This window comes from Peromyscus maniculatus, chromosome 16, assembly GCF_049852395.1.
Source record: "Peromyscus maniculatus bairdii isolate BWxNUB_F1_BW_parent chromosome 16, HU_Pman_BW_mat_3.1, whole genome shotgun sequence".
Taxonomy (NCBI): Eukaryota; Metazoa; Chordata; class Mammalia; order Rodentia; family Cricetidae; genus Peromyscus; species Peromyscus maniculatus.
The window spans coordinates 22,020,062-22,092,150 of NC_134867.1; the positions used below are offsets into that span (position 1 = coordinate 22,020,062).

A 72,089-nucleotide genomic window follows, 5' to 3' on the forward strand; every position below is an offset into this window, starting at 1 on the left:
AATGCTGTTTATGTTGGAATCCCAATGGAATACTTATGTATAAGCCTAACAAATTATGTCCAATGTCTGTATGAAGAGCTCTGAAAAATGGATGAAGGGTCTTGAAGGAGAGGATTGTAACTGTGGCTCTGTGGTTGAGTGCTTGTCTAGTATTTGCAAGGCTATGGGTTCAATCTTCAGCCCTCTGTGTTCTCCAAAAGATTATTCATCATAATCAGTAAAAAAACCAAAAAGTATCGGAGAACAACTTACTAAAAAAATAGACAGCCAACGATCTTGTAAAGTGTAGATGTAACCAACCGTCTTATTAAATAAGAAACACAGAACTAATGTAAAAGAGAAAGCCAAGAGGTCAGAGCTCAGAGCTAAAATCTCACCCTTCCTCCTGCCGTGGTTCCAGCTTCCCAAAAAAGAGCTATTTCCCTGTATATAAGTCGTTTCATAGTCATTCTGCCTTCTCATTGGTTGTAATCCCAAACACGTGACTGCCTCGTCACTGTATGTACAGCCCCCCAGGTCTTAAAGGCATATGTCTCCAATGCTGGCTGTATTCCTGAACACACAGAGATCTATGGGATTAAAGGCATGCGCCACCACCGCCACACTCTGTCTATGGCTCTAATAGCTCTGACCCCCGGCAACTTTATTTATTAACATACAATCAAAATCACATTTCAGTACAATTAGAATACCACCACATTTCCCTTTTTCTATTTTAATAAAAAGAAAAAAAAGCAAAAGGTTATAACTAACAAAAGAAAAACTATATACAAAAGAACAATAACTATATACAATATATACAAGTAACAAATACCTAAACGATGTCTAGTCCATTTGTATTTGACAAATCAGAGAAAATAATTCCCTTATCTATCCTATTCTGGTAAGTCCAAGATGTATCTAATGTACTTTCTATACTAATTAATTTTTAACTATAACTAACTAATTTTCAACCATAACTAACTAATCTTCAACTCCCTCAGAGACCCAAGAAGGAAATAATATTAGCTAACAAAAATAAAAACAGGAAGTGCATGCAAGCAACTTCCAAAAAATTTGTGAGTTGCCAGAAACAGTCAGCTGCCTGGACAGTCACCTGAGGTTTCCGCAGTGTTGGGGCATCATCATCTTTAGCCTACAGGCTCAACGTATCTGACAGACTCATTTGTGAAGTAGGATGTACATAAGGTTAACAGTTCAACCTCACATTGGGTGAGAGCAGTCCATATACCAGAAACACCTGAATTTCACTAGTGTCCTGTCATGATTCAGGATTTTAAATTCTGGAAATTGTTGACAGTTTTTTAATTCAGCTGTCCATTCTTCTTGGCTGTGTATATATGGTTTTATCTCAGCATCCCCTTCTTCTCCATATCCCTCTATTAAATGCCAGTCTACTTTTGAGAGGCGTGACCTTTCAGCTGCTGTTCCATTGCACAACAGAAGCCATCGGCCCTCTGCCTGTTAAACTGCCTTAGAAGAAAAAGGCATTGTACCTTTTCCGGATTGCGAAGGCCACTTCAGGGATGGGGCCATATTGTCCTGGTCTCAGAAGATGCCTTTTGATAAAGCCATAACCACACTTGTTTTGGCAAGAATCAGTAGTCCTTTGTTTCGTGTTCTGTCTGTCCATTTTGTCCTGTTGATTCGAGGATACTTTGTTGTCCAGTGGCTAACTTTTGCCACAATGAAAGTTGACTCCATATGCAGTTTCTTCAATGCCCATATTTTCTCTGAGGTAGATTGGTACTGCCAGGAGCCAACATGTCTCAAAAAAGAAAAATTTTCTAAGTTATTAAAACATTTTAAATGCCATATTCTGTAGATCTCTGAAGAGTTTGAAGATGACCTGTCTAAAACATCTCTGCTCAATTTTTAAAACATATCTAATATGACTACAAGTTCTATTGTAATGTCTAACTACTAACTTTCATTTCTTTATATCCTAATAGTTGGTAATAATAACATTCAAGGATCAGAAAATTGCATTACATTGTTAAATGAATGGTATAAATACAATTAGAAATATACATATAGTATTTTCTAACAATATCAGTTTCAAATTTGTATACGATATAAAACAATCCAATCCAATGTAAAGTATTTAAAACTAGTAATTGTCTTTTTCTTTTCTTTTCTTTTCTTTTCTTTCTTTCTTTCTTTCTTTCTTTCTTTCTTTCTTTCTTTCTTTCTTTCTTTCTTTCTCTCTCTCTCTCTCTCTCTCTCTCTCTCTCTCTCTCTTTCTTTCTTTCTTTCTTTCTTTCTTTCTTTCTTTCTTTTAAACAAGAACCTTAAATCTAATCTCCTTTGCTTAACCTTTTTCCTAACCCTTGACAACAACTTATAACCAACCCCCCTAAACATTGAAAATTATCCCAGACCCAAAACCCATTAAAAAGACCAAAAAACCACCCGCCCCACACCACCTCTTTGGGAATGTGGGTGTCGTATTCTTAAAATTGCTTCCTCCTGGGTATGGGCGAAGTTTTCTTTATCCTGAAAGAAAAATTTTAGGTTAATTGTCAAATTCTAGGAAAGGTAACTATATCCTTCATTATCCAGTCTGTGTATAATGTCAAAGTTCAGGGTTTATCTCAAGTCCTTATTCAAGTAGTCTTTGAGACTGGATCATCTCAGCTAGTCATCTCAAAATTGCTCTGAGCACCTTGTAGTTCAAAGCTGATCTGCGGATGATGTTTGTCAGCTTAATGATATTATTATTGTCCACGTGGAATTGTTGTTGTTGTGGGGCCCCATCTTCTTTCTGGAGACTTCAGTTAGGCCTGGCTGTGATTTCCTGCAGAAAACTGATAAGAGACTCGAACACAAAGACACATATATATGCAGCTAATTGAAGCCTTTTTTCTAGAATTAGTTAGTATATGACCATTCATATCTTAACAAAGTTTAAAATGTATATATATATCTATATATGTTAATCTTGTAAATTTTGATATAAAATTCATACTTTAAGAAAAGTTTAAAGAATTAGAATATAATCAAAGAGTTGAGATTAGTAATAGAATAGTCCCTTAATTAATTTTGCCTTTGTCCTGTCCCATAGCAGAAAATGGCTCTTTCTGGCATGATACAGGGAGTTTGCATTTTCCTTTTAACAACATGCTTGAGTTTAAAGAAGGAGAGAGCCATTCTCCAACTCCAAAGTCAGCTTTAAATTTTAATTGAACTGGGACTATTAGAAGACCAATAGTGTTAAATCTTTAGAGAAAAGCAGAAACAAACATTTAGGAAGACATAAAATTTTTTAGATAATATATACCCATACTCGGTTTCACTCTGTTTCTTGGGATAGATGATTTGTCCCTTTTCTTCAGTTGTCTCATTTGCCCAGTGTTCTTCAGATTCCTTAACTTTCATTCTCCTAAAAGACAAAAACAGAAACCTTTCCCCAAGACTAATTTTGGGGATGTTCCTTTTTGTCAAATTATTATCTGATTAAATGAAAAGGCATGTGTTACTGGTACAAGTTAGTTTAAATTGGATGCTCATGCTGGTTGATGAACTATCACCTCCTCTAAATAAGAGGTTTCTCTTGTTCAAATCGAACCTTTATCAATTTTGATGGTACCCACAGCTTATCTTCTCCTGTAGAAACAAAAGCAAAACCTCGTCCCCAATGTAATACATATCCTGGTTTTCATTCTTAGGTCAGCACATCCTTAAAGTATATAGGCTGATTTAATTCTGTAGTTTTTTCTATTATCCAATGTCTCTCTGCAGCTGTTGTTCCTTTCTCATTGGCATTGAGAAAATTCAAAGTTAGAAGAGCATTATGCAGTCTATTTCTGGGTTTTTTTTTTTACCCATTTCTGTTTATTTAGCATATCCTTTAGATTTCTGTTTGATCTTTCTATAACTGCTTGACCTGTAGGATTATGTGTTATGCCTGTAATATGCTTTATATTGTAATAAGCAAAAAACTGTTTCATTTTAACAGAGACATATGATGGAGCATTGTCAGTTTTGATTTGTGCAGGTTTACCCATGATGGCCATAACTTCTAGCAAATGAGTGATTACAGAATCAGCTTTTTCAGAACTCAAAGCAGTTGCCCATTGAAATCCTGAATAAGTATCGATGGTGTGGTGTACATATTTCAATTTTCCAAATTCTGTAAAGTGAAACACGTCCATCTGCCAGATTTCATTCCTTTGAGTACCCTTTGGGTTACATCCTGCTGGTAATGGCGTTTGATTGTAGAAGGAACAAGTAGGACATTTCTTTACTATTTCTTTGGCTTCTTGCCAGGTTATGGAAAAATCCTTTTTTAAACCTTTACTATTGACATGATGTTTTTTATGAAATTCTGAGGCCTCCAGCACATTTCCTAAATCTATAATTTATCATTATATGGATATCGTTCTATATAATAAAACACTGATGGCCAGTGACCAGACAGGAAGTAGGTGGCCAGGCAGGAAGTAGGTGGGACAAGGAGAGAGGAGAATGCTGGGAAGCTGAAGGCTGAGGAGGGAGATACTGCAGTCACCGCCAGGCCAAGCAGCATGTAAAGACTCTGGTAAGCCACCAGCCAAGTGGCAAGGTATAGATTTATAAAAATAGGTTAATTTAAGATAAAAGAACAGTTAGCAAGAAGCCTGCCACGGCCATACAGTTTATAAGTGATATAAGCGTCTGAGTGATTATTTTATAAATGGATTGTGGGACTGCGGGGCTTGGGGAACCTGGAGAGAAGCCCTCCAGCAATAGTAAAGAAAGATTCACTGCTCTCATGATCTGGGATATTTCTCAACTTGGTCTATAGATTCAATGATTTGACTCTTCAGTCAAAATCTTATCAAATTATTTTATGGGTATTGACATTTTCTTCCAAAATAATCTTACCTTGGCCATATGATCCAACAATATAGCTGAGTTAGGCTTGAATTCTTCTAGTACTTACCTAAATAGGTTTGAATAACAGCTTTATCTATGAGAACCATAACTTGGAAGTAATCAAGATGTCCTTCAGCAGGAGGACAGATAAGTCCCCCCAGACAATGGAACATTATCACTATGAAGAAATGACGTACGGAATCATGAAATTACAAAAACAACCTTAATCCGCACTAAGTAAAAGAAGGCAGTGTGAAAACCTACTTCCTGTGTAACTTCAACAGTGGAAACAGTAAAAGGATTAGTGGTTGCCAGGATTTAGCTGGAAGAGGCATGGTTAGAGTTGAGTACAAAGAACTTTTAGGGCAAAAGGTGTTATGTATTATAACATGATGGTGGAAACATTGTAGAGTTTTCACAACCTACAGAACTGTACCAGCAAGAGTGAGCACGAAAGTGAAGCGTAGTGTGGGAGACAATGACGTGTCGAAACAGGTTCACCAGCTGCTATGAATGAATGCATACCTCTTGTTAAGATATTGAAGTTGCATGAGGCAGTGGTCACATGGGAGCTGGTCTCCACCATGTGTCTTAATTTTTCAATAATTTCTTTGACAACTTCAGTATGTTGTTTTCCTGCATTTCTTTTCATCTTAATTTTCTTTCTTTTGAGAATTTGAAGCTTTTATTACCAAGGACGTCATTACAAATCTTGTTTCCCAGTATTAAATTTACCAACTTAATTACAAATATTAAGTTTCCCAGTTTCACTTTGGGCACGTGCACATTCGACATACTGCGTTTTCAAATAATCTTCATTATATTTATTTATTTGTATTTTATTCTTCAAGATCCAGAAGATGGGCCGAGTGGTGGTGGCACACGCCTTTAATCCCAGCACTCAGGAGGCAGAGCTTCACTAGGTGGATCTCTATGAGTTCGAGGCCAGCCTGGTCTACAGAGCGAGATCCAGGACAGGCACAAAAGCTACACAGAGAAACCCTGTCTCAAAAAAAAAAAAAAAAATCCAGAGATGGGCCATGTCTCTTTATTTATTTAATTTTTTTCATAGAGTGGAAAAATTTATAACAATGGTTTCAACAAGAAAACAAGGGAATACTTAGAAACATGAACAGTGAACAGTGTCTCCCATAACAGTGGCCAGCGGAGGGAAGAGAAAAGGGAAGTCTGTGGGTTTACCCCTTTGTCAAAGCAGAAGCAGGACCCCAAAAGCAAAGGCCAACTTCCCTCCATTCAGCTGGGAGCCCAGAGACCACAGTCGGGCAAGTTGAGGGCAGCAGCTGAGGGCAGGGTGGAAGCAGCCAAAGGCTAGGCCGCAGAGAGGGTGGGCAGAAGTCCAGGACCCAATTCCTCTAGGTGACATCACCATGGGGCATCCTGGGCTGAGGATTCTGCAGCTTGGACATCGGCACCGCCGAGACTGAGAATGTGAAGCTACTCATCACCTGCTCAGTGTCCTCCGAGCTTGGAAAGTTGGCAAAGCTGCTAAAGGAACAGAACACGGCTCCCCAAGCACACCACTTCAGCTTCAGCATGAGACCCGTCCTGCCGAGGAGGTTTATGTGGTCCAGCCCTGGGTCGTCCAAAGCCGGGTTGCACTAGCTCGATGGACACTTAAACCTCAGCGCTCAGTTGGGCCTCCATGGGTCGGACATTCCGTTGGCGGACACAGCCAACTGGAGACCATGCTGTCCATCTCTCGCTGCTCACGCCTCTTTATTTTACCGTGTAGTGGAGGGTGGGGGGAATCCACGTTAAAGGCTAACTGTAGGAGTCAGCCGTAAGGTTAGAGTTCTCTAGAATAGATATTACAAGGATTGAAATTTTATCTCATTTATTTTTCTTCAGCTGACTAAATTACTGAGCACCCGCCACAAAGCAGACACAGGAAGCATTCCAAAGCGCACAGTTGCTTTAGTTCTCGGGACAATCAGAAGCCAGGAACACCAGGAACTGGGAACCATGAACATCATTAGGAACCTTCACAGAGCTGTCTCCACTTCGATGAGGCTGCAGGAAAGAGAAGAAGGGCTAAGTGGGTGGAATCAGGTCTGTTGAGGCAGAACCCGGTACCCTTTTCATTATTCTTTAATTTAAAAAAACATTTTTGCACATTTTATTTATTATCTTTTTTATGTGTATAGGTGTTTTGCCTGCATGTCTGTCTGTGTACCACACTCATGCAGTGTCTACAGATGTCCTCGGATCCCCTGGAACTGGAGTTACAGACAGTTATGAGCTGCCATGTGGGTGCTGGGAATAGAACCTGGGTCTTCCGGAAAAAGAGCCAGTACATTTAACTACTGAGGCATCGTGTCAGCCCCTTCATTCACTATTCTTAATTATCTGGAAACTATTACTTTTGTCAAGACAAAAATGTCTTCACCTGCCTACACATCACTTGTTCATTGTGACAATTACAATAATGCATTTTATAACTGAAAAGTAAAGAAAATATTGACTCTGATATATTTGGGACTTCATGACTATCTCAGGCTGCATTACTCTACATTATTATTATTATTACTTTTGTTCCTGGTCCAATTTAGGCTGTATTAGGTTACATGTGTTTAATAAGTCAAGACTTTATGTTCTGAAACCCCATTTTCCTTAAAACGTTACATTACTTCCTTTTTGGGGGAAATAACAAAATAAGAAAGTGCAGCAGGAGGCATCCACTGTGGCTTTTCTGCTATTTCAGAATAGCAGCTGAGAGTGAGAGGCATTCTCTGAATAGAGAGATGAGCCAGGGGTTGGGAACCACTGCCAGATGTCGATTCGTGGTGGGCTGGCCATGCCAGACCACTGTACCTTGAATGTACTTTTACTATTGCCTCAGTCTAATGAGATGAAATGTACCCACTCACCTAGTTACACAAGGCGCTTCTATGACAGGTAGGCAGAAAGGGACAACAGAAGTCTAGGACTCAGGATGTGTCTGTTCCCAAAAGCTGTCCTGAGAGGATGGAATCTCATTTTCAAATGTCTCACCTCCACTGCAAATGAGGCACCCCAGAAAGTGGCCTGTGATGGGTTTTATAATCTGGACAATTGGCTAATCTGTAGTGCTAGGTGGGCATTAGAACAAAGACCCAGCAGTCGAGGGCAGGACCTCAGTGTTCCATTCTAAAAACATCTACAGGTACTCCTGAGAATTCCAGGAAAGAGGGAGAACTATGTCAGTCCAAGGCCACACAGAGCTGTCTTGCATTAGACACCTCTGTTTCTATAGAGGCACAAAAGCAGAAAAGTGGTCCTCCATTGCTCTATCCCTTAGGAGGTTGAACATCCTTAATATAGAGGAATTGTTTACCTGCTTCCGTTATTTTAGGAGGAAAACAGTTACCGAGAGATGAAGGATCCACACATCAAAGGGTGACGCCAGATGGAGATGTGACCAGAAACCTCTTGCTTGAGTTTGTACTCTGAAGCAGTACATAGATGCATCTCTAATGCTGCTGCGGATCTGAGAATCGGCCGACAGGACATGAGATCGATGGCTGTAGCCTTGCCAGAGCAGCATTCATGGGAACAAAGAACTGAGTACATCAGAGAAACATGGTAGGGTGTTGGCTGAGAGGGTCGGGCTTGGTGCCTCTGGAATAGTTAGCCAGGTGGCAATGTAATGAATTCCCCGCATGGACTTTTGCTAGCGGCTCTCAATAGCAATGGGTGTCTAGCAACTCCCTTAGGAGTGCATCTGGGCTGCAGAACATTAACATGCAGCTGGAGGAGAAGGCTGCATCTTGCTGTTCACGGTCTTTCCTCTCCCACTATTTTTTCCACTGTCAAAGGAGCTGTGCCCAGCAGACTGAGAGGGAGAGAAATGTGCAGGGTGCGTCTCAGCCCAAGCTGGCGCTTCCTCGGGTTGAGCTGTCAAGGGCAGGGAGACTTGCAAGATGGACACGAGACGCAAGTTTTAAACTACAGCAAAGCAAGCCTTACAAACAGAAATGAGGCCAATTGAAAAAGGTGCCAATGGCTGAGAAATTAAGAAATGTAAACAGTTCCTGGTGGGAAAAGGGGACTGTACAGACCAAAACTAGCTGTATTACACATATTCAAACACATATATTTATATATTTGTATGGAAATATAATGCATATGCTGTAGGTAGACAGAGTGGAAAGCAAGTCTTGAGAAGTGAGTTGAGATTTGGGTAACATCAGGCTGGGAAAGGAATTCAGAAGGAAGAGCCTAAGCAAAAGAGGCAATAATTCTCCAGAACTGCTGCAGGGAAGTCTAGAGTGGCCTAGAGGATTAGTTTAAGTGGAGATTAGCTGGAATTTGGGGCTGTAAAGTAACAGGACTAGAGGTCACTTTATATCAGATGGCAGAGGTGACTGAGCATCATGCCCATTTCCCCATCCACTGAAACCTAATTCATAATCGGAGGTCAGAATTACTTAATGAAGTGACTGACTGGGTCATCAGGTGTCGCACCACCTTTTACCCGTGAGTAGTGGGCAGCCATAGGATTCTGTAACTGTTCTGGCAAGGATGAAGATATTCTAAAGAGACACTTCTGCCCCCGCATCTTGGCTGTTAGATTATTGAAACAAAATGGACCCCAAGAAACTGGAATTTCCACAAGGGTCTCTTGTTGAGAGAAGGAAAAGGCTGGCACTTGGTGCCAGAAGGGGACTTGTCTCTGGGAAAAAGGCTTCACACAACTTGCCAGACTCTTCTTACGGAAGAGACTGGGGCAGAGACAACGGTGTGTGTGTGTGTGTGTGTGTGTGTGTGTGTGTGTGTGTGTGTGTGTGTGTGTGTGTGTGTACACACTGATCCTCTTCCCAGTATGGCCACATTGAATCAGTTTCCCTTTCTGCTTTCACTCTCACTTGTTTCATTGGTCTATTAAGGATGGGCGGCATCGCTTGACTTGTTAGGGATGCCAGGGACTGATTCTGGCCTTAACAATGCCATGGCAGTCCTGTTCCCAGGTCCTATGCTTGCGGGCCTCATTCCCACTCTGGGAAGTTTCATTCTGGTCGGAGGATTGGACAACGAACTGCGATGAGACCTCTCCAAGAACATTCTAGCCTTTGGGAACATCTTTTCGGGGACCCTGGTTGATTTCCAACATCTGCACTTGCTGACGGGGTGGATTCTCTCTGTAATTTCCAACTCACTTTTGTTGTTGTTGTTTTGTTTTTTTCGAGACAGGGTTTCTCCACGGGTAGCCCTAACTGTCCTGGCACTCACTCTGCAGACCAGGCTGCCCTCGAACTCAGAGATCTCCCTTGCCTCCGCCTCCTGGGTGCACGGGCCACCAACGCCCAGGTGTCTACTTGAGCTCACTCTTTAACTCCTTGGGAATCGTTTGTTTCATGGTCGTGAATGGAGATGGACGACACGGGAATGCCCAAATCCTCTGGCCTCGCTCGGGGAACAGCCCCGATCCGCTCACGACTCCGTGCACCCCACACCGGAGAAAAGCCCAGAGGCGTTGGCGCGTCGCCCTCCACACCCCCAGGGGGCGCCAGCGGCGGGGAGCCCGCCTCATTCTCCCTTAGCCGCACGCCCTCCTTCGTCGCTTGGCGGCGGCGGCGGCGGCGGCGGCGGCCCCAGCCTCGACGCCCCGGTCGCGTCAGAGCGGCCCGGCAGCCAATCAGGACTGTCCATGTACTAGCGGGGGCGGGGCCGCCGAGGGCGGAGGGAGATGGCGGCGGGGGCTAGGTGAGGTGTCGGCCGTGGCGAGGGGCTCGGGCACGGGGGGTTGGGGGGGGCCGCGGAGCGATGGGCCGCGCCGGCGGCCGCCGGGGCGGATAAGAACCCCCCGTCGCGCCGCGGCGGTGGGCCGGAGGGCGGAGACGGCGCCCGGGCGCCCCGGGACTATGACGGGGCTGTACGAGCTGGTGTGGCGGGTGCTGCACGCGCTGCTCTGCCTGCACCGCACGCTCGCCTCCTGGCTCCGCGTTCGCTTCGGCACCTGGAACTGGCTCTGGCGGCGCTGCGGCCGCGCCGCCTCCGCCGCGGTCCTAGCGCCGCTCGGCTTCACGCTCCGCAAGCCCCCGGCCGGCGGCAGGCACCGGCGTCCGCCCCGGCACCCTCGCGGGCCCGCGGGGCCGGCCGCCACCCACCCCCGGCTGCGCTGGCGCGCGGACGGCCGGTCTCTGCAGAAGCTGCCGGTGCACATGGGCCTGGTGGTCACCGAGGAGGAGCAGGAGCCCAGCTTCTCGGACATCGCGAGCCTCGTGGTGTGGTGCATGGCGGTGGGGATCTCCTACATTAGCGTCTACGACCACCAAGGTGAGGACGGGTCCCCCCGGGGGGAAGGGGAAGTGGGGGTGGCAGGGACGCTTTCCGAGTCCCAGGACTACACGTCTGATTGACTGGTTGGCTCCCGGTCGCCTTGCGAGGGCGCCGCCCTCCAGGCCCTGCGAGTTTAGGCGGCTCTGGGCCCTCAAGTCTCAATCACAGGGCCGGCGCTTTCGAGGAAGGGAGATGAGTTTTATTGGACGTTGACCAAGTCTTTGGATTTGGTTGTGTATTTTTTAACACTTAAAAAAATACTTACTGTATTCCGTTGAGGTAGATGGTATCTATTTGGCTTTGCTTCACGAAAGAGGGAGCCGACATCCAAACATTCAAAACCATAAACTGATTTGCCCAAGGTCACCAAAGTAGTAATGGGGAAATCATTGTAACCAGTCTGTGCGTTCTTCAAAGTGTCTCTTGAAAGGGGTTCAGTGCATTCATCTTAAGTACAACTGGGCAGTGGAGGACTTATACATGAGCTGTATTGTAGGTTTTCCAGATGAGCTCTTGGAGTTAGATGGCATTTGAATTGAGTTTTTGAAAAGCATGATTTAGATAGGCCCAGAACACGACGCTGCTCCGCTCTCTCAAAGCCTGTGATCATTTATCCTCAGTGGCCAGTAATACTGCAGTTGTCTTCTGTAAGTTCTGATCGAGGCAAGGAATTTCACCATAGCCCTGTTAAGTACAAAATTCAACACTTCACTTCATGGCAGCAAGTCTAAAGCACTCTGCCAGATGTATTCCTCGGAACCTTGCCTTCCTCTTGTGTGCTCTCAGGCCGGCGGCGGCGAGAAAGGCACACACTAGGTGGTGGATGACGTTTGGGGAGTAGAGTTACTGCTAGAAAGGAGAGAAATTCTGAACAGAGGAACTTGAGAGTTGGTGGAGAGGAGATGAAACTTGAGCAGGGCATTGAAGAATAGGGGAGAGAGTGAGTGGAGGCTCCCAAATGTCAGGCTTGGGTTGCAGTCAATCCTTAAGTGCAGTGGTATTTCCTTGAGGATGTGGTGATAAGGATGAGTTAGGAGGGTTGATATTCAGGAAAGAAAAACGACGGTTTTATTCTTGGTTCAATAAATTGCCTGCATGCTCTAGAGAAGCCCCTTGAGTTTTACCTTTCAATCTCTATCAGCTAGATATTTAAGTGCAGGGTTTGGCTAGGGTAAGTGGTAATCACTGACTGCTTTATCATCGTTCTCCTAGCTGCTACCAAGGAGTTTTGTTCCATGGGAGCCAGCCACCTGAGATGATGATGTGCCCTATAGGGTAAAGCTTAATATATCCAGAGACTGACAGTACAGAACTTGCTAAAGACTCAAGAGACCAGCAGAAGTCAGGAGACTGTTAGGTCACACAGTCCTTGCCTAAACCAGTGCAGTCAGTAGTGTGGGATATAATTTGGCAATAAAAAAATGGAAATTAGAGCCGTTAAGTAATGTGCGTTGACTTATATCCGGTAGGAAGGGTAAGCTATGCCAAGTCGTCGGACGCGACTGCGTCCAAGCAGAGATTACACTGCCCTCACACTTCCTTGTTCCTGCAATTCCTGTTAGTGCGTTTCTGATGTGACTCAGGTCCTGGGTCATATGCTCTTAGACGGAAAATGATTGGCAATGAGAAAAAGTCAACTGAACCAAGTTTTGACGAGAACCGAGCAGAGATGGAAGGAACGATTTTACTGAATGGGCTTCAAGGATTCTGTGTGCTCCTATAAAAGCATTTTTAAGCGATAATTTCATAGTTTGAATAAGAGGTCTTCAGTTTACTTATCTGGCTTTTGACTGATTCGTTCATTCAGCAAGCCATAGTTGGGTATATATAATTACCATGCCTTTCCAGGCATGAGCATGCAGGAGTAAATGAAAACAAAACCTGAGATTTTAGTGAAAGTCTGGCATCCTCTGTTAATGTGTTAGAAAATAGATAGTTTTAGAAGCATAATAAGGAAAAATAAGACAGGGCAGAGGAGAGGGTGGCTGAAAGGCAATGATGAAGGAAGAGAGAGTTTTAAATTGGGTGACCAAGTTTGACCATGTCAAACTTTTGGATAGATAAAGATATTTAAACTTCACTCTCTTTCCTCCAGTATGCTTCTATTTAAGCTTGTTTCTGTATACTTAGAAAAATTTATGTGTATTGACATATACATAAATGCTACATTCACTGATACCTGCCTTGCTGTAGAGGTCTGAAAATGAAGAAGTAAGTGTAAGAAGTGGTATAACATTCAAGGAGAGATGCCTGCTGTACATAATGCAGGCTGATAAATAAATCACAAATGACAGCTGAGTGTGAAAGACTTCAGGGAGAGAAAGGGGGAAATTCCCTTAGACGTGCTGTTCCCACCATGGGGCTCTGGGAAGAGGGAAAATGACATTTGCATTGGAACTAGCAAAAGCAGATAGGACTTGAGCACTCTCCTGCCCCTGTGTGTGAGCTGGAAATGCCACCTCTTCGGTAAGCTTTTGATAAGATTTCGCTTAAACAGTAGCTGGAGCCTTGGGAACAGTGAATGGAACAGGTAAGTTTCCTGAGCAGAATGTCGGAGAAGAAGGTAAGCTGAATGCTTAGGCAGCTGTTTTGCTTATGTGGTTTTGTAGAACTCTGTCCCAGAATTCAGTGTTTTAAAATAGTTATGTGTCCACTCAGTTGAGTTGTGCCGTTTCCTTGGGGTCACTTACGCGGCTTGCAGTCAGGTAACTGGCAGGGGCGCAAAGGCTGTCCTTGTGTGTCACCTGTTGGTGCCTGGTTTGTAATGGCTGGATAGAGAGGAGATAGTTGTCTGTCGACTTATGGATCCCACATGGCTACCCTGGGCTTCCTTATTTAATCGAGGCCTCAGAATTATCAGAGTGCCTCCAGACCAGGTGTTCCCAGAGGCACACCTAAGCGGCAAGGCTTTAGGGCCTGGCTTAAGCAATCAGTCACACATCTGTCTTGAGTGAAGGAAGTGGATTTGACCTCTCCTCGGTGGGGAAAATGGCCTGTGCCTCAAGATGGAGCGGAGGGGAGTTGATAGCAGCCACCTTGGAGACAAGCTTATTGATTAATTTCCCCCTCTTCTACATGTCTTCAACCTCAAGTCTGTGTTTAATAACATCCATTCTGATCATGATGGGTTTTAGATGGTTGTTAGTCCTTGGACTAAAATACCCGTAGATATTTACATACTTTGAAGTGTCTTTTCCTGTGAACTGATGGTCTTGCTTGCTTGCTTTTGTAGAGAGAGGCAGGGCCTTGGTAGGCTGGCCTTCAACTTAAGGTTCTCTTGTTTCAGTTTCTCTAGTGCTGGGGTTACAGGCAGGCTTGTGTCCGAACCTGGCTTGTTTTGATTTGATTTGATTTTATTTTTAATATAATGAGCGCTTCCTTTGCTGCCCAAATCTGTGGACTTAGATGATTGGGTGTTAGCCTCCCTAAGGCTGGGACTGTAGGTTCACCCCATAGCCACAACAAAACACATTTTGAAGATGCTTTATATATATTAATTTTTGGTGGTTCTGGGGATCAAACTCTGGGCCTTTGGCAAGTTGAGCACTGTAGCACTGAGCTACTCAGTTAAGGCCTTGTACTTTTTTTTATTATACTTGTAAACTTTTTTTGATTATGATTAATTTCTGCTGTATTCATTTATTGGTAATTGAAGTTTTCTTTGATTATTCAGGAATTTTTCAGCTCACAGTTCTCATAAGGAGAATTGACTTTTGTCTACATGGTTATGATTTAGGAAATGATTATGATAGGGATTGTGTTAAAAACTGTTTCTTAATGTATTTGGTGTAACAGTCTTGGGGCTGTTATGCTTTCTTGTGTACACTTGAAGTACACAGTGCTCCACATTGTCTGGATGGGTACTGTTCTCATTGCCCAATTGTGTTGGTACCATGCTTATTGTGGGGTTGTTGGGAAAAGCTTGAGAAGGAGTCCTTGCAATGTTTATAGGAAATACTGATTCCTCACATTTAATGATCAGCTGAATTAAGGTAGTCCAACCTGGGCATCTCTATTTTTATCAAGCCACTTGTATGGCACTTCTGCACACTGGAGTTTGACCTTAACATAGAGCAAAAGCTTCTCTGGTACTTGCCTTATGTAAGATTAATCATGGGCTGGAGCTGGAGCTGAGTGGATATAGTACTGAGGTTCTACATGTACACATACACACACACACACACACACACACACACACACACACACACACATGCACACACTTCATCTTTCGCATTGTTCATGTGTAATGATAATTTGGCGGTAGTTTTTTTTTTTTTTATTATAAATTGAAATGAGTCAGCAAGATATTTTCTGTATGACATCCAGTGACCAGACATCAAAAATACTTTCTTTCTGCTTCTATCCCTTTACTTGTAACTCTGTTGTGTGCAGTAGTTTGGGGTAATGATTTCTCACACTCGCCCTGATGGGATCTGCCATTCCAGCCTTCTCAGCCTACTTCTCATAGTGTCTGGACTTTTATCACACCGTGTTTAGGTTTCTTTCTGTCACCTCTTTTTCTCTTTTTTGAGAGCCTGGAGTGCTCACTTTCTTCTTCTGTTTTTGGTTTTTCAATACAGGGTTTCACTGTGTAGCCACAGCTGTCCTGGAACTCACTCTAGACTGACTGGCCTTGGACTCAACCTGCCTCTTCCTTCCGAGTGCTGGCATTAAAGGCATGCACCACCACCACCACCCAGCTCACTCTAGCTCTGATTGTTTTGAGTCTACCCTTACCTCCGGCTTGTGTCTCTTGCCACATCACCTCCTGTTAGTCCGTCTTGCTTGTCTTACTCTGTTCCTCGATCTCCTTAGAACGTTGGGTACCTCTAAAAATAATTCTCTTTTCTCAGTGTGTGTCCGCACTTGACGTTTATAAAGCAGAAGCTCCATGGATGTCATCTCTACTTTTCCTTTTTGTTTCTTTCAGGGTATGGCCGGGTGTTAAATGCCTGCCATCGTTAGGCAGTACACATTCTTTGACTCCAGAGAGGGAGGGCTGTGATTCCCTTACACAAGCATAAGGAACTGAGTTGCAGCTTTTGTTTCCCAAGAGTGAAACCTAGAATCCAGGAAAGTAAACTTAAGTCTGTTCTAGTTTGACCTATGACATAGATACTAGCAGGAGGTATATAACTCTTTTTTTAAAAAGTATTTATTTATTTGTATTTTATGTGCATTTTATGTGTATTTGCCTGCATGTATGTCTGTGTGAGGGTGTCAGATCCCCTGGAACTGGAGTTACAGTTGTGAGCTGCCATGTGGGTGCTGGGAATTGAACCCTGCTCCTCTAGAAGAGCAGCCAGTGCTCTTAACCCCTGAGCCATTTAGTCAGCCCCGGTATAACTCTTAATAATGATTGTTCTCCTTATGTTGAATTACAGAGGTGTCAGATGTATTGAAAGTCCAAATACATGCATGATTGTATTTGATGTCCTGAACAGTGTTCTGTTCCCTTGTTTAGAAACTCATAGAAGAGAACCTGTATCCCTGCTCTTCACTCTTTCCTGGAATTCTGCATTTATCTCACCATCCTGAGATGTCCTAGTCTCGTTTTTCTTGCAAAGGACTCTACCAAAATCCTATCTGCTTTTTTTTTTTTTTTTTTTTTTTTTGAGACAGGGTTTCTCTGTGTAATTTTTCTTGTTCCTATCCTGGATCTCTCTCTGTAGACCAGGCTGGCCTAGAACTCACAGAGATCTGCCTGGCTCTGCCTCCCAAGTGCTGGGATCAAAGGCGTGGCGCCACCACCGTCCAGTCTATCATGGATTCTTAGAGCAGCCCCGCCTCCTTGGGTAGGCTCTTTGAGTTATTTCTTCCCTGTCTTGCTTTGAGAGGTTCTGTTCTGCTTTGTCTTTGGATGTGAGGAATAATTTTTGTTCTCAGTCCTCTTCTATTAAACCATAGTGCTAGATCTATGAATTAAGCCTTTGAAGAAAAGGTTTATTATTTTTAATTAGTATGTGTACTCCTTAAGTGGAGGTGTTCTTGGAGGCCAGGAGAGGGCATTAGACCCCTGAAGGCAGAGGAACAGGCAGCTGTGAGCTGCCTTGTATTGGTGCTGGAAAGGGCACTTGGGTCCTCTGCAGCGGCAGGACATGCTTTTACTACTGAGCTATCCATCCCTTCAGCCCCATCTATTCAATCTTAATAGTAACAATTTTTGTTGTTGTTAAATTCTTGAAGAAAATATTGAGCTGTTTGGTATGGAGGTGTGTGTGTCACAGCACATTCATGGAGGTCAGAGAACAGCCTGCAGGAGTTGATTCTCTTCTTCCTCCATGGGAGGCCCTGGGGGATTGAACTCAGGACTCTGGGCTCAAAGACAAGTGCCTCTCTGGCTGGACCATCCCGCTATTCCCTTTGTTCAATTCTTACTGTGTGGTGCATGCTATACAAAAATTCCATAGTTCTAAAAGATTTCCAACTCAAGAAACAGAGAATCAAAAAGCCAAGGTACATATCCCCTAAGGAACCAGGTCTAGAATTTGAACCACATTTTATTTAAAAGCTTTTGTTCTTAGAACTGTTAGGTTATTGTTATCATTTAGAGAACAGACAGTAGTCACTTTATGGACTGACTATATTATATCATCTTCAGGTCCTGGTATCATGGCACTGACATACAGGTGATAGAAACCTCCTGAGAAGCATTTAAGGCAGGTAGTTTTCCTTATCTCATCTAAATGGTCACCCTAGCTATTGGACACATGTTTAATTACTGCACTTTAACTATGGAGCACATGAACCATTTGTCAGATAAGCAGAGCTATGAAGGCATGCATTCTTGTTTTCAGAACATGCAACTTTAGCTGGAGGTGTTGCTGGGGGGTGGGGTGGGGGAGTTCTTGCCTCATGTGTGTGAAGCCCTGTGCTCAGTCCCCGATGTTGATGAAAGACCCACAAATTAAATCAAATCAAATGTGCAGCTGGGACTGAGAAAGTCTGTGTGTCTTCTTCAACTTACATACTTGTGTTGGGGGCCATAGAGCCATTACAGGAAGCTGTCAGTGCCTGTTGGTTTCCTTGCTACAGTATGTTAATGTTCTAGCATAATTGTTGATCTGGGAGGTGTCCCGAGGCTCTCCATTAAAATAAAATAGTTTAATGACTTACCAGGGTTTGTGTTTATGACTGTGGCAGTCACGTAAAATTTTAGTTTGTTTTTTTCTTCATTTAAAATAATTGTACTACTAAGTACATGTTTTCTTCTCCTAAGACTCCCCTCCAGTAGCGTGATAGTTGTGTGTTACAGAGGTTAAATGAAGGTAGCCAACAGGTAATTTACTTAGGTCTCTAGTTGATAAAAAATTGCATTCAAATGGAGGGCATTGTACATAAGGAAATAGTGCTTGAATTGCATAGCTTGGAGGAGTGGATAGCTAGGAAGACTGTTTTAGTGTTGAGTTTCTTTGTCCTGAGAATCCTTTTTGCTAGATGTTTCTTAAAGGGTCTGCTTCTACAGAAGGAACAACTGTAAAAATTTTCTGTTCACTGTCTCTTTTAAACGTCATTTTATAGGTTTGATTATACATTTCACATGAGTTTTGAAAGAACCTTTAGGAAGTATAGGCAAGATTTGTTGAAAGAGTACTTGTTTAAATTTGTTGTTCCCTGATTCTCTTCATTTGGTAAGGTGCTTATGTTGTGGCTTATTGCTTAGTGTTCACATGCTTGGGCGTATGGGTGGGCTGAATTTTGAGACCTGAACATGATCCTGGAATGTCATTGATGTCTCAGAGCAGAGATTTTAGAAGACCCCAAAGGAGCCTGAGAACTGTGTGTAAATGGGTAGATTGGTGGACTGAATTCTGTTTGAAATGTTTCTGTGGCGCCATGATTACTTGGATTTCTCGATGCACATCTGTATCTACTGTGTCTCATGCCTGGCTTCTTTTGTTTCCCTTTAAATGTGAGCTGTATGCAGGTCTGCCTTTCACCTCCGCATGGCCATGAACAGCTGGGTAAATGGAATGTGGGCAACTGAGTGCTGTCTCAGGTGATTGTCAGCTTGTCAGCATCGCTGTGTGTTGACATGCAGTTTGTACCTCTAGCCCCCATTGCTTCATAACTTCAGATTCTGTGTCTCCAATATTACATGTCCAAAACATTGCTCTTGAATACTCCCCCACCCCCCCCAAATCTGCCGTCTCATATTTTTCTCCATCAACTGAATATTTTCTTCCATTTTGTTGAAGTTGTAGTCTGCCATCAGGCTTTTAGTCTCTTATGGAGTATGTCTGAAATGTCCCACTTATATTGGTGTTATCTGCCCCGCCCAGATTTCAGGGGCCATCATCTTTCACTTGTGTTACTATACTAGCCCCCAATTAGTCTTTATTTAGATTCTGGCCCCTCTACAATTCATTCTTCACCTACCAGCAATGTAATTTTCTGTGGCAGCATGGGTTGAGGTTAAATACAGGGCCTGTGAATACTCTACCACTGAGCCAAGTTTTTAGCTCTTAGTTATTCTGAGAAAGCATCTCACTCTAGCTCAGGCTAACTTTGGACTCACTATGTCGCCTAAGTTGGCCTTGAACTCAAGATCTTTCTGCATTCCAGTCCTAATGTTATAGGTAGGTGTACACAACCTTACCTGGCTGTGATCTATTTTATTTTTAAATAACATCATTCAGACTCTGAATAAAACCCTCTAGTAGATCCCTACAGTACTTGGAATGCTAAATTCACTACCAGGAGTAATGGACCTCCTTATGTTGAGTTCTTTTCAATGTCTCTAGTCTCACATAATATTCCTGTTCCAGTTTTATCTCTGTTGCTGTAATAAAGCATTCTGACCAAAAGCAGCTCAGGGGAGGAAAGAGTTTATTTGGCTTATACTTACAGTTCACAGTCCACCCTGGGAAGTCTGGGCAGAGCACTGCTTGGTGGCTCTGTCACAGCTCATGCTTAGCTACCTTCTTAGGACCCAGGACCACTGCTTAGGGAATGGTGTCAGCCGCAGTATCTATTAACAATCAAGACAGTCTCCCACAGCCATGTCCACAGGTCAGTCTCATCCGGTGACCCCTCAGTTGAGACTTTTCAAGTGACTCTTGGCTGTGTCAACATGATAATTAAGTCAGCTGGGACAGTCCCTCTTTCCACTTTCCTGTTACTGCTCAGAGTGGTATTCTTCTTTCCTTAAGAAGATGAACTCTGGCCGGGCGTTGGTGGCGCACGCCTTTAATCCCAGCACTTGGGAGGCAGAGCCAGGCGGATCTCCGTGAGTTCGAGGCCAGCCTGGGCTACCAAGTAAGATCCAGGAAAGGCGCAAAGCTACACAGAGAAACCCTGTCTCGAAAAACCAAAAAAAAAAAAAGAAGATGAACTCTGAATGCTGAGAGAATATACATCAGAGCTATCTCTGTGATAGCCGTCAGCTGAGGAAATCCTGATTTATTGGTTGGTTGATGTGTGGTGCTGGAATTTGAACCCAGGGCCGTAGAGCATGCTAGGCAAGTGCTCTACCTCTGAACTACATTATCCAGTCCCAGAAATACCAGCTTCCCTACTTTGAGATCTGAATAAAATCAGCCAAAACATTTTTGGTAAAATACCAGGATTGAGATATTCATGAGCCGGGAGCAAGGAAGGATGCATTTTGTATCAGTGACAGAGCAGCACAGAAGAGCTGCTTCCCGCATGTTCCAGGAGTGCTGTGTGCACACACGCACCAGGGGCACATCCAAAAGCAGAGCGGGTGTGTTTGGATGGGTGAGGGGAGGAATGTTCCAGTGTGTCATGGTGGAAGGTCAGGGAACATTTTTAATACCACAGTTACAAAGTTTCTTAGAATATAAAAAGACACGCATTTGGCTCCCAAAGTTCATAGTTCATTTTACCAAGAAACACACACACACACACAGTCACCTGTTTTTTTTCTGAGATGCAGCTTTCCTAGCATAAAATTTTATTCTTTCATGGAAATTAGAGGTGTGTGTATGTGCCTTGTGTACATGTATGTGTGTTTTCAAAGATTACTCTTTCACTAATCTTTTCTGTTTGTGATAACTTTCTTTTGGGAGATCAAGCCTTTGTTGTAAGATAGTTATAGATTAACAGAAACAGAAATTCCTTTTGTCATTACAGAACTTCCGTTTGAGTCCTAGGTGACCCTGCAAGAACACTTAGTTAGACTTCCTTTGGGAACATCAGCTCCCCAATAATGACACAGAGACTTATTATTAATTATGAAAGCTTGGCCTTAGCTTAGGCTTGTTCCCAACTAGCTCTCTCTCTCTCTCTCTCTCTCTCTTTTTTTTAATCTGGAGCTGAGGACCGAACTCAAGGCCTTGCGCTTGCTAGGCAAGCACTCTACCACTGAGCTAAATCCCCAATCCCCCAACTAGCTCTTAGAAATTGACCTGTTTTTTTTTTTAATCTATGTTCTGCCACGTGGCTTTTTACCTTTTCTTCATTCTGTATGTCTGACTCCCTCTGTGTCTTGCTGGCATCTCTCATGTGCCTGAATTCATCCTGAGTTCCTCTCTCTGCCTGGAAGTCCTGCCTCTTTTCTCCTGCCTAGCTATTGGCCATTCATTCAGCTCTTTAGTAAACCAGTCACAACAACACATCTTCACACAGTGTAAACAAATATCTCACAACAGATACTTGTTTGCCCTGTGAACCTTCTCAAGCCTTTAAAAAACTACGGAAAAATAATTAATTACTTCTGTGGCTGTTATAATTCTCTGTTGCTGTGATAATACTGTGTGACAGACATACTTCCTTCAGCAAGACCACACCTCTGAAGTGTCCTCAAACAGTGCCACCAGTTGAGGACCATGTGTTCAAATACATGAGCCTGTGTGGGACATTCTCATTCAAAACACCACATGCTATATTCTAGGTTTTTCAAAAGTTAATACTTGTTGGCTTTCGAGACAGCCCAGCAGCTAAATGGGATTGCTGTTACACCTGGCAACCCGAGTTGCCACTCCAGAACTATTTCAGTGTGGAAAACATCTCCACCACGTTGTCTTCCAACTTGCCTAAACATGGCAGGTGCACCCCTCCATCAAGCACACACAGCACCAGGGATAATGGATACTGAATGAGTAGTAATTTAGACCTAGATTTCAGATCAAATCCTTCCACACCCAGGGACAACTGTGTGACCACCCTGAATCTACCTATTTCCTCTTCATTAAAGGACAGGAGAAGTTTTCTCTTTCTCTCTCTCTCTTTGGCTGTTGTTGTCATCTTGCTGTGTAACTCAGGCTGGTCTTGAATTCTCAGTCCTGTGCCATAACTTCCTAAATGCTGGGATTATAGTCATGCACTGGTTAAAATAAGTGGTTAAATTATAGTACTATATTCTGCTTTCTCAAAATTGTATTTTCAGATGGGTTTTCCTTAAATTGGTTAAATCCAAATGGTTATGAATGCTCACCCTCTTTTTCATTCCAACATTCTTCGATCAGTCAGTTTAGGTTGTAGAAGGCAAATAGGGAGGATTATGAAATGAGAAAAAAATTTCCATGTATTCTGTGCTATTACTTGAGAAATTATGTGAGTCAAGGCCAGCCTTCTGTCTTACTGCCTTTCTTGTGTATTATGTGGTGCATGTGTAGACTTTGATTGCCAAAGAGAATTGTCAGCTAGTAATACTCATATATTTTGTGGATGGAATGAAGCCATAGAGTGTGATCAGCTATGGGGGTCAGCTGTGCAGCACTAGGAATTAATTTTCCTCATAACCTGTTTCATGTAAGCCTTGGACAGAAGCTATATAGTTTATATTTCAGCGGTTCTCTGCCCAGCTTAGCCTAGAGCAAGGCTCTCTCTTTCTGTGAGTCTGGATCGACCATTCTGCCTTGTAAATTCTGCATGCAATCAGGAAGTGTCTGCGTGTATTGTGAGAGGTTCCTGGAAAGTAATCTTTCCATTCATGCCCCTTCAGGCATTGTTAGTTGGCACTTCGTGCACTGATAATTCAATTTATTAAGTAAACATTGAACTCCTGTTATATGGAAGGAGACTTGGGGGAAAGAGATGAACAAACTAGAAATTCACAGGAAAGAATACATGGTGGAGGTGGTTGGTTAAGTTAATGCTACTTTAAAAAGTGTGATAATAAGTTTATTAAGGGATTTGAACACAGTCCTTGTTAATTGGGCGAAGAATGGGACACTGGGAAGGTCTCAGGAAGAAAATGACACTTTAGCTGCCCTGTAAAGAATTGGAAGAATTGAAGTTCATTCATGTAAAGGGTAGAGTTGGGGTGACTACATCTGTTTGCGGAGCCTAAAGTAGTCCCAGTTTTGTTGATTATAGAGCTGCAAAGAAATAGGTTGATTTCTTTCCTAAACATGTATTATTTCTACCATTTGCTGTGGAAGCATAGACAGCAGTGTTTATGTTGAGTGGTTTACTGCACTGTGGAACCATTGAAGACACTGAAGTTGGAGCGTGCCAAGATGCACCCAAAGCTGAGTAATTTGGTAACCTAGGGAAACATTCTGGAAGGGGCAGGGAAACTTGCTGGAAGGTACTTGTCATAAAGAAGGCTGCATGACGGGGAACTACAGTGGTAGTGGACAGACAGAATGAGGGTGTAGAAACCGTGGCTATAGCGGAGCCTGAGATCTTAGCTTCCTGGTGGGCATGAAGGTGGAAATGCTGCAGAGTGAAGAGGATGGCTGGGTGACTGGGCAGGTCACGCTGCCTTTAGAAAGAGAACCGCTAGCTTTCCCACTCACCTCATCCGTTTATAGTTCTCACTCTGCCTCTTTTCCTCCATTCCTTATCCCCAAATGCATAAAACTTACTTTTACAACACATCCTCTCCTGCTTTGAGATGAAGTCTCGGCCTCAAGTCATAGCCCAGGCTGTTCTGAAATTTAGGATATAGCCCAGGCTGGCCTCAAACCCACAGTGATCACGCTTGTTAGCTTCCTTAAGTGCTGGGATTACAGATGGGAGCTACTGTGCCCTCCCGCCCTCCCCCAACTTGTTCTGAGAACACCACCACCCCCCATCCCTGGCTGGCCTCAAACTCACAGAGATCTGCCTCTCTCTACCTTCTGAGTGCTGGGATTAAAAGTGTGCACCACCACTGTCAAGTCTTCTCCCTTCTCACATTTACTTGTTACAGAACTTGGAGGTAAAAGTTGGTTGGAATAAACTGGATGTGTTAGGAACAAAACAATCATGTTAATGTAAAGGTATTCATGCTGTTTTGTTCAGCATGAATACCTTTATATGATCTTTATAGAGATTCCTCATTATTTTATTAGGCTTCTTGGCATACTTTCAATATGCACCCTAAATTTTGCCATCTTCATTTTATCCTTGTTCTGCCCCCTGGTGGATTTAAGGATTTCTGAGTGACTAAACTCGAGGAGAAGCCTGTGGGCGGTGAGAGAGGGCGGAGGAATTCTCTCCATTTGGGGAGATAAGAGGGCTGGTCTGGACTTCATCCTAGTAGATATTGAGACTCTTATAATATTTGAATGTTGATATTAGATATTTATCTGGTCTTTGAAGTGGCACGGATATTTTTGTATTATAAATATGAGGTTTTTGACTTGTACTTAATGGCATCTGGAGCTGTCCTTGCTTAAGTTTGCCTGTTTTTAAAGAGGATTTCCTTTACTTGTAATCCCATGGAGTGTGCAAGTGTGAATGCAGATGCTCACAGAGTCCAGAAGAAGACATAGGCTCCCTTGGAGCTAGAGTTGCAGATGATTGAGCTGTCCGATACGGGAGCTGGGAACGAACTCGGGTTGCTGCAAGAGTAGTCTGTACTCTTCACTGCTGAGCCACCTCCCAAGACCCTGCGCACTCTTTGGTAGAGTTTGGCAGTTCCTTCGGGTTGTCCTCTGACATTCTCATGCATAACTGTGGCAGGCATGTGTGGGCTCATGCCCCGTGGCGGGCAGACAGGCAGGCATTCCCACCCAAATAAATAAGTTAATTTTTTAAAGAAAATGTGATTTTCTGCTACCTAGTATAAAAGCCATGGGATTGTCATCATTCCCCTCTTAATGTCATATTCTCTATACTAAGTTGTTTATAGTAGTCTTTAAACTGAATTATGTGTGGGGTCCTGTAGTAGTCTGTTGCTTGTCTATACATTACTTGTAAATTGTTGGATACCTGTTGGGCAAGCAGTATGAAATAAAAATTCAGAGTCTCATCTCACTCTTTTTCTCCTAACATTTGCATCAGCAGCCTTTGTGTGTATTTTGCACATTCCAGACTCCACTTTGTCTTAAGCATTTTCCCCATCTAATGACCTCTCTCTAGGGATCTTTTTAATTTCCTAGATTGTTTAGCTCAAATCTTGCTTTGAAACATTGCTTCACTCTGTCTGTCTGTCTTGTCTGTCTGTCTGTCTGTCTGTCTTGTCTGTCTGTCTTATCTATCTATCTATCTATTTATCTATCTATCATCTATCTACCTATCCATCCATCCATCCATCCATCCATCCATCCATCCATCCATCCATCCATCCATCCATCCATCCATCGTATGTGTGTGGGGCAGTGAATGTGTGCCAAGGCATATGTGTGGAGGTCAGAGGCAACTGTGGGAATTGACTCTTTCCATCATGTGGCTTTTGGAATTGAACTCACAGCAAGCCCACTTTGCCCACTGTTGAGACATTCTGTGGGCTTCCAAGTTTTGCTTCTAGTAAGCCTTCTTCCATTGGAAGACATTGCTTTTTATTACTGCTTGTCTTAGTTGTGAAGAGACACCATGACCATTACAACTCTTATAAAGAGGGAAGCATGGTGGCGTGCAGGCAGACATGCTACTAGAGAGGCAGCTGAGAGTCCTACATCTGGGTAGACAGGCAGCAGGAAGGCAAGTGAGCCACTGACTGGGCTTGGCTTGAGCCTCTGAAACCTCAAAGCCCACCCCAGTGACACACTTCTTCTGACAAGGCCACACCTGCTCCAACCAGGGCACATGCCCTAATCCTTTCAAATAATGCCTCTCCCTCTGAGCCTATGGGGGCCGTTTTCATTCACATCACCACACTACTGTTATGTGGGTGAGTCCAGTTTGCTATTTGCATGCAGCTGATCCTTTCCTTTCTCTTCCCATCTCCTCCCCTTCTCCTCACCTCCTCCTCTTCTTTTTAAGTTAGATCATTAGATGGGTGCTACATAGTTTCCTTCTTTTTTTTCTCTAAGGGATGTGGTGGTCACTAGCCTTAACTTTTGTGCATGATTAGAAGATCAAAAAACATTGTATTTTTGTACTTGGATTTAAATTTTCTAAGTTTTGTGTGGTTCTGCTGCTTCCTCTGGATCCTTGACTGCCTTGGTTTCATGAGGGAGGAGGGAGCAGAAGCAGGAAACTGGTTTCAGATGGCTGTGGATATGACGGAGATAGCCCTCTGGGAGATGACTTTGGCAAATCAGCTCAGCTTTATTCCAGAATATAGAGAATATGTAGGATTGGGAAGCCTGGGGACAAACCCTAATTTGCATTAAGTGGCAGGCTCCTATCATAAGGCTGAGTTAGTCCTACAGCAAAGCTCCTAGTTCAAGTCTTAGTTACCAGGTGTGCAGCAGGAGGAAAGAAAGACTTCCAGCGGGGGAACTGTGCCAAGGGTCATGATAGAGATAAACCAGGCATCCAGGCTTAGAGACAGCTTTCAGAGGTCAGGTCTCTGTGCTTAGGGAGATCTCCAGATAAAGGCAGGTAGAGAGAGAGCAGGAAGTCTCACTGCAGCGGGGGAGGGAGAAATCCTCCATGTTACCCAGCTTAGAGAAAGCTGCCAGCCTATGGCAGCCTCCTTATTAACCTCTGACCAGCAGGGCCTCCCAACAGTTTTGCTCTTATTTTATTCTTTACTTTGTGCATAATTTATACTGCTTTCTCTTATTATAAAACAAATCAAATTGAGGCAGTAGCATTTCATGTATATAGTAAATCTGTAGAGAAAAGAAGTTAGATTGGGAGTCAGGAGTAAAGACATTCTTATTCTTAGACCAGCCCTTTCAGGACACTGGATTTCAGTTTCTTAGATGTAAATAAAAGTTTCAGGGAACGGGTCTCTTAAAATTCCTTCTTGGAGGCCAGGCAGTGGTGGCGCACGCCTTTAATCCCAGCACTCGGGAGGCAGAGCCAGGCGGATCTCTGTGAGTTCGAGGCCAGCCTGGGCTCCAGGAAAGGCGCAAAGGTACGCAGAGAAACCCTGTCTCGAAAAAACAAAAAAACAAAAAAATTCCTTCTCGGGTCTTAGCCTGTCGTATTCCCATGTTCACATTGCTTCCAAGTAGCTAAGCTGTTTCTGACTGAGCCTAAAGCCAGACTCCTTGTTAACCAGCTCTGCTGTCGTGTTTCCCTTGTAGATCTAGTTTGAGACTAGTCATTACTGCTTCATTTGAAATGGGTCCAGTTTGGGGTCTGGTATTGTATCCACAACAAACACCCACTAGTCATTGAAGAGTATCACCTAACCTGGTTGTGATCTGTTTGCTCATACTTTTCTTTTGAAGGTATTTTCAAGAGAAATAATTCCAGATTGATGGATGAAATTTTAAAACAACAGCAGGAACTTTTGGGCCTAGATTGTTCCAAATACTCACCAGAGTTTGCAAATAGTAACGACAGAGATGATCAAGGTAAGTGAGTGTGGGCAGTTGTGCACATGACCATTGGAAGAGTGTGTTTGTGTTTCAGGGCAGATTCTGTCACATTTATAATTTATTTTGCTCTGATAGTCCTTATCAGTTATCTTGCTAGAAGATAATATTCAGAAAATGATAGAATAGCAGTTGACATAGAAATGAATCCATGTTAAAGAGTTTATTTAACCACGTAGACTTTATGCCCTGTGAACAGAGAAGCCCAAGAACAGATACATTTATAATAGTAAATTTAGTGAGTGCATAAATTGATGCAGAACTGGTTTTTCTGTAGAGTGATAGAAAAGAGTAAGTCAGACTTCTGCCTTGTCAGTTTGTAGAGTCTTAACAGTTCTAAAGCAGCTTCCGGAGTCAGATCGGCTTATGCACCCACACTCCACTGAAGCATAGTTTCCTTTGTCTGAAGTTTTCTTTGATGTTACTACTAAATTGACTATGAGTGCAGATGGCATTTTTAGATAAGCAAAAATTGTAGCTAGCCTCTTGTAGAGGGTTTACTCACTACATGCAAAGCTACTTTTAGGATTTGGAGAAGGTGGTATATAAAAATAGGCACCACTGTGACCTGGGGTGCATGGCCCCTCTCAGAGAGCATAGCAGGTGTGTTTGGATACCGACACTGAAGGGTTTGACTGGTTCCTGCTCATCACAGTTGTATCTTTATTTTGGTCTGAACTTGCTTCATAAAACTGATGTTTAAGTAAATATGGAAGAGTGTGTTCTAAATATTGTCTTGTCTGTTTTTTCTCTAGTTTTAAATTGCCCTTCAGCAGTGAAGGTGCTGTCCCCAGAAGATGGAAAAGCGGATATTGTGAGAGCTGCCCAGGACTTTTGCCAGTTAGTGGCTCAGCAGCAGAGGAGACCCACAGATTTGGATGTAGATCTGCTAGACGGCTTACTTAGTAAGTCAGGAAGGTTTCCCATTGTGTCTCCCAGAGACACAGAGCAAAGAGAATATTTCGGGTCTTCTCATTCTATACAATCTGATTTACCTGGCCTGCTGGCTCACGCCTTTAATCCCAGCATTCAGGAGGCAGAGGCAGACAGATCTTTGTGGTCCAGGCTAGCTAGCCAGGGCTAAATAGTGAGACACCGTTTTGCGGGGAGGCTTTTATTGCTGTACCCCTTACAGTTCTGACAGTTAATGACCCACATGTGAAAGTGATTTCACACTATGGAACTTATCCTGGTACTTAAGATGAAGATTTAGTAAGATGCTTTGAGTATGTGTGTGGGCACCTGGGCAGCCGTCGGGATAGCTGTCTGGAAGTGCTTCTCTTCTCCGCAGAGTGAGTGTGAGTAGTCACCAGGCTTGCTGGCAGGCACCTTGCCCCACTCACCATCTTGCTGGGTCAAGGAGGGGTTTTTGAGGAACTTTCTCTTTAATGTGTCATCCTGGGAGACGGGTTTCAGTGTGCTGTCACTCTTTTCTGTCCCTCCGCCACTGCTTGTCCCTTTTGAGTCTACAGCCTTTTACCCATGCCTCCGTTTTGTGTTCACTCTGTTTGCTATGCAGAGAAACCATTGTGTGTGCTGTATGTCACTAAACTACAGCACTACATGTAAGTGCGTGTACACACACACACACACACACACACACACACACACACACACACACACACACACACACACACACACACCCCTCCACCTCACCATACTGCTGGTGAAAGTCTTTGGTTAGTTTTTTCGCTTTGGAGTCCCTTTAGGAACCTTTTGCTCTACTAGCATTATCTTTAACATTAAAAAAAAGACAATCTTTCTAACAAATTAATGTTCACTGATGGCTTCTGTAACCATGTGATGATATGAAGGCACTGATATTTCATTCATTACCATAGAATGTTACTTTCCTTACGTACTAATCATGCATTTGCTGCCTCAGTTTTCCACTTAGCTCTTGATTCTGGTCTTCTGCCCTAACTTGCTACCTCCTTTTGTTGACTGCTCACCTCTTCCTTTCTGTCACTGGTTAACTGTTTGGGCTCAGGGAGGTGCAGACATTGTAGGACGGTTTCATCAGAGTTACTGAGATAGTGGCCATTTCTTGGACACTTGAAGCCCAATTAGAGAGGAATTTGTGGATATGTCCTAAATGGTAGCCTGGGGTGGCCTGTAGATGGCCTTCAGGCAGCACGTTGGGGAGTTACTGAAGTGGTGAGCCAAGGGGCTGCAGGGCTTGTTAATTTATAATGAAAATGTTTACAGACTTCAAAAAATTATTTCTTTTTTATTTTATTATTTTTTGAGATTACTATTTCCCCCTCTCCTTTCCTCTCTCTAGATCCTCCGTGTTATCCCTCCACACTCTCTTTTAAATTCATGGGGTTTTGCATCAATTGTTGTTATACATACCCCTCCCTCCCACTGTTGTTACAACGCCCCTCTCCTCAGCATGACCTGCTCAGCTTGGACTGTTATTTACATGCATGTTCTCAGGGCTGACCGTTGGTACTGGGTAAGCAGTCGGTGTGCTTATTCCCGGGGAGACCGTCTCTCCTCTCAGCGGTCCTTCTTGGCTGTAGTTCTTTGTGCAGGCTTGAGCTCATCGGCTCCCCCTGTGCACTTCAGCATGTCTGTTGTCTGTTGTTTGGCTCCTGATCGGGCAGGTGTATTGTTGAGACTGTGTGGATGTAGCTCCTCACATTATTAGAGACACTCTCAACATGTGCTCTCGTCCTTTGCTCTTACACTCTTTGGTGCAGGTTTAAACTTCACTAACCGATAGGATATTACCAAGCGCTCTGAACACCACCACTCCCTTTTCTATTAATCTGTGTTTTGCCACATGGCCTTGGTGTTACCCGCCTGCTGGTGTCTTGTTCTTTGGGCGGCTGGGTGGCATCTGCCTCGACTCCTCCCTTCTTTCTCCCTGTATTCCATTTGACTTTCCCGCCTAGCTACATTCTGCCTGGCTATAGGCCAAATCAACTTTATTTATCAACCAATGAAAGCAACACATATTCACAGCATACAGAAAGACCGTCCCCCAGCACACCCACACAAAGACAGGCATGCAGGTGGTCACAGCGGTATTATCAAAAACTACAACAAAATGTCTAGCAGCTGGTGAGTGGAGCAAATGAGTTATATCTACAGAACATACTACCACCCAACAAAAGACTAAAGAGTAATGAAGTACTAATGCATTAAACTTAAACAAACCTCAAAGGTCTTAGCTTATTGGGTGTGGGAGCCCACAGAGGTTTCTCTTTAAGGCTGCTTGAGCTCTAGGGAACACTGAAACATTTATATTGCCTAGCTAGGAATTGGTCTTTCAGGTTCCTTAGCTATAAAATACGGGCATGGATTGAAAGGAGGTAGATACTATTCTTTTTTCTTTTCTTTTTGTTTTTGTTTGAGATAGGTTCCTTAGCTATAAAATATGGGCATGGATTGAAAGGAGGTAGATACTATTCTTTCTTCTTTTCTTTTTGTTTTTGTTTGAGATAGGGTGTCACTGTGTAGACCAGGCTGGACTCAAACTCACAGAGATCCATCTGCCTTTACCTCCCGAACATTCTTCTGTCTTTTTTTTTAAGATGTGTTTTTATTAAAGTTTTTTTTTTTTGTTAAAGTTTATCAAGCATTCAGATAAGGCTTCAGATAAGAGAACAGACAAGGAAGCCTAAGAAACCACCTAATTGGTAGATTTTTGCCCTTGTCATGTTGGTGTATAAATGGTACATGTCAATTTGTGTCTTTATTCCCAAGGTTCACATGGTTTCCCCGATCCTGACTTAGTGTTGAAGTTCGGTCCTGTGGACAGCACATTAGGCTTTCTTCCCTGGCAAATCAGATTGACTGAGATCATGTAAGTAACTGAATGTGTATGGTCTTCTTCTTTGATCCAGCACTGTGCTAGATCTAATGGCAATACCTCAGCCTTCTCTCAGGAGCTTAAGTCTGAGGGCACAGTAAAGGCTGGGATTGTGCAGATGTTTGATCTTGACATTAGTTATCTTAGGGGATTGAGAATGAGCATTATCTGAGTGCTGGAGTTGTTGTTCCAAAGGAAAAGTAGGAGTCCACTGAGGCCTATGGTAGTGATAGAAGTTCTGTACTGTAGTAACGGTAGGAAGCATAGTGAGTGGGAGGGAAGCAAAGAGAAGCTAGGATGTTTAAAGATGCGGGGAGCTGGCCCAGTGGAGTGGCAGTGTGAGTGAAAGAGGAGGTCCAGGGCTTGCTTCCGAGTCTGCATGGTTTTAATAACAAAATGAGTAGACTGGGAGTGGGAACAGGTTGAACCTGGAAGTAGTACAGGAATGGTGACTTTGGAAGGCTTATTTAGCTGTTATGGCTAGAGTTGGGTTGGAGAAGAGATAAAATAAAAAGACAATTGAAGGGGCCATACCTATGATTTTGGGGTAAGTATAATGAAGGGAATGAAATTGTTTACAAAGAACAGGGTTTGTAGACTCTTCCTAAAATGGCCAGGAAATAAATACCTTAGTTAAGTCTTTCAGGTCATGAAGTATCTTTTTCTACTTAACTAAAATTTGCCCAACTTAGCAAGTACAGCTAAATAATCACAGATAACACATGAACAAATAGGTATGACTGTTATTTATAAAAATAAACTGTTAACTTGGGGAGAAGGAACAGGAGGTCAAGGCCAGCCTGGGCTACATAGTGAGTTCTGGACAAGTCTGAGCTACCAAGTGAAACCTTGTCTAACAAACAAACAAAACACATAAGCAAACGACGACGTCTGTTATTTGTTGACCTCTGATTTAGAATAAAAAAGAGGTGGTTTTGTTTTGTTTTGTTGTTTTAATTTTATTTTTCTTAGACATGGTTTCTCTGTAGTCCTGGCTGTCCTGGAACTCACTCTGCAGACCAGGCTGACCTTGGAACTCACCGAGATCCGCCTGCCTCTGGAGTGCTGGGATTAAAGGCACGTGTCACATGCCCATTTAATGTGTTACTTTTTAAAGTGGGGATTTTAGTGTAGAGTTGAGGATTAAATAGCTCAGGTAACAGACACCAAGCACATGACAGGTTGTACATTGTACCTGTGTCTACACGTTTGTCCCAGTGCGCATACTTTGTTGAATTTTGTCTGCATTTTTGTTTCCTCCAGCAGACTAAGCATCATGATGTCAGCTAAGGCATCACAGTCCTAAACTAAGCACACTAAGAGGCGTTCGCAGTCTCTGAGACACTGAGGGTAGTGCCCAGAGTGCTGAAGACCGGGAGATAGGGCCGTCGATAGAACGTGCAGGGAGACAGGGATGCTGGAGGGTTTGCTCGTTTGTTCGTTTCCATCTATTTATTTTACATCCCGGCCTCAGCCTCCCTCAACAAGGGAAGGTTGGAGTTTTAAGGGGGACAAAAAGCAAATTTTAGGAAGAATACCATTAAGTATTGTTTGAATAGAGATGCTAAGACAAGGTTGGCAGCAGACATTATTTTCATTTGATGTTAAGATTAGAAGGGTGTTGGCCGCTTCTTCAAAATTCCTGACAGATGGAGGAAAGACAGAGAACCATAGGGTCAGGCAGGAGCTCTTTTGTTGTAGGGCGGTGTGTGCGTGTGCGTGTGTGTGTGCGTGTGTGCGTGCGTGCGTGCGTGCGTGCGTGCGTGCGTGCGTGCGTGCGTGTTTTGAATGTGACTGGAACTCTAAAGATTGTGGCTTTTGTAACCTGACTCTGTGTTTGGCCCTTACTGTTTTGAATTTCCAAACCTCATTATTAAGCCGTTTAAAGTTGAGGGCTTTTTCATGTCAGTTTTTGAAAATTGTGTAACGTATTTAAAGGAACCCTCGTTGTGTGTTCATACTGCCTCTCTCCTGCTGTCTTCATGGTGTAAGGCTCCTGTAGAAGTTGGCAGCAGTGGGTTACACATTCATTTATTGCTTGCTCACTGTACTACTTACTATGTTACTATGTGCGAGTGCCTGGCTTCCACAAACTGTTGACAGTACCGACTTTACTGTGACCACGCAGAGTTCTCAAAGTGCATTTGAGTACATTATTGATACATAGATTTTTAACTTTAACATAGGTTTTTATTAATAAATTGTGGCTATTTTTGCTTGAGCTGTCTCACAGTGAGTCTGACTGAAACATTGAGCCTGTTCTGTGTATAAGTGGCCGTTTTCTGCCCCTAACTTCCTTTTGGACATCTGATCTAATTCTCCCTCCTTGTGTTCCCTTTCCAGCTCTTTGCCTTCTCACCTAAACATCAGTTATGAGGACTTTTTCTCCGCCCTTCGTCAGTATGCAGCTTGTGAACAGCGTCTGGGAAAGTAGTGGTTCCTGCTTGCATAACATGATTTCAGACTTTTGGAGAAAAGGACCCAATTGACTCTGATGTTTACAAAGTACCTATAAAACCTTGTACACACCTAGTTCATATTCCTCCTAATTTATCAACAAACACAAAAAAGTGTCTTACTTGAGAGTGAATGAGTGTGTGTGTGCGTGCGTGCGTGCACGTGTGTGTATGGAGATAAATTTATAAATGGGGCACATTGGAGAATGGAGTACACAGTTCAAGCACGTAGGGGCCATGTCTTAGGAACTGAGATTTCTGATGTAAAGGCTTCAGCTCCTGCTACTTCTCTGTTTTTGTGGGGAGTACAGGCAGTGAGTAGAGCTGGCTTAGTTGTTTGTGGTGGGAGGGGATGGTTTTTGTTCAGTCTTTATAGTGACCAAACTTTAATCTCTAAGAATAATATATTGATCTACTAGTGGAAGTATTCTCATTTTGAGGGACATTCGGAGAGTCTGGATTGTTGACATGTTGAAAGTTTGCTCACCTGCAGAGCAAAGGGAACCTCCTCAGTTTTCCGTCCATTTCATTTCATTATAGTGAGCAGTGTGACCTGAGAGTATTGCTCTGGTGTCTGAGTTGTAAACATCATTTGAAAAAAAAAAAAAAAAAAACTTACAATATTGAAGTACAGAATACAAAAAATTTAAATACTGAATTAGGCAGTCAAAAACCAAAAAAGTGAATAAATGATCATCTTAAAGATGGAAAATTTTCTAAGAGGACAGTTTTGATTTCCTTGTGTGAAGAGTACTGTGTTCTATAGTACCCAAAGCATTTATAAAGAAATGTTTCCATTAGCTTTTTATTTCAAATAAACATTTGAGAGAAGTTACCAAGGCAGCTCTTTCCCTCAAAAGTAGCCCACCCCTCCCCCGAGTGCTCCTGGGCTTTTCTTTGTCCAGTAAATCTCAGTGACAACCTTGCATATGATTAAGTAGGATGGAGGCCTGTATTACCAAAGTCTGGGGAGCATAATTTACTTGATTCTATGTTCTCTTGAATTCTAGAGAACAGCACTGGTTCTGACAGAATTGAATTCTCGATAGATGTTTAATGTTTTTCCACTGATAATCTCTGGATGGAAAGCATTCTTTATATTTGATGGACAGTTTTCAGAAAACTTCAGTCAACAAGTGTGTATGAGTCATGTACATCCAGAATAGAGCAGTTTAAATGCTAGGCCTCAGAAATCTGAAAAACAGCAAAGAATGTGGGTTTGGAAAGTATGGTCTGGGATTGCCTGTCAGAGTCTGAAGAATCCGTGTTCCAGCTTTGGATTACAAACCCCATTTATGATTTTTAAAATATACTTGAAATAAAATGATTAAAATGAATTTTGGTCCGGTGACATTACTTTGCACTTCAGTTTTTTTGTACAAAATTTTAAAGTCTTAATTTATTGCCAAAATGTTGTGTGACGCTACAGTGTATTTAAAGGTTATTAGAGAATTCCCCCTTTCTGTTCCCTGTACTGTGATCTGTGTTCCTCTGGTTTTATTCCTCCATCGGGGTTGGGGTAATTTAAGGCAGTTGAACACCTATCGTAAATGTGATAGATATAAATACAGACCTTCTGGGGTATGTGCAGCTTTAATGAATTAAATTTATTGGGCTCAAATGAAATAAGGGGATTCAAAGTTGTTAAAATGAAGTTTGCTGAATTACCCTCTGGAATAGAGCCAAAATTGCAAAGTGTTGAGTTACTACTTTTTCTTTCTTCCATAATATAACACAACAAAACAAATCTGTTGTGGCCTTAGGAAAAATTGCTTAAGGAAATTAAGGGTTTTGAATTGAAATATAGGCATTCAGGAATCTTTTCACTTGAGGTCAACTGCTAGTGCAATCTCTACAACTTGAATAGCACTGGTCACTCGGCAGTTCCTGCCATGGTCATCATCACAAGCTGGATATCATCAAAATGCCCTTTGTACGCCCAAGGAACTCAGTGTCTTCGTGTGTACTAAAGGGTGTTCTCTTTCAGTTGTTTCTCCTTGACACGCTCCGCAATGGCAAGACACCAGGTCGAACCCACTCTACAGATGGCATGGAGCATGTAACCAAGTTGGAGGCATTAACTCCACTTGGAAGTCTGATTGTGGATTGCTCCTTGAAACTGTCTGGTTGATGTTTGAAGTTTAAAAGCTGATTATAATGTGAATAGCAAATTCTGGTATATTGTGACTAAGGCTTAAGAATGCCTGTTTTTGACAATAGAAATGTTCCATTATTAATGAACAGTGCCAAACACACTGTGCATATCTATAATTTACCATTTGAATGTATGTTAATTAGCTACTCCCTTCTCTGTGATGGTCCCATGCTTAGTGTCAGTGAAGTCCTTGTGATGTGTGTCATGCCTGTAGATTTTGGCAACATGTAAATAATATGTACAGTAAGTTTTTATGATTAAGGAATCAAATTTATTGAATTTTATTATTGAAAGTTGAAACAAGATGTACGAACAAAAAAATCAATAAAAGAATATACTCTTTTCATGAACTGTAGTAGTATGTGAATGTTACATTTAGTCTATACGGTTAGGGTTTCCGAAGTGTAATGAAAAATGTGTGACCAGATAGCAATCCTGCTTTTAGATAGTGTGCTCTTGAACACATTCTCATTTTTACTAGGTTAAATATTTGCAGTCTTATGTTTGCTTTTTATTTAATACTAGAGTAAGGTTCAGCTTTGTCTTGCTGGGATTGTCAAGTTACATAGTAACCAAAAGCTGAATTTTCACCCAACATAGGAATGTTAACTTAAAATATGTAGCTTTTTAAGAAGTACTGAAAGAAAGGTAAGAACTGTGATGTCTTATACAACAGTGTTCCCTTTCTAACTTAAGACCTAATTGTAAGACAGCTTTGTGTGCATAGTTTTCATCTCAATCCAGGACTCACCAAAGCTGACACTTTAACTCTTGTTAATAGGAAACGCATTTAACAAAAGTGTAGGTGACCTTGTTGCACAGCGGTAGTGCGTCTGACTTGGAAAATGACTGTGGGATGGTTTGAAGGAAAACCCAGGGCATGTGTTAGCAGTTGCCCTAGATTCTAATCAATATCTGTAAATGATAAAAATTTGTGGAAAAGGAGAATGTGAAAAGAATTTTCTTGAGGCTTAGCATTTATTTTAAAGAATAATAAAATTTAAGAAAATAAAAAGATTCAGGGACCAAAAAGGACCCCCATTACATTTTTTTTGTGACGGTCCTTCTAGAACTCTTTCACACTTTTATTTTAAAATGTGATACTATATTGGTCTTAATAAAGAGATTCTTTTTAAACTATACACTTAGAATTTGAGTTTTTCTGTTGAGTAGTTGGTTATTTTGTGCATACAAATAGTAATACCAACCTGTTAGTTTTATTTTAATGAGTAATCTTCGTCCAAAATCTTCATTCATTTTTTTTCTTTCCACCCTATAACAATTTAGAGACCAGAAATTTATTTTAGCATCACATATAAATGATTGCAAAAAATGAAAGGTAATCCCAGGTTCTTTGTTGACCATTCCTTTTCTTTAGAACTAATGATTTAAGTTGCTGCTAGGAAGACAAAGTCTGGAGCTTGGGAAAGAAAAGTGAAGAAACAGTTGGAAGATAGGTAAGTCAGCTCAAGTCTGTACAAAATGGGTGTGAGCTCAAGTCTGTAGAAGATGGATAAGTGTGAACTCAAGTCTCTAGAAGATGGGTAAGTGTGAGCTCAAGTATGCCCATTGTGGTGATGTGGTTCAGTAGCTGTATGGGTTTGGTTGTAGGAGTCTGTTATTTTATAAGTACTTTTTACAGTGTTAGTTAATATGGTGATATTTTATTTGTACTGAAATGTGATTTTATTTGTATGTTAATAAATAAAGTTACCTGGCGGTCAGAGCTAATAGCAAGCCATAGCAGAAGCCAGGCAGTGGTGGCGCACACCTTTAATTCTGATCACATGACAGACAGATCTCTGTGTGTTCAAGGACACAGCCAGCATGTAGACACACGCCTTTAATCTCAATACCAACCATAGAAGACCTGGAGGTCTGTATAGACAGGCAGTGACGAGGAGGTCATGTGGTTGGGTTTACAACCAATGAGAAGGCGGAACAGAAAGTCAATAAAAAGATGTACACAGGAAGTAGGCCTCTTTTTCAGGGGAAGGACAACAGCAGCAGTGAAGGGTAAGAAAGGTTTTTTAGTATCAGCTCTTAGCTCCTGCTCCGACCTCTTGGGCTTTTACCTACATTTGGCTCTGTTTCTTATTTAACAAGACGGTTACATTTACAAGTTAAACCTTAGTAACAGCTATACAGGGTTGCATTAAATTTACTCTATTCAGTGAAGAAAAGCGGGGACTAGTAATAGTAACGGTATTGCCTCCAAATTCCCTACCTCTTCCCAGTACCACATCCTCTAATTTAGTTCTGTGTGAGTCAGTTATTCTCGAACTGTTTATACAGCCTGTCTGTTGGTAGAGTGTGGCAGCACAGTGATTGATACGTGTGTACACTGGAATGGCTGAATTAAGCCCCCTAACATGTTCAACCCCCTCCCCCCCCACTGTGTGGGTGTGTGTGGGGGGTGAGAGTAGTATTCTTCAAGAATACAGCATGTTACTATTAGCCATGCCATACAATAGATTATTTTATTCTTTTTAAAAAACTGGGGGTTTTGCTTCTGTGTCTGTGGACCACATGCATGCCTGGTACCCAAGGAGGCCAAAAGAGGGCATTGAATCCCTCAGGACTAGAGTTAACTAGATGTTTGTGAGCTGCCATATGGGTGCTGGGAATGGAATCCAGGTTCTCTGAAAGAGCAGGCAGTGAGTGTTCTTAACTGCGAAGCCATTTCTCCAGTCCCACTTGATTCCTGAAGCTTTGTGTCCTCTGTGTATCTTTCCTACCCCATCCCTCAGCCCACCTGGCTAACCATCACTCTTAATCTTTGCTTCTGTGAGCTCAGCTTTTTATATACTACATGTAAGTGAGATAATGCTGCATTTGTCTTTGTGCCAGATTCATTTGACATAAATGCTCCTATGTAACCCATCATAGCTCAAAAAAATAGTACCTTTAAAAAAGTCAATAGGACTGAGTTGTGCATTTATACCACATAGCTGGGTTGGTTATCTGTCTCATTGTGGCTGATGAACATGAACATGCAGATGTTTTAGTTTATTCATTCCCTTTGATACACACCTTGTGGTGGGATTGCTGAGTCACTACATAATATCTTTGCTTTCATCATGCTTCTACTGACTTATTTTACCACCAACATGCAAGGTTTTCGTTGTCAACATATTAGTCAGCTGTTGGGATTTTCATTTGCATTTGGTTTGCGTATATATTCATCATTCCATCCCCCTCCCTCTATGCCCAAGTGTATGTGTGTGTATGCCTAAATGTGCATGCATGTGGAGGCCAGAGAGAGATGTTGAGAGTCTCCCCTCCAAACCCCCATTGCTTTATAGTCCTTTCCTCTTTGAGACAAGATCCTTCACTGAATCAGAAGCTGGCAATTTCAGCTAGGCGGGCTGTCCAGTAAGCTCTGCCCCCAGTGCTGGGGTTACAAGTATATGAGGCTGTGCCTCTCTTTTAGGTGGGTGGTATGGATTTGAATTGAGGTTCTGTTGCAAGTTCTACCCACTGAGCCATCTTCCAGTTCCATTTTCTCTTGTATCTCTGTTGATTGTCTCCTTTAACTGTGCAGACATGTTTTTTGTTTGATGTAACCCAGTGGTTTTGCTTTTCTTGGCAGTGCTTTGGGATCTTACATATAACAAACCTTGTTCAGTGTCATAGGAGCTCTTACATTTTCTTCTAGTTATTTTGCAGTTTCAAGTGTTACGGTTAAGTCGAATCCATTTCGAGTTGAGTTTTGCATGTGGTATGAAGTAGTGCCTAATTTCATTCTTTTGTATGTAGATATCCAGTTTTCACAGTACCATTTATTCAAGATACCATTCTTTCACCCACTGTGTATTCTTGGGCTCCATCATTGAAAACCAACTGCCCATAAGTTTGTGGATTTATTTTTTATTATATGTTTTGTTCCATTGCTCCGTCTATTCTGTTTTTATTCATTTATATATTTTTTGCCACCACTACACTCTTTTGATTCCTATAGCTTTTTAATATGTTTTGAAATGACTGTGTTGCCTATAGGTATTTTCCTTTTGCTTGTGATTGATTGCTTTGGCTATTTTCTTGGTAGTTCCTATATATTTTAGGGTTTTTTTTTCTCTGTGCCTGTGAAAAGTGTCAGTGGAATTTTGATACAGATGCATTGAGTTTGCCTATTCCTTCCAGGAATGTGGACATTTTAGCAATGTTAATCACTACAGTCTGCGAACCTTGGTGTCTTGCCATTTATTTGTATCCTTTTTCTTCTTTTATAAATGTTTTGTAGATTCCAGCGTACATATCTTTTATCTCCTTGATTGAACATTTTCCCAAGGATTTATTTTTTGTAGTCTTTGAAGTGGGATTGTTTTCAAGATTTTTTTAAACAGCTAATTGTTAGTGTACAGAAACACTGTTAATGCTTTTATGCTGACCTCTATGTACACAGGACAGGGACTTGTCTTGTTTAGGTATCATTTTGTTTAATTGGTGAAAATCTAGAGACTCGTTGTAATCTAATTTGCCAACTTGCACTGTTAGCCTGCATGTTACTAAAGCCAAAACTATATTTTTTGTTGTTTTTCTTTTTGGGACGGTCTCATTATGTATCACTGGCTGGCTGACCATCTAACTCACAGAGATCTGATTGTCTCTACCTCCTAGGGGCTGGGATTAAAGGCATGGACACAACACCTGTCTCTAACAACTCCTAGTTCCAATTCACACTTCTCTCTGCCTGCGAGTTTTTAAATATTTCTTAGTTTTTTCTTTTTCTTTTTCTTTTTTTTTTTGTTTCATTTGTGTTGTATATAGTGTTCTGCCTGCATGTTTGCCTACAGGCCAGAAGAGGGCACCAGATCTCATTACAGATGGTTGGGAGCCACCATGTGGTTGCTGGGAACTGAACTCAGGACCTCTGGAAGAGCAGCTAGTGCTCTTAACCTCTGAGCCATCTCTCCAGCCCCATTTCTTAGTTTCTTAAATATTACTTATGTTTATTGGAATTTATTATTGTTTTCCTAGAATATGAGCCCCAGAGAAGCACTAGGATTACGTCTTTAACTTTTTTGTGCTGTGGTTGAATTAGAAAAGGGTTTATTTTGTTTACACTTCCATATATCGCAGTTCATCATCACAATTAGTCAAGGCAGGAACCTGAAGGCAGGAGCTGATGCAGAGGCCATGGAGGAGTGTTCTTAATGGCCTGCTCCTCCTGACTTGCTCAGCCCATAGAACTCAGGACCACCAGCCCCAGGGTGGCAACACCCACAATGGTCTGGGCCCTTCTACACCAAACACTAATTAAGAAAATGCTCTTCAGGCTTGCCTATAGGCTGATTTTTATGGAAGCATTTTCTCAATTGAGGTTCTCAAGTGACTCTCACTTATGTAGAGTTGACATAAAAACTAGCCAGCACACTTACCTAGCCAAAAATAAAATCACCATTTTCAAAAGAAAGATTTTCTGCAATTTTTTTTTAATCTTGAGTCATTCTGCCTTTAAAACCTCAGTTTTATTAGAAGTACATCGTGGCCCCCAGATATACCTTGTTGCTGAATTGTAATAAATTTCTCATTTCCAAAGCTGGCCTTTTCTACTTGCTATGTTCAGTACCAAACTAGGTCATTGTAATGTTTTACTGATCTTTCACAGTAGCCTCCTGTTATGGGGAAATTGTACCATAGTTCTCTTTCAATTCATATACTGAAACAATTCCTCCACCCCATCTCCCTCATGTAGTGTTATGTGGAAATAGAGCCTGTAGGGGAGGTAATTAAGATTAAATAAGTCATAGGGTGGGGTCTGAATCCAACAGGTTCAGTATCCTTTAAAAATGAGGAAGGTATACCAGAGCTGATGATGGTAGCCATCTGATGCAAGCAAGGAGAGAGCCCTCAGCCAGATAGCAATTTGATCAGATAGCTCTGGTACCCAGAAAAGAAAACTTGAGTTTTATTTTATACACTTAGTGTATAGTTTGTTTGTTCTTTTTCTTTTTTTTTCTTTTTTCTTTTGTGTGTGTGTGTGTGTGTGTGTGTGTGTGTGTGTGTGTGTGTGTGTGTGTGTGTGTTTGGTAGTCCAAGGAGACTAATACACCTCTCAACTTTTACCTCACCTATCTTACTGTCCTATTGCTGTGGAGAGTTACCATGACCAAGGAAGCTTATAAAAGAAAGCATTTAGTTGGGGACTTGCTTACAGTTTGAGAGGGTGAATTCATGACTTTCATGGTGGGGAGTATGGTAGCAGGCAGGGAGGCATGCAGGCACGCAGGCATGGTGTTGGAGCAGTAGCTGAGAGCTTACATCTTATTGACAAGTTGGAGGCAGAGAGGGAGAGACTGGGAATGATGGGCTTTTGAAACTCCAAAGCACACTCCCAGTGGCACACCTCCTCCAAGACCACACCCAATTCTTCCTAAACTATCCATTAACTGGGAACCAAACATTCAGATACATAAGTCTGTAAGCCACCATACTACCTTACCTCTCTTCTGTATACTTTACAAACCATTGCAGATGAATTCCCCACAGCACAGCTTTACCCTCTTCATTTCTAATGACGTCAAGTTTCCCATTCCCTGTGTTGTAGGTTCAGCCTCTGTACTGCAGTTAAAGAGCCCTATATACGATCATAGCCTCCGCATCCAGCAGGTTTCCAGTTTCCTTAAAAATAATCTAGTAGCACACAGAAATGTCCCTTTTCTGATTGGACAGACTTCCCATGGCTGACATGCAATAGTCTCTCAATTAATATTTTAATGAATTATGGATATATATATATATATACATATACACACATATACATACATATATATGAAATTTGGTGTTTCTAACTCCTACAATATTTAACACTGTGTGGGGAATACGTTTAAATCAAATTGGTTCCACTAGGAATCCCTGCTTGTCTGTTATGTAATGCTCTGTAAAACAGTCCTTCCATGTCAATTTCCTACTGAGTATTTCCTCTAATCCATTATATTGAGGCAAAGTCATAATTTAAAAATATAAAAGTACAGTCAAGGTCCTATTGCTTAAGTCCAGCACACTAACCTGGTGTTTTTAAGGGAAGTGGGAGGGAGGGAGGGAGAGTACCCTTGAGAACAAGAGACTGCTCTGGATGTTGACAGTCCTTGTTAATGCCTTGACCACCTGGAATGAGGAAACATGAACTAAGGAATCGCCTCCATCAGATTGGCCTATAGACATGTCTGTGGGGCGTTTTCTTGAATGCTAGTTGAGAGCCTCACCCACTGTGGGCAGTGCCATGCCTGAGCACATAGCCCTAGGTTATATAACGGGGCTATCTGAGCAGAAGCAAAGGGCCGGTGCTCTTCTGTGGTATCTCTGCTTCAGCTCTCACCTCCAGCTTCCTGCTTGCCCGGCCTCCTGCCTGACTACCTTGATGATGGATTACACAGTGGTAGATGAAATAAACTTCCTCCCCAGGTTGTTCTTGGTCAATATTCCATCAGAGCCACAGGAAGAAAACTGGGACAGCAGTATTGATTTAATTGTATGTAAATTCTTACAGAGGTTTTTTTTCTTTCTTTCAGTTTTGTTATTTTTCTTGTTTTCCAGGTATTAGGTCCTACAGTCAGCAAACATATAACTTTAACTCTTTACAAGTCTTGTCTTTTTTTTTTTCTTTTTAAATTCATGTTAGCTAATACTTCAAATGTAGAGTGTGGGAGATTAATGGCCCATCCATGCCTCATATTAGAGTTAAATGGAAATACTTCTAGTGTTTCTTCATCAGTGTGGTACTGTTTTGGGTCTAAATGTGCCTTTATATCTTTATCTTTTTGTTTATTTATTTTTTTGAGACAAGGTTTTTCTGGGTATCCCTGGCTGTCCTGGAATTTTGCTGTAGACCAGGCTGAACTCACACAGATCACCTGCCTCTACCTCCTGGGTGCTGTGATTTAAGGCATGGACCACCATTGCCCGGCAAAATTTGTAAATATATATAATTATATACTTCTGTATACACATGTGGATATGGTTCTCATTTATTACATAGGTATTGTCACTAATGAACATTAAATTTTGTTGAAGCTACTTTAGAATATTCAAATGTAGGATTGGTGAGATGGCTTACTCAATAAAACATGAAGATCTGTGTTCGATCGCCATTTCCCACACAGTGCATGCCTACAATCCTGGTACTGGGGAGGCAGTGTCAGGATCTTGGGGGCTTGCTGGCCAGCCCGTCTAACCGAATCAGGTTCAGTGAGAGATCCTACATAAAAACATATGGTGGGGATGTACACAATGGAATATTATTCAGCTGTGAAGAAAACTAAAGTTAAGAAAATTACAGATAATGGGAGGAGCTAAAAACAATCACCCTAAGTGAGGTAACCCAGACCCCTAAAAGACAAATACCGTATGTTTTCTCTTTTTTTTTTTTTTTTTTTTGGTTTTTCGAGACAGGGTTTCTCTGCGTAGCTTTGCACCTTTCCTGGAGCTCACTTGGTAGCCCAGGCTGGCCTCGAACTCACAGAGATCCGCCTGGCTCTGCCTCCCGAGTGCTGGGATTAAAGGCGTGCACCACCACTGCCCGGCTTCGTATGTTTTCTCTTATATGCAGATTCAATAGGTGTGAATAACCACAGATGTTAGGTATGTAGGAAGAGACCCGTGGGAGAGGAGCTCTCTGGAAGAGAGGGGAATAGAATATAGTGTCATAAAGAGATAAAGGGGAGAGTAGACTAAGAGGATTAAATGGACGGGGTCATGAGAGGGCAGGGTAAAGGATGGACTGTGGGGAGGGACTCACACTAAAGGCCCTTTGAAAGCCATATGGAAACACTGTAAAAGCTCCCTAAAATATATACATATATAAAAGGATTTTAAATGGAGTCATCATATAATGAGGGAGACCATAGTCCAGCTAGGTATTTCATGCCACCAAGTAAAACCTTCAGTGCCAGGAAGGAGTTACGTCTTGTTGAGTCATTGGCCAAAGAGTTCCATGGACCCACTCCTAGCCCCCAACATCACAGAGTGTTGCCAGGGCTATTTTATTGGTTGCTCTCCACAACCTGGTGATAGGGTCCTATTGCTGAAGACAACACTTAATGTATGTTGTCAAACATGGAGAAATCAAGATGGTGCCCAACTGAAAACTTTTATACCTGCTGATGAGCATTCAATTTCCTAGAGGATACTCTGCATGCTATATGAGGAGAAAAGTAATCATTAGTCTCACCCTATGGACTCTTTGACCTACAAGAGCTACCTCTTACCAGATACAGTGGTACAGTAGTGGTCCAGATGTTATGGTAACAACCAACCATATTTTGATTGGCTTTAAGGCCTACCTCAGGAGATGGAACCCATACCTGACACTGCTAAGGCAGTTCATGGGCCTAGGGGAAAAGCTGCTATTCTGCTAAAGAACATAGCCATAAAGTGACTCCTAATGGCATATTGCTTTATCTATAAGTCAGTGCATTGTTCAACAGTGATCAGAGAAACTTCTTGCAGTAGATGGGAATTAACACAGAGACTCACAACCCATGTGCGGAGAGTGAGAGACTTTGAGCCCTCAGTCCTAAATGGGACCTCTTCATCTTTTCCATCAGGGTTCAGGACTCTCTGCAGGAAAGGAAATGGAAAGATTGTAAGAGCCTGTGGTGACAGAAGACTCCGTGGAAAAGGTGTCTTCCAGACTACAACAGGACTAATGTACAGATGAGTCCACAGAAACTGTGGTAGCACACACAAAACTTCTTACAGCTTCAGGCCAGATGGGGTCCCAGCACTGACGGGGAAGACACGGATTCCCACCCCTAACCAAGAAGCTATTTGCAACTGATACCTGGCAGAGGGAAAATCAGTTTTCTCCAATGGGGTGTCATGGGGTGTACCATCCACACTCCACAGTAAGCCCATGTCCAGGAGTAATTAATTGGCCAACACAAAATGGACTCCATGTTTTGTTTTGTATGTGTGTGAGGGTGGCTTTTTGTTTCATTTTGGCTTTTTTTTTTTTTTTTTTTTTGAGAAAGAGAACATGTAGTTGGGTGGGTGGGAAAGGATCTGAGAGGAGTTAGAGGAGGGGAAACAGAAATATGTTCTATGAGAAAATTTTTCTTTAAGTGGAACATGATTGAGGAGATGTTGACCTTTGATCTCTGCATTCATCTGCACATACATGTGCACACACATGTGCATACACACACACACACAGACTGCAGTGGTGAATGTATGATTTTTTTGCAGATCTTTTAATGTGATGAATTAATAGATTTCTTTATTATTTTTTAAGATTTATTTATTCAACATGTATGAATGTTTTGTTTGCATGCATATATATGCACCACTGTGTGTGTGCCTGGTGTCTGTAAAGATCAGACTAAGGTGTCAGAGTCACTGGAACTGGAGTTACAGATGGTTGTGAGCCACCATGTGGGTGCTGGGAACTGAACCCTGGTCCTCTGGAAGAGCAACCAGTGCTCTTAACCACTGAGCCATCTCTCCAGCCCAGTATAAAATCATTTTTATATTTCTGTAGTAATTCACAGACAGCATGTATATTATTGTTATTTATTTGTAATATGCCACTAGCTTCTGTTTGACATTTTAATTGTTTTAGAATTTTACATTGATAGTCCTAAATGAGTCGTTTGAAGTTTTCTGCCCTTTGAAAGATAATTCAAGTGTTTGGATTGATGTTATGTTTTTGTCATAACAGGAAGGGAAAGTTTTTCTTCTTGTACAAATGTTTAAGTAGCCTGGCATGATTTGGTCCTGGAAGATTTGGTGGAACCGTGTAGTCCTGTGCTTATTTATTTTAGGCCTTTGATGAGTTTCAGAATTGCAATTATAATTTGTCCCGTGTCAAATTTGGTAAGATGTATTTTTTATGGTAATGACTTTTTAATTTAACTTAAAATTTGTTTGCAAAGAGACAACTTAAGTAATCAGCTTTTTCATGATTTTTTTGTTTTTGGTTTTTCGAGACAGGGTTTCTCTGTGTAGCTTTGTGCCTTTCCTGGAGCTCACTTGGTAGACCAGGCTGGCCTCAAACTCACAGAGGTCCACCTGGCTCGGCCTCCTGAGTGCTGGAATTATAGTCGTGCACCACCACTGCCCCAATCTTTTTCATGATTTTTAAGTGCATATTATTGGCATCCAAATTGTTTTCCCTCTCATTTCCTGTTCTGTGTCTTTGTCCTCAGTCTCATCCTCCACTCCCCATCCCACCCCCCCCCATTAGCTGATTGCTGAATTGTTTCTTTTGTTCTTAATGTTTATGAGTTAGATTTTTATTTTGTTATTTTGTTCCTAAATAATTTGTATCTTTTGCTTATTGCATTTTCTTCTACCTGTCTTTATTGCTATTTGACAGCTTTTAAAATAAGACATATATTCATTTTTATTGAAGAAGTATATAGGCTGTAAAGTTTTTATCAATTACTGCTTTAATTTCATTATATATATATATATATATATATATATATATATATATATATATATATATATATATTTTCAGAGCTGAGGACTGAACCCAGGGCCTTGAGCTTACAAGGCAAGCGCTCTACCACTGAGCTAAATCCCCAACCCCTCATGTTATATATTTTAATATCTAATTTTATTGGACTTTTTGTATGCATTTGTCAATCTTGGTTTATATTTTCCTCCAACTTGCCTGAGTTATATGTTAGTTCTTTTGTTTGCTTTGAGACAGGGCTCTGCTGTGTAGCCCAGGCTTGCTTAGACCCTGTATCCTCCTCTGCCAGCCTCTCAAGTACTAGAATATATGTATGGATCACATCTGTTTCTAGATTTTAATTTCTTTTGATTTGTGTATTTTATTGTATATGTGTGCAAGCCTGGTGCCTGTGGAGGTCAGAAGAGGGTTTCAGATTCCCTGTGACTAGAGTTACAGACCGTGTGGGTGTTGGCAGCTGAATCTGGGTCTTTTCTAAGCATAGCAAGTGCTCACAGCAGCTTTACCATCTCTCTAGCATCTGTTTCTAGTTTTTTGTTTTTTAAAGATTTGTTTTTATTTGTGTGCACGTCTGTGTTTCTGTGTGAGTGAATGTCATGTTTGCACTGGGCTGGTAGGCACCAGAAGAAGGTATCAAAGGTGTCAGAACCCCTGGAGCTGGAGCTACAGCCGGTTGGCAGCCAACTGACGTGGGTGCCAGCAACTGAACGCGGGCCCTCTGTAAGAGCAGGGTGGCCTCTTAACACGGTTCCATCTCTTTAGCTACATTTTTTACTTAAGTGGTTAGCACGATATTGTGATCAGAGAATATTATTGTCTCTCTTTCTAGCTTCTCCAACTTTCTGAGGCTTTCTTTGTGATATGTCAACTTCTTTGAATTTACTTAACATTGTTTGAGAAGAAAAGACTCTGTGATGTCAGGGCACAATTTTGGAGATATATGTACCTTATTAACTATTTCATTAGGCCACTTATATACATTCATGTGTATATTTGCTTGATTTCTTTTGGATTGACATATTACTAGTATGTTTCTGTTGGTTCTACCGTGCTCATGTCATGAGGGAGGTATACATATTGTATACTGAGATATTCTGAACTGCTGCATTTTTGCTATGGAGTTTGGCCATTCACTGTAAAGTGTGTTTATTTCTTGTGATGCTTTGGGGCCTGAGTTCTCCTGTGTGAATTCTCAAGCTCTTGGTCTGCTTCACTTTTGCAACTGCTCAGCCTCTTTTGCCTATCCTCCTATTTTTAGCCTTCTTTCTGAACAAGGCAAATGAGATAGGCTCATTTGCATATATCGATGCAGCTTACTATTGACTGTCTTCAGAAGAATGAGCCTGACTTGCAAATGCATTATTAGAGCCACCTTGGGGGTCTACAGCACTGTGCCAAAGACTTTGTGAACAGTTCATGGCAATGATCTTGTCTCTGTTTACTTCATTTTCATAAGTAAGACTATTTGGCAGCTTTGTCAAAAAAGAATATGACTACTTTAAATCCACAATCTGAATGTTTCAAATTTATCTAACATTTCTTGGCATGGTGGTGTGTGCTTTTAATAACCAGCATTCAGGAGGCAGACAACAGCAGATTTCTGTGTTTGACATTTGCCTGGTCTACGTAGAGAATTCCGTATCAGCTGAGGCTACATAGTGAGACACTACCTCAAAAAAAAAAAAAAAATTACCTAACAGTGAATGGAAAGATAAGGGTTGAGCAGGAATATTGTATATATTTTATTAGATAAATTCAGGTGACCCAACAGCATTTTCATCAAGGCTGGAACAGGATTCACGGGGGAAGACACAATGCAGGGGATGGCACTGTGTGTTCATCATCCTATCAGAAGATACCAGCTAAACTTCACTTATCCGATGAGTAGAGGCATCAGCGAAAGCAAAGGACAGGTAGCTGATGTCTTATTTCTCCCCATTGCTTACACCCTCAGCTGTTACCGAGACCTGGTTGGTGCTCCACATCAAGCCGGGAGAGTGCTAGGTATCGTATGAGCCAGTTCTGTGAGTTTATGGCTTCTTCAGCAAAGCCAGGTCCACCCCACCTCACCCCCAGAGCCCTTTGCTGTGTGACTCAGGAGAGCATGATGGTGCCGCTGATCAGCACACGCAGACTGAAGCCCTCTGTAGACTTGCTCAGATGTATCTGTAGTTTAATTTATTCTTATTTGCTAATTTACTGGTAATAGTGCCCTACTTTGTAAGAAGTAAGCGCTGTTTATTTTGCACGTAAGGAGGAGTAGGGGCAGCGAGCGTATAGAGGTTAGAGAACAGTGTGCAGAAATCCATTCTCTCCTAAGTCCGTTCTCTCCTACCATGTGGGGGTCCAAGGGATCAAACTCAGGTCACTGGGCTCCGTGGCAGGCGCCTTTACCCGCTGAGCCATCTCACTGGCCCTAGTGTATACTTTTTAAAGGAACGCCTTCATCTAGAAAATCATTTGGGGTTTCTTAAAGCAATCTCAACATCACAGCCCAGCCGGAAACAAGGAGAATCTTCATATAGAGGTACAGAATAAAAATAAAGGCGTGCGCCTTAGGCTTTGTGAATGAATTGACATCTGCTTAGGCTGCTGCCTTTGCACCGTTCTTCAGCCCAGTGGTTCCCCCCCCCCCCTTTTTTAAAGTGTGGTGGTTAAATGTGCCACATAGAAGGAATGGATAGTCTCCAGCACAGATCTAAGATTTCTGAAATCTTCATTATTTTGCCTCAGTTTCCTCTGCTCTGTAATTTTTCTGTTCGTTGTCGTGTTGCCTCTTATCCCTCTTTCTGGCCCTAGCTTTCCCTCTCCTGCTTAACCCAGGACACGTATTTATTTCAGCCTTCCAGTGCTATAGAAGAAAGCACCCCAAATTTATGGGCTTAACATTCTTTAATAGTAATTAAATTAATAATAATTCTTTCATGCTGGGCGGTGGTGGCGCACGCCTTTAATCCCAGCACTCGGGAGGCAGAGCCAGGCAGATCTCTGTGAGTTCGAGGCCAGGCTGGGCTACCAAGTGAGTTCCAGGAAAGGCGCAAAGCTACACAGGGAAACCCTGTCTCGAAAAACCAAAAAAAAAACCTTTCACTATTCTGTGGATTAGGAATTCAGACAGGGAAGAGAAAAGCTGATCCACCTCTGCTTCATGTCATGTCTGCCCAGGGTGCAATGTCTTCATGTTTCCTCACATCCCTGTCAGGTGCCTCCATTAGGTAGTGTCTACAGTGGAGGCGTCTTTTCTGCTGGGGTCGTAAGTTTAGTTAGTTAGCGCCTTTGCCTTTCCTGGTGGCTGAGCTTTCTGAACCTTAGTCCCAACACTTTAAGTTTCGTGAGGTGGCTTCATGAGTAAAGGAATTTGCCATCAAGCCTGATGATCTAAGTTTGATGTAAGGAGAGAGAGGACTCTCAAATGTTGGCTTCTGACCAACACACACACACACACACACACACACACACCCTCCTTAGCTCCTGGGCCTTTGCATTGTATCAGTTCATGACCTGAGTTTTGTCAGCCTCTAACCAACACACACACACACACACACACACACACACACACACACACACACACACACACACACACGCACACACCCTCCTTTGCATTGGGTCTGTTCATGACTCTCCTGCCTACATTTGCTTATTATTCGGTTTGGCAGTTCTGTTCTCCTTAACCCAGTTCCTCTCTATTTAATTTCCCCTCCATTAAAGCCACTCAAATCTTAGTTCTCAAGTTTCTCTCCCTTTTCCTCCAGGTCCCCATCAGCCTCTTCCATTACTGTTCTTGAAAGTCATTTGTACCCGTTTATCACAACACTCATCAGGTTTATTCATATTTCCCATGAGTCTGGAGAGAGGCTTGGTTTAAGTTGAAGCAATTTGTGTAATTTATTTATAAAGCCCTTACAGTTCTGAAAAATTTGACAAGTTTTTTTTTTTTCAGAAAAGTTATCTTTATAGATAGTTGTTTTATTTATTTATTTATTTTTAAATATCTTTTGAGACAGTTTCATTATATAGGCCAGGCTGGTCTAAAACTTTTAATTCTCTAGACTCGGCCTCCTTAGTGATGGGGTGCAAGTGCATGCTACCTTTCATGGCTTAGTTATTCATTTTAAACCATTAAAAAAACAGGCTTCCCTTTGAGTAAACCCTGAGTAGGTACCAATGAAAAGTTCTAGAGCCTTTTAGTTTTTAAGGAACAGCATTAGACACATTGAGGAAAAACAAGGGTGATACTTACTACACCCCAGAGCAGGGCACCAGGGTCAGAATTCCTTTCTACCCCTGCCCATCTGCACCCTCATTCCCATTCTCTGGATTAGACTGTGCCATGGATCTTCTAAGCGCTAGCCCTGGAAAGGCTTGCTTGTACAGATGAAGCCCAGCTCTGGGCTGGGAGATAAAGCCAGTCTCCACCATGTTTATACCCATGTGTTAAAGGTGGATGATGTCTGAACAAAACCAGGGCTCACTTGTTAGGAACAGAAGTGGAAAACAAAAATGTCTGCTAAACTCCATTCATTCAAATGGGTGTATTTTCAATAATCTTAGAAAACAAGATGTTGTAGAATATTATTTTAAGGTGTGTTCTTTTGTTTATGTTACATTTGTTTAACTCTGTGAAGCTGTTTTACTTTGTGTATCTAAAACACCTGATGGTCTAATAAAGAACTGGACAGCCAATAGCAAGGCAGGAGGAGAAAGGATAGGCAGGGCTGGCAGGCAGAGAGAATATATAGAAGGAGAAATCTGGGAGAGGGGGAAAGAGCAAGACAAGGAGGACTCCAGGGGCTAGCCACCCAGTTACACATCCAGCAACAGAGTAAGAAAGAAAGGTATACAGAAATAGAGAGAGGGAAAACCCCAGAGGCCAAAGATAGATGGGATAATTTAAAGTTAAGGAAAATTGGCAAGAAACAAGCCAAGCTAAGGCCGAGCATTCATAATTAAGAATAAACCTCCATGTGTGATTTATTTGGGATCTGGGTGGCAGACCCCCCCCCCAAAGAGTAAAAACAAACAGCAACAATAAGAAATAGTTATAAATCTGGCACTGAAACAGTACACAAGGAATTATGTGCTGGTCAGGGGGAATTAAATAGCAGAAAAACGGAGCAGAGAGTGAGCAGTGGTGAACCAAAGCCTATTTTGTGTGTGTGTGTGTGTGTGTGTGTGTGTGTGTGTGTGTGTGTGTGTGGTTTAAAATGACTACCTAGGCCATGCTATGGTAGAATACTCTCGTATCTCAGCACTAGGTAGAAGAGACAGCGTGCCAGGTAGGGACAGGATCAGAAAGGATTCAGATAAAGATCAAGTCTGGAAGCTATTCCTAGAGGAAGAAGGGCAAGCTTTCAAAGGCCAGCTTGGCTGGCTGCAGATTTTTGCCTTAGGTCATCACACTCTATTGTTTGTTTAGCTCATAAATAAAGCAGCATCCCTGGACACTTGAGCGCAGTTAGCAGCTGAGGTCAGACCTGCAAGCTTTTCTTACGATAATTAAGTCATCTGGGAAATCCTGCCTCTCTGGATATTTGTGGGGTCTTACTCCAAAAAGAGAATGCATAAGCATATGATGGTGAAGAGCAGGGTCAGCTGTATGATTTGCAGGGCTCAGTGCAAAATGAAAATTCAGGGCTTCTTGCTAAAAAACTATTAAGAGTTTGCAGGTGTTGACAGCATTAGCCATGCATGAAGCCATTTTTAGTGGGGAATATTGCCCCCTGTAGAATCTAAAAGGGCAAGTGGTTTCTATTCATCCCTCAAAGCACCTCTTAATATACCTGCACTTGGCAGCACTGTGGCTGCGTAAGACTGACTGGAGTGTGGCATCTCTCCGGTCCCAAAGAAACCAGGAACCAGTGGCTGACTGTGGCACCTGTTACTATACCCAAGCCCATGCTGGCCTCTAGGCTCTCTAAGCATCAGTTACCTGTTACAGAGTTCTGCCTCCTCTCTGCTCTTCTCACCACATACCCTACCCTAAACCTCTCCAGCCCAGGGGCTTGGCTTTGCTTCCCCCCAACTCCTCTTTCCTGTATAACCCTGCCCGTTTGGCCATGTGCTCTTTTTGTACGTGTTTGGTTCTCTCGGTTCTTGGCTCCTCTCTTGGTCTGCTTGCCCTCTCTTCTCTATCCTCTTTTCCTTCCCTCTCTTGTGTTCTCCACCTCTGTCTCCTCTCATGGTCCAACCCAGTCTGGACCCTTCCAGATGCCTCTGGCTGTACTCTCCCTCATATTTACAGTAAAATCTTTCCCTTCGACCATACCTTGGAGCTATCATTTAATTTAGTATCAAAGCCTCATACAAGGACCCAGAAGCCATTATTTGACTCCTTTAGTTCTGCAACTGAGGACAAAACATTTCATTTTTTTTTTCAGATCTAAGTTTTCTCATTTGTTATGAGGGCTCTATACTAACAGTATTTGAATTTGTTGTTTTAAAGCTATAGGCTCCCTTTTCATAAACAACAACAACAAAAACATTTACAGTTTGATATGGTCTAAATTTATCCTCAACACTGGTGTTGAAATCTAATCTCCAATGTGATGGGATTAAGAAGTGGAGCCCTTGGTGGGCGATTGTCATGAATGAATTGAATTAGTGTCTTTATAAAGGACTGAAGAGACCATGGTTATTCCCTCCCCCCATGTGAGGCCATCTGTAAGTCAGGAAGTAAGTTTTACCAGATACTATACCTTCAAATACCTTAGTCTTGAACTTCTCATTTGTGATGGTTAATCTTGGTTTTCAGTTTGATGGAATCTAGAATCAACTAAGGGACATGGTATCTTAGTTAGGGTTTTATTGTTGTGACAAGACACCATGACCACAGCAAGTCTTAGAAAACATTTAATTGGGGCTTACAGTTTCAGAAGTTCAGTCCATTATCATATGGAGAAGCAAGGCGGCATGCAGGTGGACATGGTGCTGGAGAAGGAGCTGAGAATTCACTGGATCCACAGGCAGCAAAAGGAGACTGTGTGCCACACTGGACATAGCTTGAGCATAATAAGACTTCAAAGCCTGCCCCCACAGTGACACACTTTCTCCAACAAGGCCACACCTCCTAAGAGTGCAGTGGCACTTTGGGGCCAAGCATTTAAACACATGAATCTATGGGGGCCATACCTGTTCAACTCACCATACACAGTTCTGGCTTGGTCTGTGAGATTACTTCCTGCAAGAGTTAACTAAGTCAGGAAGAACCTTCCCCACCATGGGCAGCACCTTCTGGCAGCCAAGATACCAGAGGTCTGAGGGAAAACAGTGTTGCTTTTGCCTGCCTCCTTTCACCCCTTGCTGGTGAGTGCATCTCCTCTGTTGCTACTGCTGCTGCCATCCTCTGGTGAGCAGAGCCTAGTTTCTCCAGCCTTTGAACATGGAGCAAAGACCAATCGCTCTTCAGGAATCCTCTAGGTGTCCAGTACCAGATTAGGACTTCTGAGACACCTAGCCTTGTAAACTGAGTAGCTGCTGGGTTCTCAGCCTCGCCAACATGCACACAGCCATTTTTGGGATAGCTAGGTTGTGTCATTTTATAAGTTCTGCTTCTCTGGAGAACTCTAATACACTAACTTCCAGAACAACAAGAAATACATTTATTCTGCTATAGCAGCTTAAGTGGACTAGGACAGAGCTCCATGCACAAGAGAAACTTCTCTGATTAAAACCCCCTCTCTTGTAGATTAGCTCAGAGTTGCAGATTGCAGTCCTCAACTCACAGTTGCCTGCTCTGTGTCTTTGTGCATAAAGGTTTTGTTTTGTTTTTGGAGACAGGGTTTCTCTATGTAGTGTTGGCACCTTTCCTGGAACTCACTCTGTAGCTCAGGCTAGCCTCAAACTCCCAGAGATCTGCCTGCCTCTGCCTCCCAAGTGCTGAGATTATAGGTGTGCACCACCACTGCCCGGCCGTGCATAAAGTTTTATTAGGAAATAGCCACACACATTTGTTTTTATATACAAATACTCCCTAATTTTGTCTTTTGAGATGCCTTGTTTTTTTCCCCTTGAAATCACTATGGAGCCCAGGCCCGTGTCACATTGCTATGGGAGGATCCTTCTGCATGCTGTGAATATGTGTTTTTTTCTCATTGGTTGATAATAAAGTTGTTTTGGCCTATAGCCATGTAGATGTAACTTAACATTTCTTATTAATAAAATCAAATCCGGGGCCAATTATTGGGATGAAATGCTGGAAGGTCAGAGAGACAGAACAAACCACAGCTAACCTAACCTGGCCAGCTTCTCAGCTGGTCTTGTTTCCTCAGACAGGAAGCTTCTGAGTCCTCATCCCAATGGCTCTCAGCTGAACTGCTGCTCGAAAGCCTGAAGCTTAACCAGCCAAATGCTTAACCAGCCAAATGCTTCTAGTTTCTGGTCCTCACGCCTTATATACCTTTCTGCTTTCTACCATCACTCCCTAAGATTAAAGGCATGAGTCACCATGCCTGGCTGTTTCCAATGTGGCTTTGAACTCACAGAGATCCAGAGGGATTTCTGTCTCTGGAATGCTAGGATTAAAGGCGTGTGCTATCACGGCCTAACTAGTGGCTTTTCTCTTCTCTGACCCCATATAAGTTTATTAAGGTACACAATATTTTGGGGAACACAATATCACCACATAGCCAGGCAGAATAAAGCTGGGCAGGAAAGCCAAATGGAGATACGGGGAGATGAAGAGGGACAGAGTCTGGGAGACTCCTGTCAGCTGCCAAGGAAGCAAGATGTATAGAAAATGAGGTCACAAGCCACAAACCATGTGGCTAAACATAGATAAGAATTATGGGTTGGGCTGGAGATATGGCTCAGTGGTTAAGGGCACTGACTGCTCTTCCAAAGGTCCTGAGTTCAATTCCCAGCAACCATATGGTGGCTCACAACCATCCATAATGAGATCTGGCACCCTCTTCTGTCCTGCAGGCACACATGCAGACAGAACACTGTATACCTAATAAATAAATAAATCTTAAAAGAATTAAAAAAAAGAATTATGGGTTAAGTGTAAGAGCTAGTTAATAACAAGCCTGAGCCATCAGCCAGACATTTATAATTAATATAAGCCTTTGAGTGATTATTTGGAAACCACTGCAGGACAGACTGGAACAGAGAAAAGCCTCCGTTTACATCACACTGTGGCAATCTTCCTGTCTTAGCTTCTGAATTTACATGTGTGTGATACCGTGCTTAATTTACTTCTCATTTCTTAACAGAAAAACCTTTGCTGCCTTCCAAGCTATGAGATTTCTTCCAGTGATGGTAAGATGCCTACTATGGGGCGTGGAGCAATGGACAAGCTGCTGAGGTAGAGAGTTAGAAAGCAGCCAATGAGCTAGACAGGACGAGGTGCATGGCACACGGATATAGACACTGATACCAAGGCAGGAGCCACGTTGCCAACCCGGAGATACAAGGATGATATGACAAGCAGCAGGTGTCCCTGAATTTAGCTTACTTGAAATGTGGATTATTCTAGAAATTTCTCTCAATGGAGGTCTAGATCCTTGAGCCTTGTGGGAGAATAGAGGTGGAGAATGGAGAAATATGGGGGCAGGTGCAAGGTGAGTCCTCATCGAAGTTAGAGAGATGAGGGGCTAATGGTCCCACAGAACACAGCAGTGAAATAGTCATGTCCACAGTGGATTGAATATTGAGACTAACTAGAAGGGAAAAGCCAGGAAGGGCACAGCAATGACTAATGGAAAACAAGCTTCTGTTCCCTAAACACCTGCGGTAGCCACGGTAAAACAGATGGGATTGCACGGATGCACCAATCGATTTCTGACTTTATGTAGCAAATATTTCCAGGCTGTTTCTACTAGAAATACTTCCGTCAGAAACTCTAATGTCCGTAGAGTGTAATTCTGTGCATTTTAGGTTCCCTGTGGTAGTTCAAAGTGTAGAGATTCCAAGGTAAGTTTCCCAGACCCACTGAACACTGTGAATGAGACTTTGGCAGACATTGTGAGCTGAATTTTGATCCACCCACTATCAGTTCATGTACTGAAGGAAAAACCCCTATGAAACTCCATATGTGACTGTATTTGGAGACAGGCTCTTCAAAGAGGTGGTTAGGTTAAAATGAAGTCAACAGTTTGGATGGCTGAAAAAGCAACAAGGAATCATGCTATTAACTACTTACCTAAAAAACAAACAAGAACCACCCTACAACATGTAACTCAGTGTGTGTATTAATACATATTGCTATATACACATATATACATTAATTAAATTAACTTTTATCTTTGGGGCTGATGGTGCTTCCTCTAAGAGCCATCTAACAAAATCGCCAATACCAAGTTGGGCATAGTGGCGCATGCCTTTAATCCCAGCACCCGGGAGACAGAGGCAGGCAGATCTCTGTAAGTTCGAGGCCATCCTGACTTACATAGTTCCAGGACAGCCAGGGCTATAGAGAGACATTTTTTCTTCAAACTTAAAATGACAACAAAAATAATACTGCAGACATAAGAAGCCCTCTTGGGAGTTGTTGGCCAGGGCTGTCTACGAGACCCCCTAAACTCCCAGCCCGTTGCTGATGCTCTTAGGTACCCTCCAGAGGGGGAAGCTTGTAGCACAAACCCTAATTGGTCTTATAGTACAAACCTGGAGTCAGATATTAGGGTGAAAGCTGAAAGATCAGAGAAGCAGGACAGCCATCCACTCCAGTTCTTACCTCTACCAAATCCTCAGCCTGAAAGAGCCTGAGCTCCTCTCTCCTCCCGCCTTATATTCCTTTCTCTGCCCAGCCATATCACTTCCTGTCTCAACCTCCCTAGTTCTGGGATTAAAGGCATATGTGCCACCTTCAGTACTGGGAGCCAAGGCTTGAGATCCCAAGTGCTGGGATTAAAGGCATATGCCACCAATGCCTGGCCTCGATGGCTAACTGGTGGCTGGCTTTGCCCTCTGATTTTCAGGCAAGCTTTCTTTGTTAGAGCTTACACAAAATAGCACCACAGAAGCTAGGTCCCTATAGCTGGAGACACCATGCGTTTCAGAAACAAGACTCCTCCTTCGGAACTAGCTTTCATGGTAACAAAAGGTGCCTTGAGAGCTTCCGAAGGAGAGAGACAACCAACAGTTTCCCCCAGCCATGATACCTATGAACCCCATCAACCATCAGCATGGCACAGTAACTCCACAGTTAGTGCGGTAGTGCTGGTACCCAACAGTTCTCTAGCTGGACTTAACTCTTCAACGAGAGGGATACCTGGTACTGAAAATCTAGCTAACTCATCAGAGCTAGCTGAATGGAAAAAAAAAGGAAGAAAAGAAAGAAAAGGAGGACCATCCTGCTCCTCAGTATGGTGGAGGAGAAGGGTTATTGTAGATATGAGGAGAGCACTGGGAAGAGAGTCCAGACTGAACATGACCAGCAAAAGGAACTGGGCCATGTGAGGAGAGAGGGGAGGTGAGAAGAGAGAGGAAGGGAGAGGAACCTGGAGTGGCAGCCCAGGGACCAAAAGGCCCCCAAAGGACCTTGTAGCCCAAATGGCTGTTATATAGGGAAGAGCAGCTGGGGGTAGGGTAGGTCAGGGGTTAGCTCAGTCAGCCTCTGGGCTGAAGTTTAGGGTAGGCGGTGGGGTAAGCCGGCTAGTGGGACCCTGTAACAGCTAGGGACTGAAGGATGTTAGGAGGGCCTAGTGGCCAGTGTCAGCATTGATATGTTGTTGTTAATGGGCACCTCAGACACTTTTTCCACTCAGGTCTGAGACCTAACACGAGTGAAATCATGGTTATTGGAGGAGAATCTACAACCACTAAATTTACTAAACCAGCACAATTCCTAACAATGATCTATAGAAATTTGGACTTATAGCCAAAGATAAATGTAGTCTTCATTCCTCATCAAGGAAACTTCATTTTGCAACAAAGACTACTACAGAGAGCCACAACTGATCAGAATGCAGACTTGTGGAACCTGTCCCAATAAATACCCCCACAAAACACTCCCACACCTAAGGCTCAGGGAATGTTGCACAAGAGATGGTGGAAAGGCGCTAAGAACCGGAGGCTAGGGGACTTGGCCATGAGCTTGAGCCTCGTAAGAACATCAGAAGCTATACCTGTAAAGTCTCAGCAACATGACCTTCCAAATGTGAGCTGAGCAAGAGCAGAAGCAAGCATTTCAAAGTGGACAGGGGAAAGCTTAGGAGACTCAACACCACACAGAGAAACAGAGACAACCGAGCAAGCTGGGAGCGGGAGATCAGGCCCTCTATAGGGAGGAGCACTAATTAGTTGTCCAGTGCCAAATGGTCAGCCCTGAACACATACATAGACAGCATTATATGGACTTAACAGAGTATATTTGGGAATGTACATATACATATGTATAAGTACATATATACATGTATATACTATATATGTATGTATATATATATATATACACACAATTAGATAAACGCATGCAATAACAATTGATGAAGAGAGAGGCCATGAATTTGGAGGAGAGTAGAGAGTGATACATGGGAGGGCTTGGAGAGAGGAAAAGGAATGGAGAAATGTAATTAAAATACAATCTCAAAAGTAAACCAACGGGGCTGGAGAGATAGCTCAGAGGTTAAGAGCACTGGCTGATCTTCCAGAGATCCTGAGTTCAATTCCCAGCAACCACATGGTGGCTCACAACCATCTGTAATGAGATCTGGTGCCCTCTTCTGTCCTGCAGGGATACATGCAGGCAGAGCACTATATGTATAATAAATAAACAAATCTTAAAAAAAAAAAAAAAAAAAAACAAGAACAAAAGAAAATGAGGTCATTAGGCTGGACCCTAATTGCATTTGACTGGTATTTCTGTGGGGATTCTGACCTATAGACCTCAGGACCCACTTGCAGAGTCATGATCCTAAGAGGTCACAGAGAAGGCAGCCACATGCCAGTCCAAGAGGCCTCCACAGAAAACATGTCAAAATGTAATAAATGAATAATAGAATAATAGTTGTGGTGTGTGTGTGTGTGTGTGTGTGTGTGTGTGTGTGTGTGTGTGTGTGTGTGTGTGTGGTGTGGGCATGCACATGCACGCATATATAGATACACAGAGGCAGAGGACAATTTCTCAGGAGTCAATTCCGTCCGTTTTAAATGGAGTCTGAGGCTTGAGCTCAGGTCTATACTGTCTATACCGTAAGCATTTGTATCCGTTCTCACGTTAGGAACTGTACAAGGGACAGGAGCCAAAGAATGAAGGACTGTTTTTTAAGCTAGACAAAAACAAGGGCCGTTTCTGTGCCGCAATCGGGTTGCTTCCCCTGGCTTGTTTCATCAGTTCCCTTTCTCAGAGAGTTGCAGCAGTAGGTTCCGATTTCAGTGAGGCACTTACTGAGCACATTAGGCTCCGATGATGGCAAATTCATGTTCTAATGATTTTTATCTGACTGAAAATAGCAAGTCTCCAATATGTTAGTTTCTGCACAGAGAATATTAATGTTGACTTTCCCCCAGTGATACTGAATTTAAATGGCTTTTGACGAATCAGCCTGCTCTTCTGCACTGCCTCCTTAGTGCTTTGAGGCCGGAGTTTCCTTTGGAGATGACGCCAGCCCCAGGTGGCAGCTTAGGCCCCCCATACCAGCCTGTTCCTCACTGCTGTGGCGTCTTCAGCTCCGTCTCTCTCCACAGCATGGGAACCACTCCACTATCTCTCCCATTTCTCCACCACATACCCATTATTGTAATGGTGCCTGCCTGTCAAGGCCTCCAGGTACTGGGTGGGGCCCTTTTCCACGCCTAATTCCCAGAGCTACCACCCTCTTACCTCTCTCCTCCTCCGAGCTTTCTAGCTGCTACCATGGTGGGTCCTTCAGCTCTTGGGGTGATCATGACTACTGTGCACAAAACAACTGACCCCCGCCTTACTGGCATGATGTAGACATCTATAGCTGGTCTCTAGAATGTAAGTATGCTGCCAGCCCCAGCATACACTGACTCCTGTTGCTGTCTTCCTACACCGTTCATACTGTAACTGCTTATGGTAGCTGGGGTCATATATGCTGCTCAGACCCAACCTGTGTTGCCACGTAAGTACCACATGTTGGTTCTATTACCAAGCACATATGCATTGCTGGCCCTCATGTCCACTATCAGCTCTTGTCCTTTGCTGCTTGCATTGGTTTTTGTTCTCAATGTGGAGTCCTTGATGTTCTCACCACTGAAAGTGACATAGTTGTTAGTGTCATGGACCGGGCACCTTGAGTTGATGTAGCTCTGTCCCATAGACTTACCAAGACGAATGCCAGTCCACAAAGTATGGAAGGTTTCTTTAAATATGCACAGACCTATGCAGGTCTACAAGGACCACAGAGAATTGGAGAAGCATGATTCTGCCAAAGTGACACAATAAACCCAGCATCTAACCCCAAAGAGATGGTGTGGTGGTTTGAATGAAAATGGATGCCCCCTCCAGGCTCATGGGGAGTGCCACTATTAGGAGGTGTGGCCTTGTGGGAGTAGATGTGGTCTTCTTGGGGGCAGGCTTTGAGGTCTCAGAAGCTCAAGCCAGGCCTAGTAAAATTCCTTCTCTTCCTGCTGTCTGGGGATTCAGATATAGAGCTCTCAGTTCCTTCTCTAGCACCATGTCTGCCTACATGCCACCATGCTTGGACTAAAACTATGAAACTGTATGCCAGCCCCAGTTAAATGTTTTCCTTTATAGGAGTTGCTGTGGTCATGGTCTCTCTTCATAGCAATAAAACCCTAACCAGGATAGATGGCACTTCACAAAATCCCTGACAAAGTAAAAAAATAATTTCTATAAACAAGTCCAGGGGGGTTGGGGATTTAGCTCAGTGGTAGAGTGCTTGCCTAGCAAGCACAAGGTCCTGGGTTCAGTCTTCAGCCCTGAAAAAAAAAAAAAAAGTCCAGCAAGCTCTCAGGACATAGGTCTCTTTGTCAAAATTTCAATACAAATGGGGAAGATATTCATGAGGTCAGACCCTTAGCTGAGAAGCTATTGGGAACTGATGGCTGCTGGAAGAAGAAGAGTCATTATTCTTTGGGGATGTGGTCACTGGTAGGTTGTACCTTCTCCACACCCACGTGCATATGGGTGGCACTAATTAGTCCTAGTGGGAGAGAACATGAAGTTGGGAGAGGGACATGTTGGGGGAGCCAAAAGGGAGTTGGAGGGGTCAATGCAGGTAGATTTGATCTATCTATCTATCTATCTATCTATCTATCTATCTATCTATCTATCTATCTATGGAAAATCTAAAGAGTAAATAAAATTAAAAAGTAAAAGGATAAAAAACAGAAGAAAAATTTGAAGTTTTTTGTGAAGTTTAACATTTTTATTATTTGAGGATTTAATATATGTGCACAATGTATTTTGATTATATTTACTATTCACCCATTCTTCCCTGTAACATCTCCCAGATTCACCCCCCACATCCTATCCTTCACAACTTCTTATCCTTTTTTTTTCTTTTTTCAATAGCCCACCAAGTCCAGTTTGTACTGGCCACATGCTGATGGGTGTGGGGACATTTGACATTTTCGATGCTTCATTTAGAGAGCTAACATTTTCACTGTAGGATCTTCAGAACAGAACAGAAGATGGAAAGAAGAAAAGCAAACAAATCAAACAGACAACCAAGCTCATAATGCTCCAAGACTTTCCAAGCTTGGGAAAATACATGGACATTTAGCCAGACAGAGCTCAAAGTCCCCAAAGAAGATTTCACTGAGCTATATTACAGTCAAACTATAAAACATTTAGGACAAAAGAGTTCCTTCTTCCTTGAGAGCAACAAAAGCAAAAATAAAAACAAAAACACAGCCGGGCGGTGGTGGCGCACGCCTTTAATCCCAGCACTCGGGAGGCAGAGGCAGGCAGATCTCTGTGAGTTCGAAGCCAGCCTGGTCTCCAAAGCGAGTTCCAGGAAAGGCGCAAAGCTACACAGAGAAACCCTGTCTCAAAAAAAAAGAAAAAAAAAAAAAGTGGGTGATTCCAAGAACTATGGGAAAGTCTAGATTGAGAAGAAAAGGAACTGGGCTACTAATGACCTTCCCCCACTGTCTAGCAGTACAGGTCAGGACACAGATGTCCGGAGAAGGCCCTCTGCTTGCTGTTAGGCTGGTAGTCTGACATTTGCCCAGGTTAAGGACCTTCTCTCACTGTGAGTCAGGGTATTTCCTCAGCATCTGTTTGGGATGCTGTAGACCACTGATTACTAAGTGATTAAAAAAAAATAAAATAAAAAACCAAAAAAAAAAAAAAACCCAAAAACACCAAGGAAGCTTCTATTTGTCAATCAAAAGACTTCTCAGCACAAACCTTGTAGTCAGAGAGAGCATGAGATGAGATATTTAAAGTTGCTGAAAGAAAGCAACTGTCTATTGGAAGTTTTTTTTTTTTTTCTTGCAAAACTGTCCTTCACACCTGAATGATAAGGACTTTCTCAGGCAAAAGCTGAGGAAGGGCCTCTCTAGGCCTATCCTAAAGGTAATGACAATGGTGAGTAATTTATTGTATATTTATTATTTGCTAAGAGAGAGGCTCTCATGTTTCTACCACATAACATAAAATTGGCAGGTAATGAAGTAGTGGATATTAACTTAATTGTGTGAATTATTTCTGAATGTGAACATGGATCAAACCTCATGTACTACAATTCCTCAGTCAGAGCTAAGGAAAACTAGAAAAAAGGACCAGAGTTCATTGTGCTTCTCAGTTACCCTGTGATATTTCTCCTACTGACACTGAATCTTCATGCCACAGGCTCTGTTTGTCCCTCTGTATTTACCTCCGGGGTGATCAGAACTAAAACAGGACTTCCATTTCTATTGAGCAACTATAAACTCTTTCCTCTTACTGTGTTTTTCACTTGTCATCATTTCCTCTTCACTGTACCAGGTTTTTCCTTTTGGGCCACCAACCAGCTCCCAAATCGTGGCATGGAAACTTCTTATTAGTTATGAGTGCTTGGCCTAGCTTAACCTTGTTTCCGGCTAACTTTTTTTTTTTTAACCTTAAATTAACCTGTTACTCTTTATCTACCTTTTCCTCTGGACTTTTTATTTTTTCTGTAGATCTTACTTTTACTGCTTCTCATGTCTGTCTGGCTGCCTGGCTTCTGGCCCCTAGCGTCTTCCTCGTTCTCTCCTCCTCCTTCTCTCTTTCCTCTTCCAAGGCTCGAGTTCTCCCCCTATTTATTCTCTCTGCCTGTCAGCCCCACCTATCCCTCTCCTGCCTAGCTATTGGCCATTCGACTTATCATTAGACCAATCAGGTGCCTTAGGCAGGCAACGCGAAACAAACGCAACACAGCTTTACATAAGTAAACAAATGCAGCATAAACAAATGCAGCACACCTTTACACAGTTCAAGTCATATTCCGAAGCGTCAACAAATGTAACACATCTTTGCCTAGCTAAAATAATATTATGCAACACTTATTTTACTTTTTGGAAAATGTAATTAGGCATCCCGAAGTTGTCTCAAGCTTCCCTCTACCCGCATGAAATTGAAGAGCAGTAAACAAACAGCGGGGCTGCTCCCAGGTTTCAGAAACATGAGGACCTTTTCCTCACGGCAGCGGCGATAATCAAGTCCATCTGGTTCTTGCCTTTGCACTCACTATTTCCTGGTGGTTTGAAATGCTTATCCACTTGCTACAGATGCAGTCCCTCCTGGTACCCTCTCTCCCTCTCTTTTATGCACCTAAGCAAATGGTTTCCTCTGCAGATTTTCCCACTCCCTCCCTCTCGCTATTCACATCAGTGATGGAAAATAAATGTTATAGGCTTACAAACTGTACTGCTTCATTAACTCTCTTAGCTTAGCCAGATCCAGATTATAGGTCCGTCTTTCCTGGGACGCTGGGCAATGTATCACAGAGCCCTCTTGCCTTCCTCTTTGACTCCAGTCCCGTGGGAGTGTTTTCATTCCGGGTGTTCTATGTAGTGTCTCTCACCCCCACCCCCTCTCCTTGCCTCCCCGCTACCCTACAATTATAAAGCTCCAGGACATCCCCACCAGGTCACCAACCCCATTATGACTTCCCTGTGGTTTTCTTTCCTCCACTTCACATGCTACTTGTAGGATGTAGATGGAAATAGCTCAGTTAACTTCCTGACCCTTGAATGAACACATGCCTCTTGAGGAAACAGAGTGTGCTGATAACTCATTAGGAAAACTACAAGGGTCCTGGTCCTTTAGAAATTGAAGAAAAAATAATTAAGAAATTTTATTTTTTTCATTGGAGTCCTCCCAAGCAATATAACTAAAATGTTATTTTAGGAAATTCCCACTCATGAATTACCTCCATTAATCATTTTATTTAAGTTTCCTTGATTTAATGTTGAACTATATGTAAGACAGCTGTAAGCTACAATATAAGACATTTTTCCTATTTACAAGAAATTTTAGAGTAATTCATTTGTTCTCACCTGTGGCTAAATGTAATAGTTTCTCAAGGAGGAGTTAAAACCACTATTTCAGTCCTAAGAATTGCAGTGTAAATGGCTTAAGAAGGATTTCAGGGCAGTTTTGAAAAGGATACTAATAGTACAGCCAGAATTGAGGGCCACTAAGGTAGGGGCATGAACCTATCCATTTCTCACAGAGATAATGTGGACATTCATGTGCCTGGTTTTAAGTGCATTCACTTATTATAGTTCATGTAATTCTTTCTAGAGGGTCACTGTGTGGAAAGGACTTTCTTCACTCTGTCCCATCATCTATCTGTCTATCTGTCTGTCTGCCTGCCTGCTTGCCTGCCTGTCTAATGTATCTGTTATCTGTCTATCTATTATCTATTTATCTACCTAGTCCTCTCTCAGTAACCAGTCACCACTGGACTATGTGCTCCCTAAAGTCAGGGATCAAGATTTGCAGTTAGATTAATGTGAATTTCAATCTGGACAGTTGACATTAAGCAACTGTGGTAGTTTGAATATAAATGGCCCATAGGGAGTGGCACTACTAGGAGGTGTGACCTTGTTGGAGTAGGTGTGGCCTTGTTGGAGGAAGTGTGTCTTAGTCACTTCCTGCTGCCTTCCGATCCAGATGTGGAACTCTCAGCTACCTCTCTAGCACCATGTCTGCCTGCGTACCACCATGCTTCCCACCATGACAATAATGGACTAAACTGCTGTGGGATGTTCTGTATGTCCTGTGGGAGCCCATTCTCGGGTTCCTCGTGGCTTTACCCAGCAGGTCCGAATAGAGGATGATTAGGACCACGGGCCTGAGTGCAGGTGTCTGAGATGATCTGCACTTGGCTGTGCTGGGGGATGGTCTGTGTGTCAAGTTGCTCTGATTGGTCAATAAATAAAACCTGATTGGCCAGTGGCTAGGCAGGAAGTATAGGCGGGACTAACAGAGAGGAGAAATAGAAGAACAGGAAGGCAGAAGGAGTCACTGCCAGCCGCCCGCCAGGACAAGCAGCATGTGAAGACACCGGTAAGCCACAAGCCATGTGGCAAGGTATAGATTTATGGAAACGGATTAATTTAAGCTATAAGAAAAGTTAGCAAGAAGCTTGCCATGGTCATACAATTTGTAAGCAATATAAGTCTCTGTGTTTACTTGGTTGGGTCTGAGTGGCTGTGGGACTGGCAGGTGACAAAGATTTGTCCTAACTGTGGGCAAGGCATGAAAACTCTGGCTACACTAAACCTCTGACCTGTATGTCAGCCCCAATTAAATATTTTCCTTTATAAGCATGCTGTGGCCATGGTGTCACTTTATAGCAATGGAAACCCTAACTAAGACAGCAACTAACCCATACACATTACGAGTCAGATGTCAGTAATACTAAGGAAACTGAACCCAACTCATACAGCCATGAAGTTGGCACACAAATATAGTAAAACGATGCCCACATAGCACTTAGCTGGATATGGAATGTGGCAAGTGGGCTGCAAATAGCTACCAATGTTAGCTATTGTCATTGTTAGCCTGTCATCCTAGATTCTGGCAAAGAGCTTTATGCCCAAGTATTTAATAAGTAAAAACACCACTATAATGCACTTGATTTTGCAGACTCATTGAACTCTGATGGATGTTTATGAAATTATTTAACAGAAGACAGGTTTCTGCTATTTCAAAGAGCAATGCTGTGCAACTCAGAAATGAAGTGTCCTGGGTGAGTTTTTGGTTTTTTCATTTCTGGGACCAGTTGGACCTCTGCAGGTCCCTGTCCTGGTCATGCACTGGGGGCATTGAGCTTCTATACCATATCACATGGGCTCTTTTGATGATAGATTGTGGTGAATGACAGAGACCATTGGAGAGAAAGGACATCTAATCTTCACTCTGTTCCTACTTAAGCCTGATTTCTTCAGCTGCTCCTGTAGTTGGAAATGTTCCTGTGTCCCACCTGATCCATGGCCAGGTCAAATCTCTCTTACCCACAATCCCGCAGCTGCTTATAAAACAATCACTCAGAGACTTAATATTATTTACAAACTGTATGGTCTATGGTAGGCTTCTTACTAGCCAGCTCTTATAACTTAACCCATTTCTATTAATCTATAAGTTGCCACGTGGCCATGGCTTACTAGTATTTATATCTTGCTTCTGGAGTTGCTGGTGTCTCTCTCACCTCTGCCTTTCTTCTTCCGTCTCTCTCCTAGATTTCCTGCTTGCCTCTAAGCTGCCTTGCCATAGGCCAATGCAGCTTTATTTATCAGCCAATCAGACAACACATATTCACAGCATACAGAAAGACATCCCACAGCAGGCTGCCTTTGCCCATGACTACACCTTCTCTTGGGAAGGATGCTTAGCTGTGCACCAGCTTTCCTTGCATTTAGGAAGGACTCTTTCCTTCTTCTCTTGCTCTATTGGGTTTATGGGTGGTAATAGTTTCCTGTTGGTGATAGTCTCTTATTGACTTCCTTAGTTCTCCCATACATGGACGAGATTAGGAAGTAGTCTTATCATTGAAATCTTTTCAGGCATAGGGCTGGACTCCATTTCCTAGGAGGTGCCTAACCCTAGCTACTATTTCCTCAGAGGTGTCACATTCGCTTCATGCAGTAAGCAGCATACTTTTACTAGGTCTCCACTGTGAGCGCAACCACTAAGGTGTGCATTGAAACTTCTATGGCAGGTGACGGCTGTCCCAGCCTCAGTCCCTATGTATGTCTGGAAAATTTGCCACCTCGGATTTAGCTGGAAGGAAATGCCGGTGGCTGTGTTTTTTTTTTTTTTTTTCTACTAAGTATCTGCTGGTTCTGATGATGGAGGAGTTTCCTGATCTTACAAGTTTGGGCCTTGGAGTTGAAGGTTGAGGTAGATAATGAATGGGAGGTTGGAGTTGAGGGTTGAGGTAGATAATGAGCGGGAGGTTGGAGTTGAGGGTTGACTCCATATCCAAATTATGACTCCTTAATTATGACAAGTGTGTCATGACAAAAATTTTTCTCTAGGATAGCAGTGAAAATAGACACTTGAGGACTGACTATATTTCTCTGAGTTGACCTTATTCCTTACACACACACACACACACACACACACACACACACACACACACACACTCCTGCACGTGCTTAGCATAATGATATTTAGGGAACATTCTTTCTGTCTGGGTTGGCTTCATTTGAATCACATGTTCTAGGTGATTCCACACTCGTGACCTCTTGTTAGTCCTGAATCCGGGCCTTACAACATAAATCCAGGAATTACTGTTTTAGTGTCAAGCCTCCCTCAAATAGCTCACCATACAGATTAATTTAAAGGTATCCAAGAGGTGACAGTGTTGCCACACGAGCGATATTTGGCAGTGTGTGTAGTGCTTGCCACTTGGAGAGTAAAAAGCGACAACACTCTAAGCATTATGCACTGTGTAGGATTGCTCCCCCTCCCCCGCCCCCACAACACAACAAGAATCCAGTTCAAAGATTTCCCCAAAGTATCTTTCATACATATTTTACCAAGGAAGAAAAATCAATAGGACGAATGTTTGGACATGTCACGGTGAGACTGCTCTGATTTGATACAGCCTCTCTTTCCATGAGTGAAAAGCCACATTTCCCTGTTTTCTTCTTCCTAATAACACACATATGTACATATGCAAGCTTGTGAGTGCACACATACCATACACTCACACATACATACACACTTACATGCACATGCTCACGAGGGTGGTATCAAGATACATATCAAGAGCCATCAAAAGTGCAGCTCGAGGCATGGTGTGCGTTGAAAGTTGACAGCTAGTTCTGCACCGTGGTTTTAGATAGAGGAAGATCAGTACAGACATCAGAGAACGGAGTCTTTCCTTCTCTTTCCCTTTTTATTCCTATCTGGCCTCATTGATAGAGTTGACAAGTAAAATACAGAATGCGTGGAAATCCACAGGTAGGAATTTGTTCTTGCACATTTCTGAAGGCTGTTATAGCCAAGGCTGGTTTGGTTCCTGGTGGGAGATCTCTTCCAGTGGCCACCTTGTCAAGGTGTCCTTGTGGCCTCTCCTTGATGTGTACACACGGACAGGTCTCTGCATTTCTCCCTCTTCTGATGAGCCCACTCATCCTGTTAGATTAGAATTCCACTTTCATGATCTCACTTAAGTGTACTTAAAAGCCCTTCTTCACATACAGTCAGGACAGTGGTGGGGAATTCAACCGATGAACTTAGGGATAGAGACATCCCATAACATCATTTTGGTTTGAATTTCAGATAAATGACAAGTGGTTTTTGGGGACACATATCAAAACTATTTCTTGTTAATATGAAATTTAGAATGTCATCATTCTGTATTTTTATTTGCTAACTACTTCCTGGGCCACGACCTGCTGTAGGCAGCATAGACCACTCCATCCTGGGCCACGAGCTGCCATGGACAGCATAGACCACTCCAATATCAAAGCCGCAGGATGAGGTGTGCCACTCCAAGTCACGTGTCTACAGAGCAGGCCCAGGTTGGCAGAAAAATCATGTCACTTCTCTACTGCTTGTCTGTGTCTTTCCTTGCACTCATGTGTTTGTAATTATGTGTGATTATGCCCTTTCCAGAGTGTGAAAAGCATAAATGTTATTATTTGCAGTTAAAATCCTGACTATATTTGTTTCTGTGAATTCTATTGAACAATGTGCAAACCAAAGGGGGAGAATTTTTTTCTGTTTTATTTATTTATTCATTTGTAATTTGGGTTCTGGAGATTGAACTCGATTCCTCACCCTTGAGTGGCAGTTGTTCCCCTACAGACATCTCCCCAGCCCAGTGGCCTTTTTAAAAATTTAACTTTTTTTTTTTTTAAAAAAGATTTATTTACTTATCATGCATACAGTGTTCAGCCTGCATGTGTCCCTGCAGGCCAGAAGAGGGCACCAGATCTCGTTATAGATGGTTGTGAGCCACCATGTGGTTGCTGGGAATTGAACTCAGGACCTCTGGAAGACTAGCCAATGCTCTTAACTGCTGAGCCATCTCTCCAGCCCCCAACTTTAACTTCTTTATTGATTCTTTGGGAGTTTCACATCATGAACCCCAATTCTGCTAACCTCCCAGTCCCCCCATATCCTCCCCTCACCCCTGCAGCACTCCCACAAAAGAAAACAAAACCATGTAAGCAAGCAAGCAGGCAAACAACAACAAGAACCACCCCGGCTTCCGAAAAACCCAAAACAAAACAAAAAACAACAACAACTTCTCTTTCTTCTCTGCCTCCCCATCGCCTCTTCATTCATCCCGGCAGCATTGGGGGCTTCAGTGTGTCATATAGTCCACCCTTTTGTCCCAAAGGGGGACATCTTTGTTAGGGTTTGGGTAATTTTCAGTCTCAACTTTTGTATTAGTTATTGATTATTAACAATAAATCATTTAATTATATTTCCTTTAATATGGATGCTACTGGTACATGATATAAATGTTCATATATCATCATTTACTTATTAAATAACTTATTAAAAACACTACTAGTTATGTAACTTTCCTTTAACTAAAAACTGGGAAACAATAGCCCCAAAGCCATCATCTCTGTTGCTGTGGTATGTATCTCTTTGTTTTTGTCAATTATTTGTCCATCTATTCATTAACAAATACTTTTTCATATATATAATGAGTAGGACATTTGATAGGCACAATGTCCAAACAGCTCAGACCCTTCACTGGCTTTTAGAACTTTTATGTTTTGATAGGTAAGCCACACTTGCTTAACAAATGGTTTTACCTAGATATTACCGTGTAAAAACCACCTTACACCTTAGTGGCTTGAAGCATCGGTATCCATATGTCACAGTTTTAAGAATCTGTGTACAGTTTCTGTGGGTATCTTTTCCAGGGTTTCTGACACGTTACAGCCAATCGGTACTGATCATATCATGGGTCTTGTCTCAGGCTCCTGTGGGGAAGGGGTTGCAAAGCTCACTCCTGGGGGTTGGAAGCAGTGAATTCCTCAAGAGTTACTGGGCTGAGTCCTCACGGTGGCTGTGGGGCAGAAGTTGCTCTGAGTTTCTTTCCAATCAGGCCTCTGTATAGCACAGCTGAGAACATGGACATGAGTCCTCCCTGAGGAATTGGCAGAGAGGGAGGAAAAGAGG

At 42.5% G+C, this 72,089-nt stretch overlaps 1 protein-coding gene and 1 pseudogene across 1 annotated transcript; one reads left to right on the top strand and one right to left on the bottom strand.

The window, feature by feature from the left end:
- Positions 1-6,114: 6,114 nt before the first annotated feature.
- On the bottom strand, positions 6,115-6,960 carry LOC121823064 (PAT complex subunit Asterix pseudogene; annotated as a pseudogene).
- A 3,653-nt stretch (positions 6,961-10,613) lies between these two features.
- Nus1 (NUS1 dehydrodolichyl diphosphate synthase subunit) lies at positions 10,614-35,359 on the top strand. Its single transcript, XM_076552473.1, has 5 exons — positions 10,614-11,133; positions 27,600-27,725; positions 28,502-28,651; positions 31,461-31,560; positions 33,910-35,359. The coding sequence occupies exons 1-5, from the start codon at positions 10,719-10,721 to the stop codon at positions 33,998-34,000; spliced, it is 882 nt and encodes a 293-aa protein (XP_076408588.1). The 5' UTR covers positions 10,614-10,718; the 3' UTR covers positions 34,001-35,359.
- The last annotated feature ends 36,730 nt before the right edge of the window (positions 35,360-72,089 follow it).

Excerpts from the sequence above, each read along its gene's own strand:
- Nus1 (XM_076552473.1), top strand. The coding sequence starts at position 10,719 with ATGACGGGGCTGTACGAGCTGGTGTGGCGGGTGCTGCACGCGCTGCTC. Across the intron at positions 27,726-28,501 it reads TAACGACAGAGATGATCAAG|TTTTAAATTGCCCTTCAGCA; the intron begins GTAAGTGAGTGT and ends TTTTTTCTCTAG. Across the intron at positions 31,561-33,909 it reads ATCAGATTGACTGAGATCAT|CTCTTTGCCTTCTCACCTAA; the intron begins GTAAGTAACTGA and ends TTCCCTTTCCAG.